This window comes from Hakea prostrata, chromosome 7, assembly GCF_041222555.1.
Source record: "Hakea prostrata isolate BN-2017 chromosome 7, UWA_Hpros_2, whole genome shotgun sequence".
Taxonomy (NCBI): domain Eukaryota; kingdom Viridiplantae; phylum Streptophyta; class Magnoliopsida; order Proteales; family Proteaceae; genus Hakea; species Hakea prostrata.
Genome location: NC_142606.1, coordinates 38,872,074 through 38,944,162, shown reverse-complemented (window position 1 = coordinate 38,944,162; position 72,089 = coordinate 38,872,074). Strand labels below are relative to the sequence as shown.

General features: G+C 38.7%; 2 protein-coding genes and 2 non-coding genes across 6 annotated transcripts; 3 read left to right on the top strand and 1 right to left on the bottom strand.

Annotated features, from left to right (window-relative positions):
- Window positions 1-11,672: 11,672 nt before the first annotated feature.
- LOC149011085 (endoglucanase 12-like) lies at window positions 11,673-15,907 on the bottom strand. Its single transcript, XM_089164093.1, has 6 exons — window positions 15,687-15,907; window positions 14,857-15,436; window positions 14,465-14,763; window positions 13,270-13,876; window positions 13,010-13,182; window positions 11,673-12,681 (listed from the first exon to the last, which is right to left on the bottom strand). Exons 2-6 carry the CDS (start codon window positions 15,233-15,235, stop codon window positions 12,286-12,288), a joined length of 1,854 nt encoding a protein of 617 aa, XP_089020219.1. The 5' UTR covers window positions 15,236-15,436; window positions 15,687-15,907; the 3' UTR covers window positions 11,673-12,285.
- Window positions 15,908-37,527: 21,620 nt separating this feature from the next.
- Window positions 37,528-41,088, top strand: NPQ7 (antigen receptor-like protein (DUF565)). 3 transcript variants are annotated; one of them, XM_089164311.1, is made up of 3 exons: window positions 37,528-37,686; window positions 37,939-38,126; window positions 40,166-41,088. In XM_089164311.1, exons 2-3 carry the CDS (start codon window positions 37,954-37,956, stop codon window positions 40,614-40,616), a joined length of 624 nt encoding a protein of 207 aa, XP_089020437.1. In that variant the 5' UTR covers window positions 37,528-37,686; window positions 37,939-37,953; the 3' UTR covers window positions 40,617-41,088. The 3 variants fall into 3 exon arrangements, with proteins under 3 accessions (XP_089020437.1, XP_089020436.1, XP_089020435.1); XM_089164310.1 differs by having other exon boundaries at window positions 37,823-38,126; XM_089164309.1 differs by having other exon boundaries at window positions 37,528-38,126.
- Window positions 41,089-42,362: 1,274 nt separating this feature from the next.
- On the top strand, window positions 42,363-42,579 carry LOC149011083 (small nucleolar RNA U3). Its single transcript, XR_016174828.1, has one exon. It is a non-coding gene; the product is annotated as a small nucleolar RNA U3 (small nucleolar RNA).
- Window positions 42,580-61,626: 19,047 nt separating this feature from the next.
- On the top strand, window positions 61,627-61,837 carry LOC149011082 (small nucleolar RNA U3). The gene has a single exon (XR_016174829.1). It is a non-coding gene; the product is annotated as a small nucleolar RNA U3 (small nucleolar RNA).
- The last annotated feature ends 10,252 nt before the right edge of the window (window positions 61,838-72,089 follow it).

Sequence of the window (72,089 nt, the reverse complement as noted above, 5' to 3'; positions counted from 1 at the left end):
CGGTTGGGTGGGGTGTGATAGTTGTTGGATTAAAATTCTAGGGGTGTCAACAAAGCTTTGTCTATAAACCAACCCAAAATTTGCTCTAAGCGTACTTGAGTTCGATCTAACTTTTTAACTTGAAAGGCTGGTTTGGATTACAAATTAACTCTAAACTTGGCAAAGTCAAATAGTCGAGCTTAGCCCTCAAGCAAATTCGTTATATAATAATTATATATAAATTGAGTTTGAATAATTAAATTACCAAATATTAGCCCTAAAGAGTAAATACCTAATGCATTTCCACCTCAAAAGTTGTGTCAATTGTTTTCAACTTACATCACTCCATGACCTCAACTACCATTAGAGAGAGTCTAAATTTCTTTTGGACTTCAACTAATAGTGAAGATAATTGTGAGATTTTAAATCTTTACTTTCTCAATAAAACATTCAAAATTGCAATATTGTAATACAATTTAAGTAGAGGAGATCTTAGCAAAGATTTCCTTTGATGACTCCGCAATAATTTTATAGAAGGCTAGGAGAATTTAGAGGAAAATAGTGGTTTGGAAGGTTAAATCTCAAAGTCAAACAATTCATTAGGTTGTGTAAGATGGGAAATTTAAAATTATTTTGTTCTCCAAAATTGATGTTTTATAAAGTATGCCTAGTACCCATCGATCATGGCTAGGACTACTAGGGTATATATTCCCATTCACTCCCCTAGCTTTCGTTTTGGTGTCAATGTTTGCCCAACAGAGTGCTTTCACTGTTGGAATTCTTTCTGATTTTACACATTTTACCACTCCAAAATTCCCTTTGCCCCTATTGTACTTCATCGTGGTAGTTTCCACCATTCGGCCAAGGTTGAGCCTTGGGAACACGATTGCTTCAAATAGTTGAGACTAGACAACACCTTAAACTCTTGTATCAATTGAAAAGTCTTCATCTAGGATTTCCAATAGCCTTTCAATGCAAGTACTGCATTTCGAAATACCACCAATCATTGAACAACAAGAGAACATACGGCTCAATTGGACCTAGATGGGGATTTTCCCCTCCAACATTGTACTTCACCAACCACTTTGATGAGTAGAACGACTTCTAAAATAACTTTACCACACCAGCAAGGTGCCAAAGAGTGGACCCAATTGCAATTTTCACCTTAAAAGAAGATAGAAGCAAGGTCCCCCTCCCCCAACAAAAAAACAAAAAAAAAGCAAACGAACGAATGAAAAGCAAACAATAGGTTCCCATAACATCACAAGGGAAGAAAAGAGGTTTTCCTTCGTTGGTTTAAGATTCCCAATACATCTATTGGAAATCTAATGATATTATGGGCGACCGTCTAAGACAAATAAATAAATAAAGAAAAATCTAAGAATGGAAACTAATCTTGTTTCAAATTGCATGAACAATCTCTTTGTCAAAAGCATAGTTAGGTACATCCATATGCTGCTGCACAAACAAAATTGATTGAGTTTAAATGTATCAGTGGTACTTTATTTAAGGTGTTTAAATGCCCTCAAATAGTGCCCATGACTTCTGAATGCGTTTTCACCCCCAAGATCAATCAACCCCTCGATTGTAGATGATGCACTTCGTAATTGATGAACTAAAGGATCCCTAAAGCTATATTCACCAATCCGTTTTATGACACAATTTAAAGAAAACCACCGGTTCTCAAAAAACAATACTTGCTCTTGAATAAACAACCCCGCCCATCTTTACAAAAGAAAGTAAGAGACACCACCAAAGGTTGTCTAAAGAATCCAACCTCTAGCAAAATGGAATTTTTTGAATTTACATAATAAAACTATTAAAATAATGACGACATCTGCTTTAAAGAGTATGTGAGACAACGGTGGAGGATATTGGTTGCAACCAAAGGAGGTATTAGCTCTCCACAAGACCATCGGATGGGGGCTGAAGCTCATTCTCTTGCGAGGGGCATGTTTTCTTCCTAGGTGATGCAAAGGACCAACCTGCTTTGAGGAAGAAGCAAAGATTTGGGGACATGCTTGGTGTCTAGGGAGGGGGGAGGGGTATGACTCTTTGGGGTGGGTAACTCAGCCATGAGCTGGCAATATCAAAGCGGCAACAACAAACCCTATAAAGACGCTTCAACCAGTAAGGAGCTTAAAAGGCATTGCTTGGTGCGAGGAGAAACTCAAGCACCAATACACATGATTAATAGATGTCATAATTGTAGTGTATAAAAAGGGCAACTCAACATGGTTGCTTTGATGCCATAAGAGTTGCTTATTGTTGGGGACATAGACGCACAACCATGAACCAAGCAAAACACACAAGAAGAATTTAACATGATTTGCCAAAATCCTGCCTACATTCATCAGAGAGAAAAGAAGTTTCACTATTTTATAAAATTTCACACCACTCTCACACCCACAAAGTGCTACCCTTTGCTTGCCCCCAATTCCTATCCATGGGATGGGTTCCCCAATTGCCTATAGGGATTGATACATCTAGGTTATCTCCATAGAGACTATTTATAAGGAAACCTAAAACCCCTAATTCCCATATAATTACAATTTTAACCTCATACAAGTAATTGTCCCAAAACCTTGGTCCAATTACAAATATAATATGATTATAATTATATAGACTGCAGAATACAAGACACCAGACCCAACAATCTCCACCTTGGCTTAAATTCTGCAAATCATCTTGAAGAAAATATGTTGCTGATGTCTCTTTGTAATCACCTGTCTCTGTGCATCCACCACACATTGATGCATGGCCCACATCCCCTTTGGGATGCAATTCCTGATTGCCATCACTAAAACCAGCATGAAGTGCACGCTCCCTCACTTGGGTTGTCCAGTACAACTCATCACCTCCAAACGACGTGACATGGCTCCACCTCTCCTATTGCTGCTGCCGGCTTCGAGACATCTTTGCCAGTCACCAACTCCAAACCGAAAGTCACCTGCTTCCTTCCCAGATTTTCCTTGTTCGATGCCTGAACAATTTGCAATTTCTATCAACCTGTACTCCTTGCTTGAGTTTCAACTGGAGCTCCACCTATTTTCATAGCCTTTAATATGTGCCTTTCGTACCTATCATCAACATGAAGAACCTGGCTGTTGATCTTCGCATGAACCCATAAGATCAATACCAACATAATGAAATCTCCTCGATTTGTCACTTCCATTGAGTCTGGAAAGCCCAAAAACCTAATGAACGCATAACCTTGTACGAAAAACTTTCACACAAAATCCTGCAAAAATAACCTGTACCGTACCAATCCAATAATAAAAACATCTTTTTTTTTTTTTTTTTTTTTTTTTTTTTTTTTTTTTTTTTTTTTTTTTTTTTTTTTTTTTTTTGTAGTTTTACTTCCCACCAAATCACTTCTTTTCTTTTTTTTTCCCCTTCTTCTCCACATTTTGTTCCTTTACCTTCTTGGTTCCGCATTCCCCTCCACTTAGATTTCAATTTTTTTTTTCTTTTTCACAATAGTCATAGACTCGACATCAAAACGAAGAAAAAAAATTAAAAAAAGACTTGAATCGGCCAAGCCTTAATCATTCAATTTTCTTCCTCATGATGTAACCGTGACCCACTGAGAAACCCTCCTTTGAACCTCTTCTTCCTCCACAACGAATAGAAAACCTATTGCTGCCATTTAAATTTTTTTTTTCAAAGATCTAAAACCAGATCGTCTTCTTCTTCGGTCATCTTTCTTAATACAAATCTAGAAAATCGTTGACAATCTTCAATCAATCCATCAAAGCCTTTTACGTTCTCCTGACATCGTTCATTTCCTTCTTGGATCTTTGCATACCTCCGACAACGATCCACCGAACCTCGATATGATACTTCTTGTTGGAAATTCGGATGCACAACCACGAACAAAGAAGAAACACAAGCAAAACATACAAGAGAAATTTAACGGGGTTCGGCATAATCCTGCCTAGGTCCACTAGAGAGAAAAGAAGTTTCACTATTTCAGAAAATCTCACAACACTCTCACACCCACAAAGTGCTACCCTTTGCTTGCCCCCAATCCCTATCTGCGAGATGTGTTCCCCAATCCCCTACAGGATTGATACATCTAGGTTATCCCGCATAAACTATTTATAAGGAAACCTAAAACCCTAATACCCTTATAATTACAATTTTAACCCCGTAAAGTAATTGTCCCAAAACTCATGTCCAATCACAAATATAACATGATAACAATTATATGGATAGCATAATACAAGACACCCACAACCAACACTTAGGATCTAGTGCACGAGCCTCAACACCAACCCATGGAGACCAATCCTCATTGGAACAAACACAAGAGAGAATGACCTATTGCTGCTTCCCAAGAGAACAGTTGGAGAACCTCAACTAGAGCCTCTGTCGCTTGTCATGAAACCAACTAGTCACCTCATCTAGGTGGTGGCTAACAACTAGATAGAAGGAGAAAAGAAGAGGAAAAGCTTGCAGAGGAAGAAATGAGGTAGAAGCCGATATATGTCTAACATAGTTAGTTTTAAATATAAACATACACATTTACCCTTATGGAATATTCTTATAAATAAGAAAGAAAAAAAATGGATAGGCATTACTTGGGAGTACACCGGTGTTGATATCTTGAGGGTTGGATATTAGAGACCATAATTAATGTGTATTATATACAGGGTTTTTCATTACAATATTGTAAAAACTTATTTGGTTATAAATATATGTATGTTCTCAGTTTGAGATCAAGGAATTCATTTCATTTCAATATGGTATCAGAAGCTTAGGTTTGACCCTGGTTCATTCCAACATATCATCCTGGTTCGGTTTTTCTTCCTCTAGTTCATTTCTTGAACCTCTTCTTCTTGATCATTGAACGAGTTTCTCAAACCCTGTTTCTCTCGTTTCTTGAAAATAATTGTTGTCATAATCTTGTTCGGCTCTCCTCTCCAAAGCTATGGCATTGAAGGCGATTTAGTTTATGTTTCTGGATTTAGCAGCCTATAGATCTGCATTTTTCTGATTGATTTTTGGTTTCTGCGCCTCTGAGTTCCACGGTTTCAAATCTGTTTCACGTTTTCTGGATCGATTTCTAGTTGAGCAGTGATGGCTTCTTCACTTCCTCCGGTGTTTGTTGTTCCAAATGCACCCCTTGCATCGTCTTCGTGTCCACTGGTTTCAACTCCTTCATCTGCATCTCTCCCTTCTTTTGCATCCTCGTTCTCTAATTTTCACCATTTTCTAAACATCAAACTTTCTAGTGATAATTACCTCATCTGGAGGTCTCAGTTCCTTCCTGTGCTAAATAGCTCTAGTTTTATGCCTCTTGTTGATGGATCTACCTCCTCTCCATCGCTTGTTCTTGATCCAACCTCCTCCTCCCCTGTTGCTAATCTTGAATATCTCTCCTAGTATACTCGTGATCAAGTTCTTTTAAGCTAGTTACTGTCTTCTCTCACAGATTCGGTATACTCACAAGTTGTTGGTCTTCAAACATATGCAGAAGTCTAGCAAGCTTTAGCCTCAATCTATGCTTCGTCTTCTAAAGCTAGAGTGATGCAATTGAGGATGCAGCTTCACACCATTCGAAAAGGGGCTGATACTATGGCTACATATCTTCTCATGTTCAAGAAACTTGCTGATGATCTTGCTCTTTCTGATTTGGATCTTGCACTGTTCATCCTTGGGGTTGGGGGTTTAGGCTCAGAGTATCAAGCTTTTGTTACCTTTGTTACGACTAGGGATTCTCCGACAAAGATTGTTGATCTTCATGGTCTCTTATATTGTGAGAAAATGCAAATTGCTTCCACTTTACATGATATCACCGACATCTTTGCCAATCTTGCTTTTGCATCTATCAACTCTGCTTCTGGTTGTTCAAGAGGTGCCTATGGCAAAGGTTCTCATTTTCATGGTCGATCTTTTGGTTGAGGTTACTTTCAGAATGGAAGACATGTTGGTCATTCTATTAATTCTTTGGTGTGTCAATTATGTGATCGGCCAGGGCATCATGAGAAGAATTGCTATCAGAGACCTTTAAATCATTGTAATGTTGCTTTAGGCTTTCATTCTCCAGGCTTCTCTCCTCAAGCTCATTATTCTTGGACTCCAACATCTGAGCATACTGTTTGGCCTTCTTCTTCAAGTGCTCATTCTCCTGCAATTATAAATTGGGTTCTAGATTTGGGAGCATCACATCACATTACATCTAATCTTACTGCTGTTAGTTCTCCTTTGGAATTTTTGGGAGCTGATACTATTCTTGGTGATGGATCTGGTATGACTATTAAACATGTTGGTGATTCTTCTTACAAGCTGACTGATGTTCTTCATGTTCCTCGACATCACAAAATTTATTATTTGTGCATAAATTTGCTGTTGATAACCATGTCTTCTTTGAATTTCATGCCACCTACTTTCATATTAAGGATCTATACTCGGGTGTGTCCTCCACACCGGACTTGTTGAGAATGGTGTCTATAATCTTCCTATGAGAATGCAATTAAATAATTTTGTTGTGGCTTTGTCTGCAACAAAAGCGTCCCCAGATACTTGGCATTTTCGTCTTGGACATGCCAATTTCTCTACTGTGAGTACGGTTATTCAGAAATTTCAATTGCCTACTGTGGGTGTTAGACAAACTTATGTATGTTCTTCTTGTTAGTTGGGCAAATTTCATAAACTCAGTTTGGTGATCATCTTACTACTGCTCCTCTTCAATTAATCTACTCTGATTTATGGGGGCATCACATGTTATCTCTAATGAGGGGCATAGGTTTTATGTCTCTTTTGTTGATGATTTCACTCGATTCACTTGGATATATACTATTGCTCATAAATCTGATTCCTTACATGTTTTTCAGATTTTTAAGACATTAATAGAAAATCAGTTTTCTTCTATTATCAAAAATTTCCAATCAGATTAGGGGGGTGAATTTCAGGGTTTTTTCCTCCTTTCTTCAAAAATGTGGTATTCAACATAGGTTGTCATGTCCATATACTTTTGAACAAAATGGCAAAGTAGAACGTAATTAAGCATTGTCATATTGTGGATATGGGTTTTTCTCTTTTGGCTCATTCCAGTTTACCTTTTCGTTTTTGGGGAAATGCTTTCATCACTGCTGTTTTCATTATTAATAGACTTCCTACTGCTATTTCGGGGTTTGACTCTCCCTTTTCTAGAGTTTTTCAACGCTTACTAGATTACAGTTTCCTTCGTGTCTTTGGATGCACTTGTTACCCTATGCTTCGCCCTTTTCATACGCATAAAATGGAGTTTAGGTCTACTCCTTGTGTTTTTGTTGGATATAGTCCTAGTCATCATGGTTATCGCTACTTGAATCTCTCTATTGGTCGAATTTTCATTTCTAGACATGTGGTCTTTGATGAGTCTACTTTTCCATTTCAATCTCCTGCTTCTTCCCTTTCTACCTCCCATTCTAATTCTCCCTTGGTTCTACCTTGCTCTCCCCACTTTGCCACTGATTCTGTTGAATATACTCTTACTGGTGTTGCTGCTTCACCTGCAAGTTCTCCTACTAATTCTCATACTAGTGATGTGTCTTTGATGGGTTCTGCTGCTGTATATGATGGGCTATGTTCAAAGGATCCTTCACATGGGCTTTTTGACACTTCTACACATGGGCCTTCTGATATTCCTCAATGTACTAATGATGGGCTGCATGTATCTACTAATGATTCACTATCTATTTCAAATTCAGCCTCTCCACATGGGCCTGGACGTCCTCAAGTTGCTGAAGTTTTACAGAAGTCTAGTGGATCTGATAATACTCATTTTAATACTGAAAATTTTGTACTTAATGGATTGTCTCGGACTATAGATGGGACTGTTATTGATACTTCTACTAGTTTAGCTAATTTTGATAAACATGCTACTATACCTACTGCTGTTTTGGAGCCTCATGGGCCTGTTTTGTGTGATGCTGCCCCTCCATCTCTACCTCAAGACTTGGTAGATTTACTGCCTTCTTCAACTTGGGTTCATTGCATGGTTACTCAATCTTTAGATGGGACACGAATCCCTAAGATCCCTAAGAGTTATTTATGCTACCAAACATCCTTTACCATTAGCTTTGCATGTTGTTGGCTCTAGTGAAATGGAACCCACTTGTTATAGTCAAGCTACAAAATCCCTTGTTTGGCGTCGTGCAATGGATAATTAATTTAATGCCTTGGTCTCCAATCATATTGGATTCTTACTTCTCTTCCAAAGGATCGTCACGCCTTTGGATGTAAGTGGCTTTTTCGCATCAAATGAAAATTTGATGGTACCATAGACCACCATAAGGCTTGATTGGTTGCCAAGGGCTATACTCAAGAGTATGGCTTAGATTATGAAGAAACATTCAGCCTTGTTGTTAAACCAACTACAATAAGAATCATTCTTACCATAGCCGTTTCGTCAAAATGGTTGATTCGTCAATTAGATGTTAATAATGCCTTTTTAAATGGTGTTATTTCTGAGGATGTCTACTTGCACCAACCTTCGGGCTACATTGATTCTAGATATTCGGGTAATGCTGCAAATTACAATGATCTTTATATGGCCTTAAACAAGCTCCATGGGCTTGGTTTCAACGTCTTAGTGTGTATTTGCTACATCTTGGCTTTGAGGGGTCCAAAATTGATTCTTCCCTCTTTATTCGGCGTCATACGTTTGAGCCATTATATGTCTTAGTATATGTGGATGATATACTCATTACTGGACCTTCTTCTCAGACTATTGATGCATTAATGCACTCTTTATCTTCGGAGTTTGCTCTTAAGGATCTTGGTGTTGCTCAATATTTTTTGGGTATTGAATTGGTCCCTCTTGGAACTGGTGTCTTGTTGTCACAACAAAAATATGTTTACAGTTTACTTGATCGTGCTGGTCTTCTTGATGGTAAACCAGTTTCTACCCCAATTGCTCCCTCTCATCATTTAAGTTCTTCTGGAAAAACTCTTGGGATGATCCGATGTTGTATCGAAGCTTGGTGGGTGGTTTACAATATGTCACTCTTACTAGACCTGATTTATCTTACTCGGTCAACAAACTTTGTCAGTTTCTATCTGCACCAACAGAAGATCATTGGTTAGCCTTAAAACGTCTCTTACGTTATCTGAAAGGCTCTCTTTTATATGGTCTTCATATTACTTCTTCATGTTTTACCACTTTAGATGCTTGATGCTGACTGGGCAGGATGCCCTGATGACAGAAAATATCAAGGTGGTTATCTTGTTTTTCTTGGATCCAATCTCATCTCTTGGTAGTCTCGCAAACAAACTACTGTTGCTCATTCTAGCACGGAGAGTGAGTAATCGTGCTCTTGCTTCCGCTACTACCGAACTTACTTGGATTCAATCCTTGTTGACTAAGCTTGGTGTTTGTGCTATCACTCTTCTTTTATGGTGTGATAATATTGATGCTACTTATTTGTCTACTAACCTTGTCTTTCATGTTCGTACAAAACACATTGAGATTGATTTCTATTTTGTATGCAACAAGGTTGCTAAGAAGGATCTTTAGGTTCATTATATTTCTACTAGTGATCAGTTGGCGGATGTTCTCACCAAAGGTCTCTCTCCTACCCGTTTTAAACATCTTGGGTCCAAACTCAAGGTTCTTGAACCCTTGACTTTGCAAGAGGGTATTAGAGACCAGAATTAATGTGTATTATACATAGGGTTTTTCATTACAATATTGTAAAAACTTCTTTGATTATAAATATATGTTTGTTCTCAGTTTGAGATCAGGGAATTCATTTCATTTCAATATTGGAAATGCTTACAATCCTTCAGTTTTGTGAATTGAACTTCCAACATCGTTCATTCTTTCTTCCAATCTTTTCTGATTTTGCTTGTTATAGAATAATCTGGATTATATTATCCTGCCTGAACACAGACTCATTTGTGGTTTTCATATGCAGAATTAGTGGGTGTGGTTAGTGAGACAAATTTTCCTTTATATTCCTTGAGCCCTTTTGTGCATCTCCCAACATTTAGGGCAAACCAAATGAAAAACTCAGTGTTAACGTATTTCATTCCCATTGTTGCTGGACACTTTCTTTGTCTCATTTTTATTTCTTTTTGTTTATTTTTTTTTTTGGGTTTAAGATAAAAAATAACATATTGAATTTTTTTAAATATAATAGACGTTGATTCATCACTTGACTTTTTTTTTTTTTTGGGGTGTTAAAACATCACTTGAGTTTATTATTCTAAAAATAGGAATCTAGTGGAAGTCTTCTCCAAGCTAAAAGAATAGAGACTCAAGATCTTATTGTTGAATCTAATTCAAGCGAGGTGGCTCAGCACATTAATTCCTCTACTTGTCCTGAGTTTACATTTGATCCGATTTTCTTAGATATTTTTCACCTCAAGAGTGCATTTGAATCACTTGTATTTAATTTTATTCTAAGAGACTCAAACTCTTTGGCAATTTCTTTGTTTAGGTTTACCCTTTGGTAGAGCTTCCGAGAGTCGTTGTAACACATATGCCATTGTTTGTAATGGTTATATTTTTGAATGAATTTATTTTTTGCCGGGGGGGGGCAAAGAATGAAGTCTAGATTACCTTTCTCACACATATTGTGTGGGTCCTTATAAGATTCATTGGGGGTCCCACCTATGAATGATTTTATTATCCTAAAAAATAAACCTACATATATTTTGTGGGGCCCACACATATTTGAAATATATAGGTAAATTATTGATAATAATATTTTTTTTCAACATAAATTAAAGCACCAATACAATACACACACCAAAAAAAAAGAAGAAGCCACACATGACTTCAACCTTAAAAATTTAGATGCAAACAAAAATTTTCTTTGGTAGGAGATGCAAACCAATTTTGTTTTCAAGTCGGAAGAATAACAAAAAAGGTAGTTGAGTTGCCTTATTAACTATAAACATTTTATTCACAATATAAAATCAAATAACAAAAATTCAGAAGAAATAAAGAAACAGAATATAAAATCAAATTAAAAGAATAACAGAAAAAAGAGAAAAAAAAAAACGATAAATAAATTGCTCAAATAACAAAAATTGTAGAAGAAATAAAAAAAGAGAGAATATAAAATCAAATAAAAAGAATAACAAAAGAATGAAAAGAGAAACGATAAATAAACTGAGAAAAAAAAATAATACTTAATTGTGGAGAAATTTTTTTTCCAATTTTTCCTTAATCCATGCTTATAAAATGGGAAGAGAATAAATAAAAAGAAATGGAAGAGAACAAATAGGATGAAAAGAAAGGAGAGGAGAGAGAAAATAGAAGAGAATAAATAGGGATTGAGGAGTTAATTTTTAATTAGGAATGACATTTTAAATACTTAATAAGATTTTTTATTTCAAAATTTTCCTTTAATCCACGTTTATAGAAAGAGAATAGAATAAATGGGAAGAAAATATGAGAGAGAAAAGAGGGGATCCTAGATAAGGATTGAGAAGTTGGTTTTTAATTAGGGATGATATCTATACCCATTATTTTATCTTTAAAAATTGTTCTCAATATTGAGGCCTGAGAGGGCTAAATAATGATATTTTATTGAAAGAAAAAAAACTGGAAAATTATAAAAGTTTTATAATTTTTTTTAAAATTCGAGAGGGGAGCCATGGCCCCGGCCCCACTATGTTTCCACCCCTGCAAATGTTGGAACCTGTCACAGGTATGACTTCATTTCTATCAATAATAAGGGTGTCAATTTGAAATGGTAGTGGTATTTGATATAGCATCAGCACCGTACTAAATGCATTTGTATCATTTGCGTATTAAATACCAAATGCTACAGGTCTGTTAAATTATTACTGTACCATATTTATTTATCGTAAAACAATTATAATATTGGATATAGTATGAGTAGAATGTGGATTTTTTTTTTCTTCTTTTTTCTCTAAAGAGTATGACGCACAAGGTATGTCACCTTAATAAATTATAAGTAACCCACATTTTTTTCAACATTTTTTTCTATTATATAGGAGCATTGTTTGTAATTTCTTTACTTTTTATCATCATCAACCCAGTCACAAAGGCTATGGCAACCCAATCAGAAAGGCTAAGGCCCATAGACCCTTTGAATTGTTTGTCTTAAAGGTTGTTTCACTTTCACCGTTACTAAAAGACAGTGACTTCTTTTTTTAATATTCTTGTCAAAACGCAGAGAAAGTGTATGAAGAAATGTATAGAACATATATGGCATGCCTTTACATCATACAAGTATAAATGGCTATAAGGTGATGGAGATCAAATGTCTTTATTTCTTTTTTACAAAAACAAATAAGAATGGTGAAACAAAACTCCAGGTACAGGGGAATGGTATTCTCATCTCATGGCTTCCATGGTGGAGGAGGTGGTGGACTCATGGGGTAGAGTGGTGGGACTGCAGAGAAGATGGTGTTCTTATCAATGCCATAACCACCACTGCTCGTCAATGAGATGAGTGCTGCAACCAGTGCAGCATTTCCAGCCATGGTTGGTTCAGTGGAGTTAAATGAACGCACGTCCTTAAACCTATCAAACTTATCAGGACCTGCAACCATGGCTCCTATAATATCATTAGGATTTTTATTTGGGCTGTCTCGCCATTTCCATCCTCCGGTGCACGAGGGTTTTTGGTTGGTAGGTATTGATGCAGCACGATGGTACACATGCCTGGGGTACTTTGAGCCATAACCCACCAAGTAACTCATCTTCATTGGGTTGTCTCCTAGAATATATTGAATCTGTAGAAACAAACCCACATCACAAATGAAAAGGTCAGTCTTGGTGTAATTGAGTCTCCTTTGTTGGGGCTAGGCTTGGCCTGGCCTGGCTTTGCCCTGATAATGGGGAGGAGGGAGATGTATGGGCATGGTGCAAGAATGCACCCTAAGCCCAAGGCCTCAACCCTGTTCTGACTTAAATCAGAAACTTCAGCCCTGACCTCCCACAGGGCTTCTGTATGTCAAACAAGAAACAACTGAAGCTGAAAGATTCAAACTTACACACCAGTATGTAATTGTGGTCAAAGAAGAAATGACAGTAAGAGAGACAGAGAGGGGAAGAGAGAACCTGAGAGGTGGCGAACTCTGTAAGCTTGTCTGATGAGATGTAATTTGGGCCACAGAAAAATCCTGGAACACCAGTGGCATTCATGTAATCAACATATAGAGAAGCCAAGAAGGCAGTATTAGCTAAATTTTGCAGATTCTGTGGATTTCCATGGTTCAATTCAATCATTCCCCCTGCAAAAGATTCATTCATATGTAAATAACAAATTAGAAGGTCAAGAGGAGAGAATATATGAGGATCTTTATTCCCGAATCACATACCTCGAGTCCAGTTAAACACTTTGAAGGTTCGAAGATAAGAACACATGTTTAGCCCTGTTGTATTCTGATACATTCTCAACATATCTTCATAAGGGTAACCAGGATTTAAGAAGATCCTCAATCTTGTTAAAAGCAATTGTGCTGCTGGCAATTTGTTGTCCCAACTGGGTACACTTAAATCCACTTTCCCATAAAATGCCTTAGAATTCTTAGATATGCCTGGGTTGGTAGCAAGTGATAGGTAACTCACGTTACCAGTTGCATAATACATCCATGCTGCACCCCACATGTACTCATCATAGTACCCTGTAGAGTTATAGTGGTGATCAACGAGTAGGTTTGCTGTACTGTATCTTGCACGCTTTCCGCCGTCTCTCGCAAAGTTGTAAGCTGCTGTGGCTCCTTTGATTAGTTTCTGATGGTATTTCAAGTCATCTCTAAACACAATAGAGGCAGCTGCTAGTGCTGCTGCCATCTCTCCACCTAAATCTGGCCCTTGCTGGCAGACATGGGTTTGCCTGGGATAGTTCATGTTTTCTGGCTTCATCCAACAGTAAAGATCACTTGGGTTTGTTGAATTGACAGCATCCGCACTCGTACCACCAACCTGGAGTGGAAACATTAAAAGATTACTTATCTCAACCAAAAAGGAGTGGTAACATCAAGTAGAGCTGATTGAAAGGCAAGAATCGATGAAGCCGACCCCAATTCACTTCGGAAACGGCTTGCTGCTGTTGTATCCAAGTAGGAGCAGGAGTTTGGCTCTGTTGGTCCAAAACTCACTTGAGTATGAACAATGACCTAGGCTGAAATATCAAGTCTTGAGGGTATTCATAGTAAGCTAAGAAAGGGTTGAGGCCTTAGGCTTAAGCCTGGTCTGTCCTTGAATGCATCAAAAGTTGCATCCTTTCCTCACCCACCTTAGTTCAGCATATGCAATAGATGCCACTACTGGGTAATATGTATGGACCTGCCAGGCTTTTGGCACCGAAATCTCGGTATTCGGTACCATTGACACCACTGCACTACAATAGAAAGGGGTCTTTTCAACTTCATAAAAAGGGGAGGGTCTAGTGTAGAATTCAATCACTTGAAGATCATCAGCAGTGGAAAAGGGTTTTTCAAAAACTTCAGGTGAAGGAAAACCAGAATCTAGAATTTGTAAGTAAAAGAGCAGTGAAGAAATACAACTTACTTGGCAATAGATATGGTCTGGAACTCTAGCACTGATATTGAAAGTTTGAAGCAAGTAATCTGTACCCCATTTGATAAGCTCTCTGACATTATCATACTCATTTATAGCTTTATATTTGTGACTGTATTCAATCACAGACCAACTCAACATTGTCATCGCATAAGACATCGGAAAATGGTATTTCACATTGTCTCCACCATCATAATAACCTCCAACGAGGTTTGCTTTCGCATCAGATCCATCAGTTAACCCTGAATTACCTCGCCATGACACACCATTATTCTTGGGCAAAACTCCAGCTGCAACAAAAATTGATCAATTAGAATGGTCAAGGAGAAGAGGAAGAGGAGAAGAATCCCAAAACAGAGATAAGAGGTTATTCTGATATTTACATTTTTGGGCGTGGAAGAACTTGAGAGCCTTTTCAACTGCAACTGTGTAATTATCATGAGGCAGAGGATGGGGCTTATGCTTAGGCAATGTTTTGACTATGATTGTTGGAAGAGCTATAACAACAAAGGCGATCAGAACTGATAAAACTGACCACTTGAATGCCTTACGACTGCAAACGATACAGCCCAAGTCAACGTATTTCTTCTTCTTTACATTCTCTTGAGGACACAAAAGCCAACTCTGCTGCGTTTGGTCTAATGGTTGAGAGTGAGGCAGCGCCGCCGGATCGTAGTCCAAATTCCGGCTCCGCTCATCTTCCACCAACGCCAAATCTCCATGAACCTCGAACGGTCCTCCCCAACGATTCATGCCATCCATTTCCTCTTAGCAAACCAGATTATTTGCAATTCATGGGATTCCCAGCTTGCTTATACAGATGTTAATGGAATAGGAATTCTCACCGGAGAAACAGAGCACTCTGAGAGCTCTGTTTTGTATGAGGAAGGAAGAACCAGTTCAGAGAACTTACTGGAAACGCGGTTTGATGAGCGTTAAATACGATGAGCTGTATAACCTTCCCTGTTTAAAAATCCGAGTTTGACTTACCAATCAGCAATGGAATAGTTTTGGAAAGAAACTTAAAAAAAAAAAAAAAAGGAAATGGAAAATAGTGAGAACAGTTGGAGTAGAGCTGGAGATTCTGATGAATTTTCTAAAATGTAACCATTAAAGCTCTCAAGTGAACAAGAACAGATATCATGAAATGAAAGAAAGAAACTTTTTAGTGTTTATAAAGGAAGAAGAAGGCAGCAAGATCAAACCCAATTACCTGAACATAGAGAACCACTTAATTATGGAGCTGCAAAACCCCAAATCCTCAGATTTATTTATTTTTCTTGCCTTCTTCCTGCTGGTTCTTCGCTATTGTCTTCTTCTTCTGATGTTTCCAATATAAAAGGGAAGAGTGGGAAGGTTGACTTGGTGAGCTGAGAGATGGGTTTTCTTTCTGCTTGCAGTTTATGTATTTTTCTAATATAGTTTGAGAAAGAGAGAGTAACTGAAGGATGGTGGGGTTGAAAGAAACGTTCATTGTGTACGCTTTGGGTTTGGAGACTTTGATGATATAAAAGATGTAGGAATTAATTAATTGAATGTAGACTGGAATGAATGTATGATTTGCTTTACATTATTATATTTTAATCTAAAAGAAGAAAAACAAATCTTTAATTTATTCTATTATTTATTTTACCTTTGGTGATAACGTTTTGCCGTTTTGGCATGAATTGCAGGTTGGTTGAAGAAAAAACTGGTTTTGCCTTGTTGGGTTAGTGTTATAATTTTTTTGGACTTGTTTGGTTACTTAAATCTAAGAGATTTGAAATCTCTAATCTCTAGATTTACAAATGGAAAATTTATGCTCGTTTGGTTGTGTGAATCCCTAGACATGAAATAAAAGAATTCATTTTTTTTCACTAAATATGTGAATCTGTAGATTTATGGGTATATGGTTGAATCCACAGAGATTTTACCTTTACTATAAAATACTAAACATTGAACCATGACTCTATTGAACGTGGGCAGGTGTTATTGAACATTACAAAGATTGATCTGGAATCATATGATTGATGTATATCAACCGGATAGAATCATGATATTGATTTTTAATTTCCCTTCTCAGTATTTATAAAGATTATTAAAAATATGAAACATAAGCAAAATGCAATGGCCAGCGGCCGGCAAGGAAGAACGAATGAATGAGAACTGCTAAATAATATAAAATATGTTTAGGAAATGGTTTTAACTCCTACAGGTTCCTTCTTGGAACAAATCAACGTGAATGACATCCAACCTAACAAAAGGAGGGAATGAAGGAACATGTTTTGAATGGTGGAGGTGTTCGGTGGTCAACAATTTTTTAAGTCACGCATTTCTTCGAACACGTTGAGGGCGTGGTTTACTGAGAAAATGGCTTTGATTCCGGGAAATTTCGAGCTGTTGGTGGGGGTGCGAAAATCGAAGAGATTCCTTCCGCGTGAACAGTGAACTGTGTGCGCGTTCGGCATTTGTTTCTAAGCCAGGTTGGCAGATGCTGTGTCCCATTCATATATGAGTTGGCAGGAGTCTGTAATGCTTACGTGTACGCAACGTTGCCTTTAGGTTTTCCTTTTATTTCTTTCTTGGTTAATAAACCTTTCTTTACTTGTCATGTTTTCACTCTAAATCTCATGTGTTCATACCAAGGGTTCAAGACCATGGTTTAGCTCATCCACTATCGACTTACTATTTTGGGGGAAAACTGGGAAAAATCAAAATTTCTTTTGGTAAATAAAAGAGGGGATGCAGTAGTCTACTACTACGTAATGTTCGGACTTTTTTTCGAGTGTGACCTATGCAAGCATTAGCCCTGTGCACTACCAGCACAAGCACTGGCCCCCTTAGCAGAGCCCCACCGGAGGTTTAGTATAGTCCACAAAAGTTGGTAGCACACAATTGTCCAATACAAAGAGCACACAACTGTCCAATGCAAGAAATAAATGAGTAGAGGGGATTCAAACCTGTGATATGAGATTTACCAAACCACTTGGGAGTAAGCTTGGGACCACTAAACCACCACCCCGGTGGTAAGAAAAATCAATTTTGTATCAAATCGAGAATGTTCAATATGCATTTTTCAAAAAAAGAGTCATTTACACCCTATTCACTATGAATAGTGTTGTTTTCATCTACTGACTTGATTGCTAGAGATGATTACGATAAAACAACAAAAAAATCAAATTTATACACAACAAGCCTTACAAAAATGTTAACTTTAGTTCATACCATTTTTTCCTTTTTTTCATACCTCAATGAAAAAGAACTTTATTCTTCACCAAAAAAAAAAAAAGAACTTTATTTGTTTACGTGTAATGGAGGAAAGCATTCCCACAAGTCTCATCTTTTTCTTTTATATATGGAAAGACTTCTCTTCTCTTCTATTTTGTTTTGAAGAGCAAAAAGGAAAACACATCTTAGCCACACTCTAAGAAAGAAAATTGCTCCACTTTGTTGTAAAGCCCCTTTCATTCTTCACTTATATGTTATTGTTGGCTTTTTGAGATATGGTTTAAAAAAGAGATCATATACTTCCAAATTGTATATCACATTCTTTTGTTAACAAAGCTTTATTAGTAGTGCATATCATGGTCTATTGTATTTGGCATGAAAGAAACAATAGGATCTCAAGGGATCGTGTTCAGATTCGAGATCAATTTATTCGGAGGGTGACCTAACTATTCCAATTCCAATTCCAATTCCAATTTTCAAATAACATACCAGTGGATGACTTTGCAACCAATTGATCCTTCTCCGAGCAATAGGTTATTCTAGTTATTTACAAAACTTAGCCTATCACCATTCATTGTTGGCACCCCCCCCCCCCAATGGGTGGGGTGTTGTCAACACTGATGGGTCTGCTCAAGAGGATAGAGGTGGCCATGGTGCTATTGGTCTTGATAATAACGGCAAGGCTCTCTTTGCATTAGCAGGAGGCATGAAGGACAACAATGTGGTGATGTTTTAATTGCAAGCCATTCAGAAGGCGCTTCAAGAAGCAACAAATCTACTGGAGTTTATGGCAAGCCTGAAATGGATTGGTTCTCTCTCCCATATGGACATCTTACAAGCATCTTTGAAAGCTTCTATCCAAAGAGAGTAACCACTTGGCCCACTCTCTGATTGGGAAGGCATTGGTCTTTTCATGAACGACCAGTTAGCCTATTTTCTCTTCTTGGTTGATAGGGCTTTGTAGCTCTAACTCCTCGCTCTCTTCTTGTGCTTTCGAATGAAGTCCATTTACCAAGAAAATAAAATAAGATAGAATACTTGAGGATAATATTTTATAAGAAGAGTGGAAAATTGGGGAAAAAACTCGTTCATGAACGTGACCAACGTTAGCACTCCTACAAATCTATCTCTCTCCAACAAAGATGAAAAGACACATCAACTCCCTTGCTTCGAGGAATTGAGAGATACACATAGGAATACAGATTTAGCCTATATAATAAAAAGTTATTTCCCAAAAATTATTTAACTAGGAAGAAAGAAAAATGATTTTTTTAAATATGATAAATTATAAATTCTCCTTTCTTAAGGTGAGTATTCATTTATTTTTGGTAAAGCTTATGGTGAGTATCTAAGTGACAAATTGTCTTACTCACAAAAATCATTATGAAATATAAAAATATCTTATAAAAAATAATCTGAAAGTGATTTATTATTATAGATATATATCATTTTTAAAAGCGAATGTCATAAATATTTCTTTTTAGTAATGGTAAATTTATTGAAGCAATAGACCCGAAGAAATAGACATACAAATAACTACACACAAATAATAATGTAACAAACATGAAATACCTTAAAATACTACCCCATATCAACAACTTTATACATATTTTTAAAGTACACCACTGAAAGAACACCATTAAATTCACCAAAAAGAAAATCATGTGTTATTGAAGACATAGCAAAATTAATGTTAAAACTCGAATATTTTAATATTATTTGATTTTTTTAATTTTTTTTTGGTTGGTCTCATGTTGGGTTGGCCTAGTTTAGTTACAACACTAGGAATGTAACCATCATACATATTCTATATCCCATGGGGTGACCAAATGTCTACATCACCCCCTTAAAATGGGTTGTTAGTGTGTCATCATCTCTTTTGAATTTGTCTTATTTTTCTTATAAAAAACACTCCTTCCGTCTCAAAGTGACTAAGCCAAGTTTTCCAAGCCTTATTATGTTATGTAGAAATAGAAACAAGTCAACACACCTTATAGAGTAGAAAATTAATTTCCTCTAGAAATGGATGGCTTTGAAGTTCAAGTTGAGAATGACAGCAGCAGTTAACTACATAGAAGGTTGTTTGCTTTCACTGTACATTTATTGAACAGAGACGGCTTTGAAATGGTGCCTTTCCATCCAAACTTGTTCTTCTCACTTTCTTTAATCAAGTACAGCTAGCTTTCATGGTTTTATTTGATCACTTCATTTTCATGGAAGAATTGAAAGCCTTATTTAAATATATATAATAAAAATCCCCATGATATTAGTGTGGAGATTTTTTTTTTTTTTGTTTCTTTGGCATAAAAGAAAAGGACGAATAAAATTCAAGGGATAATTATAATTTTTTTGCTATTAGACTATTTCGATGTCTTGACCTAAAACTACAATTATTGTCTATTGATCGTAAATTGTTTTCAACTCATAAAACTAATTTTCAAATTCCAACTAGTGTGAGGTGAGAGATTTTCCACCTTTACACCTTGACACCTTTACAGTATAGAAATTCTTGGGGCTAAGAGTATGGCATCAAAGACCGATGATGCTTTATTGCATGGAAATCTCAAAGGGTATTGACTCAGTTGGCAATACCACTTCATTTTACGAGGTCAAGAGTTCAAATCCCTTTACGTCCAAAGGTAAAACCTAATCATATGTTTAAATTATATATAATATATAAATTTATTTCCTATGAATGTAGTAAAGGTACACATAAATGGGTTACTTGGCTGCTTCGGAGTAGCACTGATCCAGCTGCGCGTGGTCCAAATTCAATTTGAGGTACAGAGTAAATTTGGACCGTTGCGCCAATGCAGGGTTAGTGGAGTGGTAAAGATCCATCCTTCTCAGTGGAGAGGTCTTGGATTTGACCCTTGCGGACGGCATTACATTTCCAGTATTAAAAAAGCATCAGTACCATAAAAAAAAAAAAAATATTGGACCGTTGAATAAAATGGACCCCAAATTAAATCAAGGCAGAAGACTGCTGGGAGCACTGTTTTCTCACTCCCCTCAGAGAGAAAAAAAAACTCATCATTTAATTTACTTTGTTTTTGCCCAAAAAAATAAAATAAAATAAAAAACATGATTTCCAAGGAAGGAAAAAAAGGAAACTTTCACCAGCTGTACTCCATTGATCTTCAAATGTAAATAATAAACTAACAATTTTCTTTTGTTCAAAAGGAAATTAATGGTTCAACATTATCAAACCCTCCTTTAAGGCTATAAATCATTCTTTACAGCGAAGACAAAGGGTTTTTCTAAATTTATGGTTAGGTTCAGAAGAGTAATATCTTTTTTCCTAAATCGGCACCAAAGTCAAATTTTTGCTGTTGGAAGGTTGATGGGTTTGAGAGTTCTTACGATGGTTTTTTTTTTTTTTTTTTTTTTCTTTTTCTGTCTAACCTAGTTGCCTTTCTGTTTTGATTCATTTCAACCATAAATAATCTCTTGCACTAATTTTGCCACTAGTTGTATATATTTTGCAAAACCTAACATGTAGATAATCATCCACTTGTGACCCGAACTAATTGTTCTAAATTAAAGGAACTTTAACTGGAACCTAAATCACCATGGCCTTATTATCTGATCTCTAATGTTTTATGACTTTGATGGTATATGTTATCAACTGTGCTGCCTTGGGGTCTTAAAACAGGGCACCATACCTGGTTGTACCCCAAAGAAGTCCCATGTAGTAACTAGTAACGGCCGCTCTGAGGAAACCCTAATCGCCTCCGTGGTTGAGGTGGAGAGCCTCTGTCTCTCCACCTCCACCTCAAGTTTTCTCACGGATTTATATTGCGTTGGGATTTAGCTTCTTTGGTTGTTGGATGTATCTCTACTACGACACAAGATTTCCAATTTATTCTCCCGCTCTGAAAAAACCTACCGCTACCGTACTTTGAGTTGGAGCTTCACCTTTGCTTCTTCTTCCTCACTTTCCCTGCTCTTTTAGTTTTTTTTCTTTCTCCTCCACCTCTCTCTCTTATTCCCCTCTTTGGTTCTTTCCCCTCTTCGTTTTCTCTCCATTTCTACACAATTTCTCTCTTATTTTTCTCTTCGCTCTCTATTTTTGTTTGTCCTTAACAATGGAAGTCTTCGGTTATTAGGAAAGGAAAAGAAGAAAAAAAATTCAAGTAGATGCGAGATCCGATCGTGCATCTGTAGGTCTGAATGGTTATGTCGGAGCTAGAAGTGCCTCCCTCAGATACGGAAGCGCCTCCTGTAGATATGGAAGCATGGTTGTTGCGGATGTCTCCTGTTGCTGGTCACTGTTGGTGTTTCTCTACCGTTGTGGCTTTTGTTTCGCCCTTATAGCGTGTATTTTCGTCCTTGTGACGTGTCTGTCTCCGCCTTTGTGGTGTGTCGCTTCTTTGGGTTTTTATGATGGAGGATATGTATGTTGTATCCCTGTGCTTATTTGTGACTAAGGGTGTCAAAACCTAACCCGAACAGAACCGAAGCTTAATGGGCTGTGTTTGGGCTGAACAACCTTAGCCTGCACTGGTTTGGGCAGGGCTAGCCCGTGTGTGGTCCACTAGCCCGAACCGTTTGGCCCGAAACTAGCTCGAACCCGAACCAACCCGTTAAACCCGTTATAAATAAACAAAATACATTTAATTTAAATGTAAAAGACAGGAAAACCCCCAAGTATCCATTTGTTAATTGTTTTGCTTTGGAATATGCAACAACAAGCTTGTCAAAGCCTTCGCCATTTGGAAGATGGGTTAGTAAATATTTAGTAAATGTATTATCATTTGAAAATCTTTTAATGCTTTTTTTTTATCCATTTTTACAAGTGTCAAGAAGGGAGAGGATAATAAGCAGAGACAACCCATTAAAATTCATCAAGATGCTAACTTTCTTTTGTATATTAGTTCTATAATTTTGACTTCTTTGTAGAAAAAAAGTTTGTGGTTTTGAACACCAACACAAGAGATTTGGAGAGAACTCAATACATTTATATGTTCACATGCTCTTGATAAATTCCACACATCAACAAGATGCTTAAAACATATTACTAGTAAACCCGAATCCAAACAGTTAATAAACTCAATTCTAAACCGTTAGTCAGTCTGAACCGTTGACACCCCTATTTGTGACTGTGGTTGTTACAACCTATTCTAAGGATTTATTGGGCTTGACCCATTCCTTAACCTGGATGACCTTGTCTATTACACGTATGACATTTGGTCAATCTTCACTCCTTGGTTCGGATTGAACCTTGAGTTTTCATGTATCTATCTTTTGTATTTCTTTTTCTTCTTTGGTGTATCTGTATTTCCTTCGAGTTTATGAATGAAGAGTTTCAACTCCATTACAAAAACAAAAAACAAAAAACAAAAAACAAAAAACAAAAAACAAAAAACAAAAAACAAAAAACAAAAAACAAAAAACAAAAAACAAAAAACAAAAAAAACAAAAAAAACAAAAAAAAAAAAAAAAAAAAAAAAAAAAAAAAAAAAAAAAAAAAAAAAAAACAAAAAAACAAAAAAAGAAGCTCATCCTAATGAATCTTTTTAGGTTTTATCAAGAAAAAACACCTATGACTTCCAAATTCAAATTTATGGGCTTAGAAGATGTTTGGCATTTAGAGTCACCCATTGAAGATGTTTGCCAATGGTAGGATAGTCAAGCAGTTAATAACCCAACTTCCCATGGGAAGGTCTTGGGTTCACACCCATCCGGCGGCACATATATTAGTAATATTTCCCCCCCCCCCCAACATTTATTAAGAAGTTTTGATTGTACTTCTGGCAAGATGAAGGCAATCTCTTATGTATAGAAAGTCAAACCAAGGAGGTTTAAGATTCAAGCCTCTATTTCCCCACCCCATTCTCTGCCCTAGGCCTGGGCCTTCGGTTGACGATGACAAAAAAACAAATCATGATATGCTTGATTATGGCCAAGGACCGACATGGCCCAAGACTGAATTGGGCCAATTATTAAATAGGTCGTAAAAGGTTCAACATTGTTGGACTGATAAGCTTGAATAGGCCCACCCGAGATCGGCCCGACCTAACCAATTGACTCCCCTAGACATTGCCCATCTCATTTCCTTTTTTTTTTGGTAAACAAAAGAGGGGATGCAGTAGCGGCGACTGTCCAGTGCAAGAAACAGCTCCAAAAAAAACTATTGAACTTTTTCATAGAAAAATTCAAAATCTCACCATTGGCAACTAATATCTTAAGAAGATTTGATTGTACTTCTGGCAAGATGAAGGCAATCTCTTATGTATAGATAATCAAACCAAGGAGGTTTAAGATTTGAGCCTCTATTCCCCCACCCCATTCTCTGCCCTAGGCCTGTGGCCTTTGGTTGATGATGCGTCCAAAATCTGCTCAGCCCTTGGATCTCCACGTGATGTCCTGCAAAACAAAAGCGTCAGATGTGGCCCGACCGCTGGGGTCGGGAGTCCACCTCCGAAGGCTAAGTCAGTTGATGAACTTAATCACAAACGGCTCTGCTAGAAGCACAGAGCTAATGAATGAAAAAAAAAAAAGGGGGGGGGGGGGGGGGGGGCGGGGGCGGGGAGTTGGGGGCCAGCGGGTTGATCCCAACCCGAGTCTCAGATAGTATTCTCCTTGATTGATTGATCCGTCCCCCACCTTGTATGGTAGTGAGGTTTATATAGAGTGTACCTTCGAATCTCCTTCGTTGGATGCACTCGAGCCTTCTTCGGGTAGTCGTTGGATCTCATTAGTAAGATCCGTTGAACGATAGACTTCTACTAGTTTGGGCTAGTAGAGGACTCCTGAGATAACCGTTAGGTTATGCGATAGTTATCCCTTTGATGATGATTATCCGCAGCCGTCTGTTTGAGTCTGCTGTCATCAGGGTGATTACCCTAATTCATAAGTAAGATTAGGGCACGCTTGCAGCAGAATAATCTTTCTTCTTCGGCAAGCCATCTTCTGGATCCGGTTCGCTCGGGAGCGATTCGGTTTTCTCCGTCTCGACCGGGGTCGAGGGTCGGACCAGGTATGAACCCGGTCTGATCATAAACTCTCCATATCACGAGCCCCCCAGACCAAGCGTTCGGTCGATCCCGAGGGCTTGGTTTTTAACTCGGGTTCGTCGTCGTGATGATCTCTGCGTGCTTCATTAAATGTCATATCACATTGAATGCGGTGGTCACTTTTCCTCGAGCGTTGTGAGTGTAAGGCCACATGTCTTTGTTGCGTTGATCCGTCGTGGCTCACGTCATCCAAGCGACGGTTTCCGAACGCCTATTTCGGATTCGCGAGTTCAAACTTTCAAAACGTCTTTGAATCTTGATCGTCAATTTTGCATCAATCTCGATCGTTTAGATTCCCGAACACTCGTGCGGGAGTTTTAAAAGCGGTTCGTTGTCTTCGTAGGTTTCATTCTTCCCGTCTCGGAATTTGAACCTTTGTCGTCGCTTTCGCCCTTCCTCGCTCTCAAGCTTCCGTCTCACCGAATCGCAAGTTTACTGGTCTTTTCTTTTTGTAGTTTACTGAAACAAGTAATGGCGGACGATAGGGCTTCTTTAGTACCCCATGTTGGTGATAGCAGTGATGCTTTTGCTTCTCTTGCCCCCGAACAGTCGGATAGTGATAACAAAACCCTAACCGTCCTCTGGCAGGAGTTCGCTGAAGTTTCTCAAAAAGGTTTTGAAAGAAAAACCGAAACTTCTCCTCGTCCTTGTCGAGTCCGGATCTTCCAAGATCGTTGATTCCTCTAGGCAACCTCAAACCTCCGGGTCCAATAGTGGGCCTGGCTCTGTTCCCTCCATTTATAATGGAGAAACTCTTCTTTCCGCTGTCCAAGATTTTGACCTTCCTTCCTCATATCAGGTTAGGGCTCCCCACCCTGATGAGAGGGTTGATTCATCCCTTCCGGGTGAATTTTCTCTCGTACATAGATACACTGGAAAGCGGGGTTCGCTTTCCATTTTTTAATCCTTTATTTTCCTCCGTTTTGAATCACTGGAACATTTGTCCCGGAATGCTCCTCCCCAATAGCTGGCGTCTCATCATCGGCTTCTTAGGTTTGTGTTTTGAGCTTGGCATCACGCCATCTCTTTCTCTTTTTGTACATTTTCATGTTCTTTCTATCTCCCATCCTCCCGGATGGGTTTTTCTTTCCAAGCGCAATAGGGCTGAACTTGATTGGAGGGGCAGCATCCTTGCCAAAGGAACTTGCCCTTCTAACCACAAAAGATGGCGCGAACGATATTTTTTCTGTCGAGCGCCTCCATCAGATCTTAACTTCCCGACCACCCGGAGGAGGTTTACTTCTTCGTCCGAAAGTAACCGAGGCCTTCCCTTATCCAAAGAAGACGAGGCGGCCATCGTGAAGATCAAATCCATTCCGTGGTATCAAGAGATACATGGATATGAAATGGAGTATAACTCCATCCTTCAAGATCGGGGCTTGGCTCATTGTGAGCTTCTAACCATCATCCTTTGATTTGACTCAAGTGATATGTCTTGAATTCCCGATTCTTGTCCTTCTTCTTTGCAAGGCCTCCCGAACGAACCCCGAAAGCCTCGCGGGTAAAGGCCGCTAAAGCCGTTGTGACAGCCGAGCAACGATCGCCCGGGGTCTTGATCGTAGATCAAGAGGCTTCTCTTCCTCTCCCGACCCCTCTTACAGGGGTATCGGAATATCCGACCTGCAGCTGATGCTTCGGGTAAAGGGAAGAAACCAATGGTGGAGAGGGCCACCGTCTCCTCCTCCGTCCGAACCAAGAGGAGGCATGACACAATGGATGCTCCCTCCAACAAAAAATCCAAAGCTTCGACGGATGGTGAGGAAGTCTTCCTCCCCCAGTGGACCCTGAAGATGACCGACAGGTCACTCGGGATCCCGAGAAAGCCGCAGAGTGGAGCTCTCTCGGCCTTGCTCCTTCCGATCGCCGGGAGTTTGAAGCCCTCGGATGACACCTCCCTTGTGAGTCAATCTACAAGGTAACGGTCTTCTTGCTTATTTATGTTTTCATAATTTCTTATGACTTCTTCTGATGTCTTCCATCTTCCCAGGAATGCCGTGTTGAGCTTTTATCAACACATGGAAGCATTGAGTCGTGTTGGTCGCACCAGCTCCTTGCTGCAAACTTGTGAAGAAAAATTGGCCAAGGCCAATTTTGAAATAGACCAGCTGACTGCAGCTACTGTGGAGCTGCAGAAAAAGCATGAGGAAGAAGTGACCTCCCTCAAGGAAGCCCTTGAAGCTTCAAGAATTCGTGTCTCTGCTGCCGAGCGCGAGGCCAGGAAGCAAAAGGCAGCTGCCACGTTGTTTGGTGACAGCCTTGAAATTAAGAGTAGGGATCTCGAAGAACATCTGAAGTTGGCAATCCCTAGCAAGCCTGAGCATATAAAGCCAAACCTTCGGAAGGAGTGCATTCGGAAATACCTGAACAGCGTACCTTTCTCCGAATTGCTAGGTTTCTACAACATTCAGAGCTTACCGCATGGGGCGTAACGACGTTTGGGGAGCAGATCCTTGGAACGATCCCCCGACTTCGACACTCGCTCCTTTTCGTGAGGTATGCCACCCGGAGGTCTTCGGGAAAGTTGGTATGGATCTCCCAGACTGGGCCCAGGGAGTAGATGATCCTTTTCCAGCTGACCCTCAATATGAGGCATATCTAGATGACGAGCCGGCACTTCCAGAGGAGAAATCACAAGCCGAGTCTCAAGTTGTTGCTGTAGAGGATTCAGCCGATGACATTCTTGAGGAAGGCTCTTCTCAGGATCCTGAGAAGAAGTCATCCCGACCAGGGTCCCTCGGGCAACAATGAAGAAAAGGCTTAGGGTGTTGTTCCTTTGTAAAGATGTACCCTCATTTTAATGAATAGACATTTCTATATTCATGTTGGCCTCAAAATTTTCCCATCTCTTGCCGAAGTATTGCCTTGAATATCAAAGTATTAATGATAAAACTTATCACTTAACTCTTCATTCCTCGCCGAATAATGATCTTGTAGAAATATTGTGAAGATGCGTTTCGGGAAGATGCGTTAATCTTCCCCACCACTTCATTTATTGCAAAGTCCGCACGTTTCCCTTCCGCGAAGTTCAAACGTTTTCCTGCTTTTGTGTACCATTCATCTGTTTCCAATGAATCGGAAATACCTCCATTATTTTAATGGCAAGTGCGACGATTGGAGGTTTCTTTCGCATCGGTGCTCGCTTCCACATGTTTCCATGTGGCATTCCTTCGACCGTTGATCTTGCTTTTTGCGGATTTCGAAGCGTCGTTTCGATCTGGGTCGTCGGTTGTCCTTAGCCTTCAACCGTCGTCTTATACCTGAGGCTATTTAAAGCCTTCGTGGGTACTCTCCATCTAACCTGACTTCTGCAAGATAGATTTGCTAAAGTGCCAAAGCAACCTTTCGTCCTTCGGCCTGCCTCCGTATTCCTCGTACTTCGACGACAGCTCTATCCATTTCTGAACAAGTGAGTTTTAGATTTCTCATCTCCTTCCCCTTTTCCCCCAAAGTAAACTGCACAGTAGTTATACTTGGGGTTTAGTTTGTTGGTCTGTCAGATGCTTTAGAAAACTAGGGTTTCCCCTTTGTTGCTGTCGTTTATTTCTGTATTGATACGGCTGCTCGTTTTTTTTTTTTTTTTTTTTTTTTTTTTTTTGTATAGTGGCTCCCAAGATCAACCCAGACTTTATCAGAGCAAAATCTCGCAAGAATAGCGTTCCGTCGGTGGTGATTGGGGCCAGTGCGGTGGTTTCAGCTAGTGAATCCTCCAAGCGTAAGGCGACTCGCCGGCGGTGAATCTTCAAGTCGATTCCCGCAGCTTCGTTGATGCCGTCCCTTGCGCCTCCTTTGCCCGAAGTGACCGCTCGTCTTTCCCAAGAAGATCTTGATCACTCCGCTGCCGATGGTGATGGCGGCAATCCCGCCGGTGAGCTCACGGGAGCCTGTCGGTGCACCCCCGAAGGAGACTCTTCGGGCATCCGAGGCAACTATGTTGGCGTCTGATGAAGGTGTGGCCCCAGCAGGTGCTGCTCCTATTTCTAACTCTAGCGCTTGTTTGGCATCCTCCTCCCTTCCTTCTGAGTTGGAGGATTTTGCTATCAGGAAGCGCCGTCGGATGACAAGTGATGAAGCTCATCCTTCTCTTGGTGTAGTTCGTCCTTCTCTTGATGTAGCTCATCCTTCTCATCCTTCGCCTGAATTAGTGTCAAACGAGTTTGACAAAGCGTTGGAATGGTGTACCGCTGCTCGAATGACTTCCGAGAGCGCAGCTTCTTTCCAAACTTCCAGATGAAGTCTTTACGAAGTCACCGGTGATGTAAGTCTTTCTTCATTTTCCTCTCGATTTTGAAAAATTACTTTTTTCGCTCCTCGCTAACTCGAAAGTTGTTTGCAGGAGTCTTGCTTTGATAACTTCCACAACCAAGTGGAAGCAGGTACTAGACTCGTGAGGTTGAGCAATGAAGTTTCTAGGCTTCAGGGAATCTCTGAAGCTAAAGATGTTGAGATTGCTCGCCTTCGGAATCTAGCTTGGGAGGTGGCAGGAGAAAAGAATTCGATGATTGGTCGTCTTCGGTCAGATTTGGATGATGCCAGGGAGAAGATCCGGCGACTGGAACGGACAGTTGGAAAGTCAGGAGCTAAAGGATCTGAAACATTACCCGAAAGGCAAGCTGTCGTTCCTTTGCCCGAATCCCTTCCAACTGATGTTCGCAGAGCCTGCGTCTTCAAGTATTTACACAATAAGCCTTTTGTTGATATGCTGAATGCTTATAACTTGCAGGCGTACCGGGATGGTGAGAACGAAGTATGGGAATCAATATTAAGGAAAGATCCTCATTTTGATACGACTCCCTACAATGTTGTTTGCCATCCCGAAGTATTTACCAACCTGGGTGTTCCTCCTCCCGATTGGACCAAGGATAAGATTGATCCTCCACCTTCCGATCCAGATATTATGCAATATCCGGAAGATTCTCCTGTTTATTCTCCGCTGGAAGAAGTCAATTATGACGAGCTTGTGCCGAATGCGAGTTTGGTCGAGGACCATTCTTCTCCTGGACAAGCTGGGCAAAGAGTATGAAATTGCGGAGGATTTTCTGAATATCGAAATATTTTTGTAATCCTCATTTCTTCTTTTCCTCACCAATGGTTGACTCATATGTTTGTTCTAGCAAAGTCTCGTCGATCTTGTATAACTTGTTAACAATCACCTGTAATGACTTTCTTCTTTGATCAGAGATTGTATCCAACTCTTGTAATTGTTTTGATACTGGCCTCTTTGGATCTTCTGAAGAAATAAGAAATTACTTTATCTTGAACTTTGCTAGCCACTTGAATCGTCGTTGCATTAGGTCTTAGTTGTCTGAAACAATGCCTACACTTAAGGATTTCCGGAGAAATACAATAAGTCTGAGAAGGAACTCACTCGGGTTTTAAACCGATGCCTTATACTTAAGGATTTCCGGAGAAATACAATAAGTCTGAGAAGGAACTCACTCGGGTTTTAAACCGATGCCTTATACTTAAGGATTTCCGGAGAAATACAATAAGTCTGAGAAGGAACTCACTCGGGTTTTAAACCGATGCCTTATACTTAAGGATAATTCAAAAATTCAATAAGTCTCGAAGGAACTCACTCGGGTATTAAACCGACGCCTTGCAAAAGGAACTCACTCGGATTTTCATCCGATGCCCCGACTTAAGAAAGTTCGAAAGATTTTCCATAAGTGTTGAAGTGTTGAAGGACCCACACGAATTTTCATCCGATGCCTTATAGTTGGATCTTGTTCTTGAATGTGTTCTTGAATGTGGTGTATGATGCCCCCCAATCAAAAGATAGTTTGTTGAAAACCAAAAATTGCATTGATTGAGTTGAAAATGATTACATCACGAACAAAATTGAAATCGTCTTCAAGGATAAAACTTTTTGAGATGCCTAGCATTCCACGTAACGATCCAATTCTTTCGGGGAATCAATGCTCTTCAGCTTGTAAGCTCCCCGAACCGACCGGTTTCACAACCATATAAGGTCCTTCCCAAGAAGGGTCCAACTTTCTTTGGTGACGCGGGTCGGAAGCTAGGGTGTTTCTCAACACCAAATCTCCGGCTAAGTACCGACGATTCTTCACTCGAGTATTATAATGAGACGCTATCCTTCTTTGATAATGTTGAGTTCGTGCTATTGCCTTTGCCCGAACTTCATCCAACAAATCAAGACTATCAAGCAGTCCTTGTTCATTTGCTTTTTCCTCGAACTCACGATCCCTTAACGTCCCTCGCCATTATCTCCACCGGTGCCAATGCTTCGGATCCATATGCCAACCTGAATGGAGTTTCTCCCGTAGGTGTTCGAACCGTAGTTCTATAAGCCCACAAGACATTATATAGTTCTTCGACCCAAGAAGCTTTGTCAGCTTCGAGTCTTCTCTTTATTCCTTCCAAGAGTAGCGTTCGGTTAGTAACCTCTACCTGGCCATTGCTTTGGGGGTATGCCACCGAGGACATACGATGCTCGATCATATATGTTCCACGGAATTGCTCAAATTGTGGACAATCGAACCGAGTACCATGGTCAAGTGACAATTATCTTTGGAATCCCAAAGCGATATATGATTGATTCAAGCACAAATTTCTCCACTTTTTCTCGCAATTGTCGCCAAAGCACTGGGCTTCTACCCATTTTGTGAAGTAATCAATTGCTACTATCGGATATTCCCGTCCGCCCGATGCCTTGGTGAATTTGCCCATGATATCAATTCCCCACATTGCAAAGGGAATGGGATTTAGAATTGAAGTCATAGTCTCCGCCGGGCGCCTCGACACTCGTAGCATGAATTTGACAAGTTACTACATCGACGAACGTAGTCCATAGCAGCTTCTTGGATCTTAGGCCAATATAACCCCAGCCTTAAAATTTTGTGGGCCGTGGCTCGCCACCCATGTGAGCGCCACAAATTCCTTCATGAACCTCAGCCAAAGCTGAGTTTGCTCCTTCGGGGCCTATACATCTCATAAGGGGTCCAAAGCATAAGATCTTTTATATAGTCTCCCATTCCTCGAATGACAAATCTAGCTGATCGAATCTTGATCAACCTTGCTTCTACTGGATCCTCGGGTAACTTGTCATCTCTTAGATATTCAATTATTGGATCCATCCAAAGAACGTTCGCTTCAATATAAGAAATTTCTTTCTCATGATAACTTGGAAAAGTTACCTCTTCAATGTAGACCGAAGGGTCTAGATTCTTTTCCTTGGCATTGGCTAATCGGGATAGCTCATCTGCCATCGAATTTTCATTCCTCGAAATCCGAGATATCTTCAAATTCCGGAATTGGTTCCGAAATGCCCGCACTATCTCCCGATATTTTTGCAAGCGTGGTTCCTTAATGCCATACTCCCCCCGGACTTGGTTGACTATAAGCCGAGAGTCACTATAAATAGTAACATCTGCAATAGCTAATGCCTTTGACAACCGAAGTCCCGCTATCGTGGCCTCATATTCCGCTTCGTTATTACTTGCATCAAATGCGAATCTCAAAGCATATCGAATAATGAATCCCGCCGGACTTTTTAATAGAATTCCAGCGCTGCTCCATCTTTATTACTCGAACCATCGACATATACCTCCCAAGCGGTTGGTATAAGAGGATCCTCAATGGTGGGTTCCACCGGTGCAGTAGTTTCTACTACAAAGTCGGCTAATGCCCGAGCCTTGATTGCAGTCCTGGGCTTAAAGCTCACTTGGAACTCACTTAGCTCAACCGACCAGGATACCATCCTTCCGGACAAATCAGGTTTGTTAAGAACTTTACTAAGAGGAAAAGTTGTAAATACCTCAATTGGATGAGCCGGAAATATGGCCTTAGCTTCCCGGCGGCCATCATGAGAGCCGAGCCTCGCTTCTCAATCTGCGAATATCTCGTCTCCGCATCCAAAGAACACGTGGCTTACATAGTAAATCGGCCACCGTTTCTTATCTTTCTCCCGAACAAGTACCGCACCGACCGCGGAAAGGGATGTCGCTAGATATAGCTGTAATATTTCCCCCTTCTCCTGGTCCGGACAGGATTGGTGGTTGTCCAAGTGCTTCTTTTAATTCCTCGAAAGCTTTCTCGCACTCTTCACCCACTTTGCTTCCTTGTTGCCCTTCAGGTCTTTAAGTGCCTTGAAGAAAGGCAAACATTTTTCTCCGCACTTGGAGATAAATCGATTTAAGGCAGCAACTCTCCCCGTCAAACATTGTACATCCCGAACGGTTTTGGGAGCCTCCATATCAATCGTAGCTTGTATTTTGGCGGGATTTGCCTCAATTCCCTCTCGTGATACCATGAAACCCAAGAATTTGCCCGAGGAGACTCCAAAGGCACATTTTTCGGGGTTCAACTTCATTTGATGTTTCCTCGCATCGAGAAAACCTCGCTTAAATCTGCAATGTGATTTGCTTTTGTAAAGCTTTTCACCAAAGATGTCGTCAACATATGCTTCAACGTTCTTTCCTATCAGCTCTTTGAAAATCTTGTTGACGGCCCTCTCGATATGTTGCTCCCGCATTCTTCATGGCCAAAAGGCATGACCTTGTAATAATAGCTTTCACGATCAATCATAAAAGCCGTATACTTCTCATCTTCCTTATTCATAAGGATCCGATTATACCTCGAGTAGGCATCCATGAAACTTAAAGTTTCATATCCCGCAGTAGCATCTATCAAGAGGTCAATCCGAGGCAACGGGTAGCAATCTTTTGGGCAAGCTTTGTTTAGATCCGTGTAGTCCGTACACATCCTCCACTTCCCATTCGCCTTTTTCACCATCACCACGTTGGCCAACCAAGTTGGGCACTCGATTGGTTCTATGAAACCAGAATTTTTAAGTTTTTCAACTTCGTTCCGAACGGCTTCATACTTTTCAATAGAGAAATTTCTTCTTTTCTCGTATCACCGGTTTCGCCTTAGGGTCTATCCAGCAGTTTGTGCTCCGCAATGGCCCGATCGATCCCGGCATGTCCTCAGCAGACCATGCGAATACATCTTTATTCCGTTGAAGAAATAACTTCAATTCATCTTTAAACTCTTCCAAATGCTCGTAGCCGACATAAGTAATCTTTTTCGCATCCTCGGTACACAGCTGGATTTGCTCCAGCTTTCTCCACCGGTTCGGGCCTTTGCATCTCCGTTTCTTCCCGATCATCTCGAACTTCTATGGGGAGGGCAAGAACCTTCTTCGGACCCTCCTTGTCTTTTAAATAGGCAACATAACACCGCCGAGAGATCTTTTGGTCGAGGAGACTTGACCGATTCCCATATCGGTCGGGAATTTGATCTTCGTGTGCTTTGTCGAAACAATAGCACCTATTTTGGATAAAGATGGTCGCCCAAGAATCATATTATAGGCTGGTAGTTCTCGAACCACCGAAAAATTGATTCGGACAGCTTGTTTCTTTGGGAAAACTTCCAATGGAAAGATCCAACCGAACCGATCCTTCCGCTACCGCAGATGACCCCGCAAAGCCATATAGGTGTGTTGATGAAGGTTTCATCAAATCTTGATCCACCTTCAATTTTTGATACACTTCGTAAGAAATTAGGTCACCGCAGACCTCGTATCAATCAATACTCTATGCACTTCCCGCCGTGCAATCTCTACCTTGATGACTATAGCATCATCATGAGGTAAACAAACATCTCTCTCGTCTTCTTCGCTAAAGGTGATAAAATCTTCACCATTCAGCTTCTTCCGCTTCTCGCGCCTCTCCGGCTCCAACAAATTTGGATTTGGTTTTTAAACTCCGGAATGATTCGGGCTCTGGACCCCCGAAGATGGTAAGGATCGGTGACCGAGTAGCAGCTTCAATCACCTCCTTGCCTTTTTTGGACTTCGGGGCCTCCCTTGATCGTTCCCGAACTAACCGAACGATTCCTTTTAGGGGCAGCCGCACGTGGCCCGCGTGGCTCCTCCCCTTCTCCTCGCTAATAAAATTGGATAGATGTCCCCGAGATATCGCCTCTCAATATCCGCCTTCGATGACGACAATCATTAGTGTAATGACCATAGTCCTTGTGGAATCGGCAATACTTTTCCCGATCCCGCTGCTCTCCGGGTTTCAAAAGAATTTTAGGCGGCCACTTCAAAATATTTTTTCTTTTGAGGATATTCAAAATATCGGCCCGAGGAGCATTCAATGGAGTGTACTCACTTCTGCCGGGGGATCTTTGGCGCCAAGGTTGGGATCTTCCAACCCGATCACGAACATTCTTCTTTGGCTTCTGCTTCTGCTCAGGAGCCTTTTGTTCCTTATTGGAGACTTTATTATCTCCTTGGCGCGCATCTAGAATCTCCATGACTTCAGCCTGCTTCGGCATCTTTGTACCAACTCAAAGCATAAGTCGTGGGTATATCCCGTAGTAATAACTCCAGGAGCTTCCGATTTGTGAGTCCCGTGAATAGAGCGGTTCTGCCTATCTGTTCATCCAAGTTTTCTATCTCCATCGTCACTTTGTTGAATCTTTTCGAAACTCTCTCGATCGATTCGTTCTTTCCTTGTTTGACAAGAAACAAGGTTTCTTCCGTTTTCTTGACCTCGTATCCCACTCCGGAATCGCCCTATGAATTGGCGTGCCAATTCGTCAAAGTTTACGATCCTTCCCGAGGGGAGGTTAGAAAACCACTTTTGTGCCGCTCCAGCTTAGAGATGAACCGAAACCCCGCATAAAATTTCATCGGAATTACCCGAAACCGCCATGGTCTCGTTGGTAATAGCCAATGTGAGCCGTTGGATCTCCGGAGCCATCGAATGTTGAGAAGGTAGGCAAACGAAAGTTATGGGGAAACCGATATCCCGCAATTGGCTCAAAAAAGGAGTCTTCCGAATGACCGAGTAAATATCCTCGCTATTCTTCCCTTAGCCAATTGCCCTAACTTCTCATTGATGTTGGCCAATTCTTGACCAACTGGGTCGGGTGATCCTCAAGCAATACGATCACGACCTCGATTAACACGATCATCACGTGCTACTCGATCATCACGAACAGCCCGTCCTTCACGAACGTTTCTCTCATCACGAACCGCTCGATCATCACGAACGGTTCTTCCGACAAAGGGTGAGTGGGTTCTTACCCCAGCACTCCAACCTTGTATTTGAATCGGTTGTACTCTCTTGCGGTCTATCGAACCGATCGCCTTGCCTTGGTTGATCATCAATCCTCCGAAGTCCTCGGTCTCCTTCACGGAAATTCGATCGACATTCCGGTCTTCAGCCATTCTTTGGTCACGTGGCAATGCACGTCTCCCCGAGTCGTGTTGATCGTGTTCTTGTGGTAAAACCACTCGTCCGGTGAGCAAGCGGAGTGCTTGGCTCACCTCCAAGAGTTGAATCTTTACCCGATCCAATTGATCTTGGATTGTATCGGGAGGAAGATTACGTCCTCCCCGGCCTTTATCCACCTCGATAGGATTTTGGCTTTCCGGGGAATATCTGGATTATTTACCCCTGTATCCGAACACCGGAATTGCGTTGTGCAGCGGCTGCTGCGGCTGATCTAGTCACCATGGCTTTTTCAAGTCTTTCCCACAGACGGCGCCAAATGATGCGTCCAAAATCTGCTCAGCCCTTGGATCTCCACGTGATGTCCCGCAAAACAAAAGCGTCGGATGTGGCCCGACCGCGGGGTCGGGAGTCCACCTCCGAAGGCTAAGTTAGTTGATGAACTTAATCACAAACGGCTCTGCTAGAAGCACGAGCTAATGAATGAAGAAACGGGAAAGGTGATCTAGATAGCAGGGACGCCGATAGTTTAGGTCTATCGCATGTATCCGAACCTCGAGTCTCAGATAGTATTCTCCTTGATCGATTGATCCGTCCCCCACCTTGTATGGTAGTGAGGTTTATATAGAGTGTACCTTCGAATCTCCTTCGTTGGATGCACTCGAGCCTTCTTCGGGTAGTCGTTGGATCTCATTAGTAAGATCCGTTGAACGATAGACTTCTACTAGTTTGGGCTAGTAGAGGACTCCTGAGATAACCGTTAGGTTATGCGATAGTTATCCCTTTGATGATGATTATCCGCAGCCGTCTCTGCTTGAGTCTGCTGTCATCAGGGTGATTACCCTAATTCATAAGTAAGATTAGGGCACGCTTGCAGCAGAATAATCTTTCTTCTTCGGCAAGCCATCTTCTGGATCCGGTTCGCTTGGGAGCGATTCGGTTTTCTCCGTCTTGACCGGGGTCGAGGGTCGGACCAGGTATGAACCCGGTCTGATCATAAACTCTCCATATCAGTTGACGATGACAAAAAAGCAAATCATGATATGCTTGATTATGGCCTAGGACCGACATGGCCCAAGACTGAATTGGGCCAAATATTAAATAGGTCATAAAAGGTTCAACATTGTTGGACTGATAAGCCCGAATAGGCCCGCCCGAGATCGGCCCGTCCTAACCAATTGACTCCCCTAGACATTGCTCATCTCGTTTCCTTTTTATTTTTGGTAAACAAAAGAGGGGATGCAGAGCAGCGAACGGTCCAATGCAAGAAACAGAGGAGCACAGGGGATTCAAACCTAGGACAAGAGATTTTCCAAACCATTTGGGAGTGAACTTGAGATCGCTAGACCACCCCCGGTGGTATTGCCCATCTCATTTCAAAGCCTCAGAGGGTGAAAGTTGCAGTTTCACAAAACAGAGATCCCATTTCTGCATTTCGTTTGATCAATTCAAACCTACCGAAAAGCCAAAAATGATTTTGTTGACTCAAAATATCAGATATTCGATCATCATCCGAAACGTTTCAGCATATCGGGTATTTTCAGCCGAAATTTCGACTGTGAAGCGAAAAAGCATCATTCCTCATGGATGATTAGAAAATTTCCCAACCATCCTGCTGTGGCTCCTGTTCTCTTCGTTTGTCATCATCGTGGTGGAGGAAACGAAGCACACATCAACGGGAATGGCCCAGAAGTTGCAGAGCAAGCCATGCTAACGTGCGTGCGTCTTTACTGCAATCAAAATCAAGCAGAGATAGAGAGAGAGAGGATCTTCAATTCGCTTTAAGGTATAACGTCTCGGATTCTATCGCTTCTTTCCAGTTGAAGGAGATTCCAAACTAGTGGCTTCTAAATGGCATCTGTGGTCTTATTAACTTGTGTCACTAAACCCTAATTGCATTTTCTCTGACTCTTACTTCACAGCAAAATTGTCTTCAAGATGTTTATGGGATGGGAAATTCTAGGGTTCTGAGAACGAGTTGTGACTGAGCCCTTTCTGCTGAGCCATTTGTCTACATCCTTCTGTTTTCTTTCGGCAGGTCTTTATTTTTGGAATGGGAGCAAGAATGATGCAACCAACCATATCAATGTTGGAGAGCAGGAGCTCCAGTTGTTCATGTATCATCCTTCAAACTTCCCATATAACACAGAACTGGAATCTCAGACCATGTTTAAGTGCACAAATTTTGAATTTGGGTTTGAAATCTGCGCCAATTCTTAGAAAGAGGTTAGCTCCAACTTTCTGCTTATTTAATTTTTCAGAAAATTGAATTACAGGTACTTGAAACGCAACGCATGGTATATTCATTGATCATCAAGGTGCATTTTCAAAATTTGGCCCAGCAATTATAGGCATGAAGTCAAAATTTTATTCATGAGTGAATTATTGCTTTTTCAGGGGATTTCCTTCTTACCTATTAGTTTGTTTTTGTAACATTTGAGCTCCTTTTCTGTAAGAATAAAAAAAAATTGCTGAGATTTTCCAATTGCTATGATTTTTTATTACTAAACTTCCAAAAGGCGATTTCAGACAGAACTACCTGGAGGGATGCATACAGGGTACTTATGGCATTTTCTGTGAGGCTCTAAACAGTGTAAATTTTCTGTTACTCTAAACAAGAACTATCAGAAACTCTTGCCCTTGCTTTCTGGAGCCTGGACTAATATCAACTATTGACTCATCATACTTCAGCATGTAACAGAAATAAATAAGTGTGCATGTTCTGCTGGGGGAATAGGAAAAAAGGGGGGAAAAGACAAGGGAATGAACTAATTTCTATTTCATGAAAACTCATGGTTACTCCATTCTAACTGCTAAATGATGAGCCTGTGTATCTGAACACTGTAGAGTTACACTGTTACACAAAATATTCAGCAGATTCTGTGTCATAAATAAATCATGCTAGAAATTCACTTGTATTCCTTTTGTGGGATCATGATCCTGGTAATGTTTACCAAAAAGAGTTGGCTGTGGGAAGGATAATTATTTGGAAGGGAATGCTCAAACCACTCCCTAACCCCCCCACCCCCGGCAGAGAGACTGCAGATGAATAGGATCTCTTTCGTGGCATCGAAACTTCTTCCCTTGCAGGATTCTGGATTCTTTGAAGGAGAAAAACCAACCCAACCCCCCAGACCCCCACCCTCAGCCTCAGTGATTAGGGTCTTAATTCACCTGAAAACTAGAGCTTCATCTTCTAGTGCAGAATCCGCACCCAGTTCTGCTGCACTCCATCACAAGGCTGCTTCACCTTTGATCAGATTCAGAAACTTTTGGTTGGCACTCCCTCCCAGAGCCACTTCATTCTTTTGCTCTTCCTCAAGCTAACTGCGTCTACAGCCTAGTCCAACACAGTTGAGCTCAAACACAGAGTCTTTTTGATTTGTAACTTTAGTTCATGAAATTTGGTTGGGAGAAGCAAATAGTTTAGATTATGTTGGCTATACAGTACTTAGGGTTGCATTTTGTTATAACCCTAGTGTTGCACATGGGTCTTCAAGGGGATTATTTTATTGAACACTCTGGCTTTACTTTTGTATGTGTTGGGCTTTTGTTCGCTTGAGTTTTCTCTGTAAGAGGCCACTTTGATGAGCCTAAACTATGGTTGACAAGTATTGAAATTTGAACCTATTTCATTAGTTTAGTTGGAATTGTTTTGAGACAGCATTTTTTTAGTTTCCTTTTCAGTGTATGTTACCTTTTTTTAATAGTTAGTGTATGTTAAGCTTATTAGTAAATGATTTTGTTACGTCTTTTGTTTTAGTTTCTGAGTCTGTTTTCAAGGTCTTGTATATAATTGTAATGTGTAAGGGGATACAACTTTGTTCACAAATTTGATAAATGAGAATCATATTCTCCCCCCCCCCCCCCCAACCCAAAAAAAAAAAGCAAAATCTTTGTGCATTGTTCAGTGAGAGAGTATGGTGTGATGCCATTATTGAGAGGCTGTGGGTGACAGAAGTTGCCATGATATCTTCTCCTTCTTTGATGTATTCTTTTTCATTTTTTTGTTTTGAATTTCCTGCATATCTAAGGACCGATCAAAGTGTTTACTGTTGCTGGACCTGAAATATGTGATCCTTTTTTTGATTGGCTATACTTGTGACTGGTTATTTTACATAGCCAATACCTAATGGTTGTGTAGCCTGTGTGTGTATTACATTTATTAGACAGTTTCATGACAAGTTGTTAATTTTTATGATCATCTCATATAGTGTATTTCTGATGGTTGTTCCTTTGTTGTTGTTTTCGTCAATGCTTAAAAGCTGTTCTGAGAAAAGAAGACATAACTGGAGTATGGCATTTGCTTTAGACACAGGTGGAACTCCAGATGCTGGAGGAAATGAAGACACCCTCAACAATGATGGTAATGGTCTCGGTCAGACTAGACTGGGGAGGATAGTGGGTGCTGGTGGCAGACAGTTGTTGCAGAAGTTGAACGCTGCTAGAAGGAACTTCCCTATGAAAATTTTCCTCTTGTTATTGGGTTTCTACACTGCTAATGCACTTGCTACAATCCTAGGACAGACAGGTGATTGGGATGTGTTGGTTGCTGGGGTTATTGTAGCTGCAATTGAGGGGATTGGTATGCTTATGTACAAGAAGCCTTCAACTCCATCTACAGGGAGGTTTCAATCCTTGGTTGGGATGGTCAACTACTGGAAAGCTGGTGTCTGCTTGGGCCTTTTTGTGGATGCTTTCAAATTAGGGAGTTGATGCAATGATTCCCAATATAGTTCCTGATAGTTTTCCTTCACTTACCTTACTTAACTGGTGGAGAGAACAAGAAATCCTCGCCCAATATTGATATTGTGGATTGCACCATGATTGCTCCTAGCCTGCGGAGGAGGGGAGGGGGGAAGAAAACAAGGTAGACACTCAAGCAACCATTGAGACATCAAAGAGCAAACGGAGGAGGCCAAGTTACAGATCTTGCATTTAGCAATAGACGGTTCTTAAGTTTCCTTTTGATGCCGGCCTTTGTGTGGGAAATTAAGCGGAGACACTCGAATCCAGATCCAACGATGTTGAGGAACACTGACGTCCTTTTCTGACTCTCGCTTAAAACAGTTAGTTGAATCTTTATATGCCTGCAATTTATTAACTCTTTCATCTTGTAGGCCCTTTTTTGCTTCAATAAAACATTCAAGAGCAAAAGGTGAAAGAGGCTATTCTTTCAGGTTCGAAATCAAGGGCCTTCTTAGCCAGGAGATTGCAACAACATAGAACTCCTAGGATACAATCTTCTTTTGTTAGGGTTTGCGTTTCTTTTTTTTTTTTTGGCATATGATTGGGGATTTCATTTTCAGCCTCTACGGGCATGATGCGTTTATATTTTATATAAAAAAGTTATTTGGGTCCCCTTGGTGAGGCCTAAACTCTCTCTATGTAAAAAATTTATGTTTAGGTTTCAAGCTAACTAATATCATTTGAGCGTGTTAAGTTTATTTGTAAAATGACTGAAATAGCCGTCCACCCTCGCTCTCCCTGCCATGCTCACACTCTGCCAAAAATCACCCTCTGACTATTTGACCCTGCTGATCTTTTTAATTTTCTCCTTAGTCCTCTCTCCATGTGAAAAAATTGAATATTAATACTCAGGTGCCTTTTTTGGAGAAAACTTCAAGCAATAAAGATATTGGATAGAAAAATAGTGTCAGGTGACTTATGAGCAATGCGCAAAAGTTTGGCAAATTTTGCCGGTATTTTGCGGATTGAAAGCCGAAAATTTTTGGCAGCTTTGACCTCTCTTTTTGCAACTCTGGTTTCTCAGCTTTAGTGATGGGTCGTCCTCGGATGTTAGACAAACAACCAAGAAGAACAAGAGGCCGGAGAAGAGAGGAGAAATGAAGGAGCCAAACACTTGGACTTTCTCTAGAAAACCCTTAACACATAGGTTAGTTATACATAAGCAATTTTTGGGAATGGTTGCATAAGGGTTTCATCTTGCGAGTTGGTTGAAAGTTACAGAGCCGCCGTCACTGTCAAAGGTGAAGGATGGGGCTTTTACCCGCAATGATGAAGGTAACGAAGCATTGATATGAGGAATCAAACGAAAACGAGAGAAACCGGTGAGGTTTTGTGAAACTTAGGTGATTTTCGCTTGTATTTTGCTAGTTGGTCGGAGTATCGACAATTTTTGGTAATTATCACTTTCGCCACCACTGAACCTAGAGAATTTTATCATTTTTAGAGTGAAATTTGTCGAAATATTTTACAACTCATAAGTGAAACATCCGTACTTGAAGTCGATCATTGGTGCGGGTGTTAATCATCAGTCGATTTTTGAAAGGGTTACAGCTCAAAGAGCATATGAGTTGGATGAGAGCACAAAAATTAAAGATAGACAAAGGGTAGATGGCCCACTCTTTTTATCCTTCTTAGTTCGTTTCTTCTGTTTCTCCACATCGGAAAAAGAATGTTAATGTCTAGTAATTAATTATTTGTGCAATCATGAATATAATGACTTTACTTGAACAGGGTCTGTGCAATCTACTCATACCTCTGTATCCATGAGTTATAAGAAGACAGGAACCTAAGTCTGGTGGATGAACCATGGCAGTGCAATCAGAGCGTGATTAATAGCTCTAGTTGAGTTTTGACATTAACCCTACAAACTGTAGAGGATCGTTCTCACAGATGATTCCAATCGTAGGGTGGTCGCACGGGTGTCTAGACTCTAAGGGCCTGTTTGGTTATATGAATCCAGAGATTTCAAATCTCTGGATTCATGAATCTGAGAATTATACCCGTTTGGTTGTAAAAATCTCTAGATTCATGAAATCTAGAGATTCACCTTTTTACACTAAAAACGTGAATCTATAGATTTATGGGTAAGGGGTGAAATTCAGAGATTTCAAAAAAGCTATACATTTGCACATTCACAAAAATCACGTTGATCAAATAGTTTTTTAGGATGAATCCACATATTTCATTCCACAACCAAACATCTAATTTTATAAATTATAACTCCATAGATTTGAAATCTATATATTTGAAATCTCTAGATATTTGAAATCTCCAGACTCATGTAACCAAACAGGCCCTAAAATGTTACTTTTCCTTTTATATTTTGATGAAAATGTACATATTATTAAAGAAAATTTTACTTCGCTTGAATTACTAATTTCACCTTGCCATTAAGCTCTTTTTTGTTAATTAATGACAAGACAATCCATATTTCTGAAAAACCTCAAAATAATTTTAAGAGTTTGTTATTCTTTAAAGATAATTGTCGATGTCCCTTAATGGTAGAGTTATATATACTAGTTAAAAAATCTTACTCTTTATGAAATTACTATTGTCATCTTTATATTTAATTGTGTTAAAAATTGTTAACTTTGGGTGTGCAATGTGTATTTGGTACTTTGTTAAAATTAAGAAGTCAAAATAATAATAATAATAAATAAATAAATAAATTGATATTACGTTTATTTAGAAAAACCATATGGAGTCTACTAGAAAAAAAATGGAATATCCCTCTTGCCCTTAAATTCTAGTTATTTTTTATTTAAAGAATAAGATACTCATGAATATTACCAAAAAAATATTTAAGATACTCATGAAATGACATAAAATGGTGAGTAATAATAAATCTTCAAAATTAGTTTGAGATTTTTTTAAAATTACAGAAATATCACATCATCAGTTAACTAGGGGTTTCAATTTATTGCCCGAGCCGTTAAAACTGAACCGCATCAGCCCATTATAGCCCGAACCAAACCTTAATGGGTCGTAATTGGGCTGAGGGTTGTGGAGCCCGCACCAACCCGAAACCGAACCGCAACCTGTTATAACACGTTTTACAACCCATTTTGTAATTTTACATTAAATAGTATTTGAATCATTATATTACCATTAGGTAGTTGGTATAGATAATTAAAAAAATTAAGCATGAATTCAAATATCAAATAGTCATTTTACAACTTAATATCTAGGTTATTAATTTCTATAGAATGGGTGGGTTTTTTTTTTAATGGAATTTGACCAATAGTAACTTTGCTTTCCATATAATTTTCACTAGGATGCTCAATTGTTTATTCATGTTCTTTTTATTACACACCATAAACCGTTAGTCAACCCGAATTTAAACTGTTAGCCCAAACCGTTAGTTAGCCCGAACCCAAACTGCACCAAACCGAAACCGGCCCAAAACCGTTATTTTGCTAATGGGCCGTGTTTGGGCAATGTGTTTTTCAGCCCGAAACAGTCCCAAACCACACTGTTGACACCCCTACAGTTAACCAATGAAGTCTAACTATAGGGGGCATCATTAATTTGAGGTGAAGTTAAGATTGGGGTATGTTGGAAAATACCATGTCAAAATTGCTACATCAGCCTCCATTAATTTTAATAATAACAAACACAAATTACTATGTCTACATTAAGTGGTGTTTGTCCAGTTCATTACTAAAGTGGATAGATTCCAACTCATTGGACCAAACTCACCAAATGCTAAAGCCCAAGTCAAGTCAAGCAATCTTAGACAAGAGTATCAAGTTTAATGCACAAGAAGATGCGAAGATCAATATTTAGATAAATTTAGGACTTAGGACACTTTCACATTCACGCATATGTAACCACACTATCTATATGCATATCATGTCACTAGACTGATCTAGGACATAGTAGGAAAGTGTACGAGGTTTAGGGTTGACCAAAAAGATAAAAAACCCAAGCCAAGTCCAAGTCCCAAACTTGACTAGCCATTGTGCTGCAAACGGACGTTCGTCTGGGCCAGACGGTCGTCTGTCTGGTCATAGTGGGCTAGACGGAATGTCAGTCTAGCTTAGTCAAGCTAGACGGATGATTGTCTGACCAGACAAACAACCATTTGGTCTTGACTTAAGCCCAACGACTATATTTTAACGGATATTTATTTTACTGAAATTTTATATCCGTTGGGAGGTTGGGTCAAACAATTGAATGACTTCTTTATAAGACTAACCACCTCCAATTGAGGTGCTCTACTTTGTCCATTGAGCAATTACTCCCTCACAACTGTCAAAGCTATCATTTGGTGAATTAGCATTGATTACTAGCCTTCCAATTTCATCCAACTTTGAATGACATTTTAAAGTTGTCAAGCAAGTTCATTGGAGTCAAGCTTAAAGTTATTGAAGGCCATTGGGACTTCTTGGTGGTGCATTGCATATCTTTTCATTAATCATTGCATCACATTCACACAAGGGATAAAGTGTCACTCCCTTTGTTAGGTAATATCCTTCACTTCTTTAAATTGTATTGATTGTTCAATTCTAGTATAGGTTGATTAGAATTGGTAGAGAGTGCTCTTGTCCTATTTAGAACAAAGATTGTAAATTGTGCTTTCCCCTACTTAGTAATTTTTTTTTTGTAAGAGCCCTACTTAGTAAACAAAGATTATAAAGGATTTGATCTTTACCCATTGTATTGAAAGATAATCACCAGTAGAATACTCTCTTGAGGTCAAGAAAGGAGTGAACATAGACTTGTAAAGTCGAATCAGTATAAATACTTGTTTTGTGGATTGATTGCATAATTTAATTATCATTGAAATACACAATTTACTTGGTATTTGCAATTAAATATAAAAATTAGGCGAATCTACTAGTTACAACCTATTCATCCCCCTCTAGGTTGTATTAATAGGGTAGTAATTTAAAAACCCAATATGCTGTAGACAATCGTTCTCATGGGTTGATTCCAATAATGGGGTGGTCGCACAGTTGTCTAACTGACTCAAGTATTTCATATCTTCCCCCTTCTATTTCGATAGAAAAATATTTTATTAAGAGTTTTTACGTGTGGGTCCCCTTAGTGGACCAAAAACTAATGTTAGGTCCTTTCGCATGATATATTATGAGTAGGTCCCCACCAGACTAACATTAATCACTGTTAAATATATTCAAGTTTCAAATGTAGAAAGACCAGAATACCCCTCAAGTTATTTAATATATTATATTATTATATTTTTTTTCATTTTTTTGGATAATATATATATTAAACAACCTAAGGGGGGCACTTTAGTCCCTTTACATTTGAAATTTGAATATACTTAATGGTGGCTAACGGTGCTAGTCTGGTTGGGACTCACACGTAAATATTGTACTAAGGGACCTAACATTAGTTTATGGTCCACTAAAGGAATCCACATGTAAAAGCCTTTTTTATTAAAGAATACTTACTATCTTATCCTTGTATTTTTTTAAAATTCTTAATTTTTTTTTAAAGAAAAATTACTAATTCAATCTTAAACTTTGCCTTAAATTACTAACGTCCTCCTGCCAAGCTCTAGCAGTTAATTAATGACGTGGCAACTTAGTATTTTTCAAACCACCCCAGCCCCAAAAAAAGAAAAAAAAACTTAAGTTTTTGTTATTATTTAGGAATAATTAGTGATATTTCGCTTATGCCATAGCTTACTGACTAATCAAACCCTATCGTTGTAAAATTATTACTGCCACCCACATCTCTAACATAATATAAAATTATTGAGGTTCATTGTATAATGTTTATTTTGCCCCTCATCAAAATTAAGAATTCCCAAAAGACAATATCACATTCATTTAGAAAAACCATATAGAATACCAATTTCACGCTTTTTTTTTTCCCCTTCTTTCAAGACTGATTTCACGTTTATTTTCCAGTTACTTAATTTCAAAGAGTTAAATCCTGATAAATAACAAAAGGCAAATAAAAGATAACAAACCTTAGGGTTAAATATATATATTTTTTTGATAGTCAACCTTAGGATTATTTTAGTGTGTGAAAAACTACAATGAGATCATGTCGTCAATTAACAACTATTTAACGCCACTAGTAAACTTCCGTGTGCAGATAGGGCTGCAACTGGGCCGGGTTGGGCCGGGCTTTTGCAATCCCAAGCCTAGCCCTATATGGTATAATTTGAGCCCATTCCCGCCCTGGCTCTAGTTCAGGACCAATGATTATTGTCCCTGGCCCTAAGCTCTACAGGGCCAAGCCAAACCCATTCCCGCCCTAATTGACCCTAATTGGGCCGGGTCGGGATGGATTGGCCCTGGTTGGCCCTGATTAGCCTTGATTGGCCTTGTCCCTGGCCCTAATTGGCCCTGATTAGCCCTGACCCTGATTGGCCCTATCCCTGGCCCTAATTGGCCCTGATTGGCCCTATCCCTGGCCCTGATTGGCCCTGATTGACCCTGACCTTGATTGACCCTGTCCCTGGCCCTGATTGGCCCAGGCCCTAATTGGCCTTGTCCCTAACTTTAATTGGCATATCTTTGGTCGTAAATATCAAATGTAAGACAGGTAGTAATTAAAATACATATTAAAGTAATTAAATTCTTAAATTCCAAACTCAGTTCTGGAAAATAAAATAGTAAAGATGTCAACAAATAATCCAAAACTTATATTCAATATGTATTTAACTACTTATACCCATTTAGATTTTAGAGAAATAGAGAAATCCAAATTTCTAGGTTTTTTAATTTGCTATTTGATGAAAATTATGGTTATTATAGGTAAGCTCGAAGGGAAAAAGAAAAAGATTTATCTCAATTCTCAATTAATTTCTAACTTCTAAGACAATGGTCAAACTTCATTCTTATTCTGTTTTTTCCTTTGGTTTTTCTCCAGCTGCAAAGAGTTAAAATTATTCATTAAATAGAATAAGTAGAGAGAAGAATTGTAATTAAATTTAGGCATATTTGAAAGTCAAGTCAATTATAGAGAATGTCACACAAACTCTTTTTGTAAACTTAAAAACATCAGAGATTCAGAATTCAAAAGGAATCTGATAAATGAAAATTTTATCTTCAAAGTCAAGAACTTAAGCCGTAGGTAGGTATGTTTTCATTCTCAACTGTTCAACAAATTGATATATTTATTCAATACAAAAAAATTCATATTCAAAACCTTGTTAACAAGTAAATCGACGATAATTTAGTATTCAACAAAAAAAAAATGTATTTTTTTCATAGTTATAGAAAATGATGTTTTAGTTACAAACATAGCTATATGTTTTTTAATAAATTTTTTTGAAATATCACAGTAGATTTGTTAGATATTCATGATGAGAAGTTGGGGTATAGATTTATTAGATATTAATTCTTTATGTAATAGTTTTTATTATTTATAATATATTATCTTGCCTTAGTCAAAAAATAAAATCAATATTTTATTGAACTAAAAATGACTTTGTTGGAAAAATAAAAATTACCTTAAAAATAATATAAAAAGTGAATTTATAGTCTAATATGATCAAAGTGACTAAATGTCAAAATCAAGACTCATATCAATGTTAGTGTGAACATCAAAAAATAACATCATTATAATTTATTTTTATTAATTTTCTACAAACCATGATCATGTTTCTAAAATTTGACACGTGTCAAGTATCCACCCATATGTATTACAATTAATTCCTCTCCATGTGGGTGGAGGGTCTAGAGTCTTTAGACTCAAATCAGGGCCAGGATCAGGGTCAGAATCAGGGCTAATATTAGGGCCAAGATCAGGGCCAGTATCAGGGCCAAGATTAAGGCGAAATCCCGGGGCCAAAATCGGGGCCTGGCGGTGGCGGGGCAAGATCGGGGGCCAAGATCGGGCCGCACGGGTCGGGGCAAAAATCGGGAGCGGGTCGGGATGGGGGCTGGTGGCGAGGCCGGAGGTAGATCCCAGGCCCGCCCTTTGGCCCTAGTTCAGGGCCAGAATATTTTGGCCCTAGCCCGCCCTTAGGGCCAAAATCTTTAGCCCAAGCCCTATTCAGGCTCAGGGCGGGTCAGGGCCAAACTTGCACCCCTATGTGCAGATTCACAAAGAGTTATATATAAAGGTATAGAAAAAAATATGATAATTAATTTTTATATATAAAAAAAAAACACATGGTAATTCATTAGTTTTCAGATATATGTACAAAATTACTAATAGATCTCATATTCTGTCTATAGAGTTTGAACATTTGATAAAACTTGTTAAAATTAAGTTGGGTCAACTCTCAATCAAATAAACCCATTCCAAGTAATACTCCACCTTAGTAATAAGGTTGTTGAATGTATTATGAAAACAAATAATATTTTCAAGGGATAATTACTGATGCCCCTTGTACTTTGATTTTATTACTACTTTATCCCCTGTACTTTTTAAAATTACTATTCCAGCCTTTAACTTTGTCAACAATTACTAATGCCCTCTACCATTAAGCTCCATCAGTTTACCGATGATGTGGCATCTATATATTTTTTCAAAATCCCAAAAATAACCCTGCAATTATCTTTTTACTTATTTGTTTTTTTTTCAAGTTATAATACTACCCTTAATAGGAAAAAATTAACTTTAATTTCACTTTTCTTTTTTAAAAAGAAACCACCAAATAAAGGAAATATCTGATTTTTTTTTCTCTAAAAATAAATCATAAAATAAAAGAAAGATATAATTAAATAGAAACTAAAATATTAAGAAATATCAAATTTAATTCAAAACTGAAAGTTGAAAATCACCTAATATATGCTGACCATTATGTATGTTACCAAATTTTCTATCAATTAGATCTTATATGCTAATTTGTTTGTAAAACTTTCACCATGGTGATTATGAAAAATTTAAGTGGAATGTGAAAGTTTTAACAATCATAAGTATGTGGTCCCACCAAATCCAAAACTAATTTTAAAATATAAGATTTTAAGGATATAATTGACATGCAATATAGTTTCTATAAATGAGGGTAATGCCATATTTTTTACTTCTTAATTTTAAGGGCAAAATACACATTTCATATTTGATGTTAACAGTCACTTAACACCTTTAGAAGTGAGGGGGGCAATAGTAATTTCACAAAGAAGGGGGTTTGATTAGTAATAAAATCAAAGTGCAATGGGGCAATAGTAATTATCCTTTTTTTTTATAATATAATATATAGTATTTTTTATAAAAATATTTTAAAAAAATAAAAAAATTTTTAAAATTTTGTTTTTTTTAAAAAACAAAAAACATAAAAAATTTTAAAAATATTTAATTAATTATTTTTTATTTGTTGTGATTTATAACTATTTTTTTTGTTTTTTTTTATTAAATATTTTTTTTTATAAAAAAAATTTTTTAAAATTTTGTTTTTTTTTATAATTCTTTTTCTTTTTTTTTTTAGTTTTTTTTTTTTTTTTTTTTTTTTTTTTTTTGTTTTTCTTTTTTATTCATACATTATGCATGATTTTTGTACAAAAATCTTCAAAACACGTCAAGATAATTGGCAAAAGCATAGATACCCTAAAACTATGCAAAATTGGTGATCACTCCCTTTCAGTTAGAATATTTAATTAGTTAAAGGAAATGAAGAATATATCATTAGCTGTGTTATTCTATACCTTATAATACAAAATAGCAAATTGAGGAAGAAGTACGAATCCATGGAGAAAGAAATAAGATGAAATTTAAGATTCAATTTTTTTACGGGCAACATTGTAAAGCCACAAGAGAGTAACGTAATATAGGAATTATGAAATTATCTAATTATGTTTAATAAAATTTGCTAACAAAGTGTACCATTGTAAAAATTTAAAAGGTATTTTAGGGTGTCTGTGCTTTTTGCCAATTATCTTGGGGTATTTATGAAATTTTTAATTTGTTCATTTAAAAATGCATTATATATGATTAGGTACAATAAATAATCATACAAAATTCATATGGATAATCGGAATATTTTGTTTAGGTATTTGAGTCATACCCAACTTATGTTCTAATATAGGCCATCAAATTAGTTATAATCTAATAGTGTAATGGGCTTTTGTGGAAAAGTCCAATTACCAATAAAACCTAATGTAGTTCACTATAAATACTAGTTGGAAGCAACGGTTAGTGTATTCCAAATTAGATACTCAGAGTGTAATGTTTTAAGCAACCTTGTACTTAAACCCTAACTCTAACAATCTTAAAGCATTATCAATGTGTTCGGATTGATAATTTTAAATTAACCCGTTTTATAATCTTATATTAAATAGTATTTAAATCATTATATTACCTTAGGTAGTTGGTATAGAAAATTAAAAAAATTAAGCATTCAAAGATCAAATAGTCATTTTACTACTTAATATTTAGGTTCTTAATTTTATAGAATGGGTGGTTTTTTTTTTTAATGGAATTTGACCAATAATAACTTTGCTTTCCATATAATTTTTGCTAAGATGCTCAATTGTTTCTTCTTGTTATTTTTCTTACACACCATAAACCGTTAGTCAATCTGAATCTAAACCGTTAGCCAAACCGCATTAAACCGAAACCAGCCCAAAACCGGCCAAAAACCGTTATTTTGCTAATGAGCCGTGTTTGAGCTATGTGTTTTTCAGCCCAAAACCATTAGGCCTAGCCCGAAACAGCCCCAAACCGCACCGTTGACACCCCTACAGTTAACCAATGAAGTTTAACTATAGGGGGCATCATTAATTTGAGGTGAAGTTAAGATTGGGGTATGTTGGAAAATACCATGTCAACATTGCCACATCAACCTCCATTAGTTTTGATAAAAACAAACACAAATTACTAATGTCTACATTAAGTGATGTTTGTCCAGTTCATTACTAAAGTGGACAGATTCCAACTCATTGGACCAAACTCACCAGATGCTCAAGCCCAAGTCAAGTCAAGCAATCTTGGACAAGAGTATCAAGTTCAATGCACAAAAAGATGCGAAGATCAAGACTTAGATAAATTTAGGACTTAGAACACTTTCACATATGCGCATATGTAACCACATTATCTATATGCATATCATGTCACTAGACTGACCTAGGACATAGTAGGAAAGTGTATGAGGCCTAGGATTGACCAAAAAGACAAAAAATCCAAGCCAAATCCAACTCCCAAACTTGACTGGCCATTGTGCTGCAGACGGACGTTTGTCTGGGCCAAACGGTCGTCTGTTTGGTCACAGTGGGCTAGAAGGAATGTCGGTCTAGCTTAGTCAAGCTAGACGGATGACTGTCTAACTAGACGGACAACCATTTGGTTCTGACTTAAGCCCAATGGCTATATTTTAACGGATATTTATTTCACTAAAATTTTATATCCGTTGGGAGGTTGGGCCAAACAATTGAATGACTTCTTTATAAGGCTAACCACCCCCATTTGAAGTGCTCTTCTTTGTCCATTGAGCAATTACTCCCTCACAACTACCAAAGCTATCATTTGGTGAATTAACATTGATTACTAATCTTCCAACTCCATCCAACTTTGAATGACATTCTAAAGTTGTCAAGCAAGTTCATTGGAGTCAAGCTTAAAGTTATTGAAGGCCATTGGGACTTCTTGGTGGTGCATTGCATATCTTTATCATTCATTCATCATTGCATCACATTCACACAAGGGATAAAGTGTCACTCCCCTTATTAGATAATATCCTTCACTTCTTTAAATTGTATTGATTGTTCAATTGTAGTCTAGGTTGATTAGAATTGATAAAGAGTGCTCTTGCCCTATTTAGAACAAATATTGTAAATTGTGCTTTTGCCCTACATAGTAAACTTTTTTTTCTTCTTTTGTAAGAGCCCTACTTAGTAAATAAAGATTGTAAAGGGTTTGATCTTTACCCATTGTATTGAAAGATAATCATCAGTGGAATACTCTTTTGAGGTCAAGAGAGGAGTGAACGTAGACTTGTAAAGTCGAATCACTATAAATACTTGTCTTGTAGATTGATTACATAATTTAATTATCATTGAAATACACAATATTTTTTATTTGCAATTAAATCTAAAAATTAGGTAAATCTACTAGTTACAACCTATTCATCCCCTTCTAGGTTGTATTAACAGGATAGTAATTTAAAAACCCAACATGCTATAGAGAATCGTTCTCACGAGTTGATTCCAATCATGGGGTGGTCGCACGATTGTCTGATTGATTCAAGTATTTCATATTTTTCCCCTTCTATTTCGATAGAAAATTATTTTATTAAGTGTTTTTTACGTGTGGGTCCCCTTAGTGGACCAAAAACTAATGTTGGGTCCCTTTAGCATGTTATATTACGTGTAAGTCCCCACCAGACTAACATCAGTCACTGTTAAATATATTCAAATTTCAAATGTAGAAAGACTAGAATACCCCTCAAGTTATTTAATATATTATATTATTATATTTTTTCCCTTTTTTGGATTATATATATATATATATATATATATATATATATATATATATATATATATATATATATATATATATATATATATATATATATATATATATATATATATATATATAACAACCTAAGGGGGCACTTTAGTCCCTCTACATTTGAAATTTGAATATACTTAATGGTGGCTAACGGTGCTAGTCTGGTTGGGACCCACACGTAAATATTGTACTAAGGGACCCAACATTAGTTTATGGTCCACTAAAGGAATCCACATGTAAAAACCTCTTTTATTAAAGAATACTTACTATCTTATCCTTGTATTTTTTAAAATTTTTAATTTTTTTTTTCATAAAAATTACTAATTCAATCTTAAACTTTGCCTTAAATTACTAATGTCCTCATGCCAAGCTCTAGTCGTTAATTAATGACGTGGCAACTTAGTATTTTTCAAACCATCCCAAAAAAAAAAAAAAAAAAAAGAACTTAAGTTTTTGTTATTATTTAGGAATAATTAGTGATATTTCGCTTATGCCATAGCTTAGTGACTAATTGATACGGAAGATTTCTACCTGACCGGGTCTGACCCGGATGGGGCTCCACATGCTAGTTAATTGGGAAAGATGCCGATCATCCATGACCAAAAGCGTAACATACGCCACAAATATAGCAATCATCCTTGATATAGAAGGTCAACTCAGCAACTGATTGAATGGGATCAACGACAAGGAAGCATGATCCTAGGAGAAACAATAGCCCTTGTCGGGCTAACTTACTAAATACATAAAAGGTAACACTTACAATATAAAAGCAGAGACATACCCCATCGGTAAGCGATCCAATACGCTCTGAGTATAATCTTGTGTAGCTTTTGCACGAGTCCTTTCTCTGTTCATTATCTGACTTTGCCATTGGAGGCGGCTGCCCGGCACACAAGCCGGCCCACACTAACCTTTCTTGCAGGACTCATCGTCCCGAATACGAGAGGAGGCTCAGTTGGATCCAGAAGCATAATTGATCCGCATCAGTTTGGCGCCGTCTGTGGGAACAACAAAATCTTCAAGTCATGCCAAGACGAGGAGGAAATAATGGACGTTCCCGAATAGAAAATGTTGGCGGGAATCAGATTCCCAAAGATCAAACACATCAAGACGATGGAGTCCACTCAACCCGAGTGGAACAGGATCCTCCCGAGGGGAACCTGGTCGTTGAAAATCCAAACGGGAAATGCACATCCCGAGGCCCTCAGGGGTATGCTACGGCAGCAGATATGGACGAGCTCCGCAAGGGAATGATCGAGATGCAAAGGGTGTTGCGGGGCTTGGTCCATCAAGTTAGAGTTGAGCAAGGACCAAGGCGTAACACTCAGACGGGAAGGCTACTGAGAGGCTTCCAAAATGCAAGAAGATCCCGGCCAAGAGGGAGGATCCTGAAAGGAAGACCTGATGAAGGTCGGAGGTCCAGTCATGCTGGTCCCAACCATCGTCAAAGAAGCCGTCGGGAAGAAATGGAGCACCAAGGAGAAAGTCATCCTCAATCAACCCGATCGAGGGTCTCAGTTGCCCGAACTCAATCCAGAAAAGAAAACAGCGTTGAATCAGGCGGGAATGGAGTTAGGCAAAATAGCCTTCGGAAGAGGATGGCAGAGGTCGAGCGCAAATTGGAGGATCGGGATCGCGACGAGGATTTGGACGTGGTTGATCGAGAACCATTCTCAGATGAGATCATGAATTTACCTCTTCCTCAGAATTTCATTATGCCTACCTTTACTCCATTCGAAGGAAAAACGAGCCCGAAGGAGCATATCAATTATTTCAAGTCAAGAATGACTGTTCTAGTTCGGGAAGATGAGCTACTCTGCAGAACGTTCCCGGCCTCATTGAAGGGCCCGGCCATTAAGTGGTTTAGTGGTCTTCAACCCGGATCCATCCATAATTTCAAGGAACTTGCCAGAAAATTCATAGCCCGATTTAGAAGTGCGATCGGAAGCAAGAAGACGTCTGATAGCTTATTCGCTATAAGGCAAGGGCGAAATGAATCCATTTGGGATTTCCTGAAACGTTTCGATGAAGTAACCATTGAGATCGAGAATTTTGATGATCGGGTGGCGTACAACGCACTTTGGAGTGGCATTACACACCAGGGACTTTTGGAAGTCTTACTAACAGATAAGCCCAAAACATACCTAAGGGAATTGTTTGAACGGGTAATCCCATTCTCTTGCACAAACACAAGGCTTAGAACACCTCTTTAAGGCAATAATTTGAATCGGGTCAATCCCATTCATCTTGCGCCTTCCATAAGGACTTGCACATTTTTTAAGGTAACACTTTTCTTAAGGTAATAATTTGAATCAGGTCAATCCCATTTATCTTGCACCTTCCATAAGGATTTACACCTTTTTAAGGTAATAATTTGAATCGGGTCAATCCCATTCATCTTGCGCCTTCCATAAGGACTTACACCTTTTTTAAGGTAATAATTTGAATCGGGTCAATCCCATTCATCTTGCGCCTTCCATAAGGACTTGCACCTTTTTTAAGGTAATAATTTGAATCGGGTCAATCCCATTCATCTTGCGCCTTCCATAAGGACTTACACCTTTTTTAAGGTAACACCTTTTTTAGGGTAATAATTTGAATCGGGTCAATCCCATTCATCTTGCGCCTTCCATAAGGACTTGCACCTTTTTTAAGATAACACCTTTTTTAAGGTAATAATTTGAATCGGGTCAATCCCATTCATCTTGCGCCTTCCATAAGGACTTACACCTTTTTTAAGGTAATAATTTGAATCGGGTCAATCCCATTCATCTTGCGCCTTCCATAAGGACTTCAACATTTTTTAAGGTAACACATTTTTTAAGGTAATAATTTGAATCGGGTCAATCCCATTCATCTTGCGTCTTCCATAAGGACTTACACATTTTTTAAGGTAATAGTTTGAATCGGGTCAATCCCATTCATCTTGCGTCTTCCATAAGGACTTACACCTTTTTTAAGGTAATAGTTTGAATCGGGTCAATCCCATTCATCTTGCGCCTTTCATAAGGACTTACACCTTTTTTAAGGTAATAATTTGAATCGGGTCAATCCCATTCATCTTGCGCCTTCCATAAGGACTTACACCTTTTTTAAGGTAATAGTTTGAATCGGGTCCATTCATCTTGCGCCTATAAGGACTTACACCTTTTTTAAGGTAATAATTTGAATCTGGTCAATCCCATTCATCTTGCGCCTTCCATAAGGACTTACACCTTTTTTAAGGTAATAATTTGAATCGGGTCAATCCCATTCATCTTGCGCCTTCCATAAGGACTTGCACCTTTTTTTAAGGTAACACCTTTTTTAAGGTAATAATTTGAATTGGGTGAATCCCATTCATCTTGCACCTTCCATAAGGACTTGCACCTTTTTTAATCTTCCTTGCTATCCCGCACGATGTAAACAACGTCCAGGATAGGGGGCTTATGATACGGAAGATTTCTACCCGACCGGGTCTGACCCGGATGGGGCTCCACATGCTAGTTAATCGGGAAAGATGCCGATCATCCATGACCAAAAGCGTAACATACGTCACAAATATAGCAATCATCCTTGATATAGAAGGTCAACTCACTAGCTGATTGAATGGGACCAACGACAAGGAAGCATGATCCTAGGAGAAACAATAGCCCTTGTCGGGCTAACATACCAAATACATAAAAGATAACATTTACAATATAAAAGCAGAGACATACCTCACCGGTAAGGGATCCAATACACTCTGAGTATAATCTTGTATAGTTTTTGCACGAGTCCTTACTCTGTTCATTATCTGATTTTGCCATCAGAGGCGGCTGCCCGGCACATAAGCCGGGCCCGCATCTAACTTTTCTTGCAGGACTCATCGTCCCGGATACGAGAGGAGGCTCCCCCCAACCCAACAAACATTTTTTTTTCCAACCAAAAAATAAACCTTTTTTTTTTTTTTTTTTCTCCCCCACCCCCACCACTACCAATTTTATTATTTTTTTTTTTTAATTTATATTTTTTTTTTCCCCCCCCCTAAATTTTTATTTTCCAAAACACCATTTCCCTTTTTTTTTTAACCCCCCTTAGATTCCCCCTCTCCCCCTTTTTTTTTCAAGACCATTTTCACGCTTATTTTCCGGTTACTTTAATTTCAAAGAGTTAAATCGTGATAAATGACAAAAGGCAAATAAAAGATAACAAACCTTAGGATTATTATTATTATTATTTTTTTGATAGTCAACCTTAGGATTATTTTAGTGTGTGAAAAAACTACAATGAGATCATGTCGTCAATTAACAACTATTTAAGGCCACTAGTAAACTTCCATGTGCAAATGCACAAAGAGCTATATATAAAGGTATAGAAAAAAAATATGATAATTATTTTTTATATATAATAAAACACATGTTAATTCATTACTTTTCAGATATATGTACAAAATTACTGATGGATCTCATAATACTCTGTCTATAGAGTTCGAACATTTGATGAAACTTGTTAAAATTAAGTTGGGTAAACTCTAAACCTGTAAATGGATAACCGAAATCCGCCTCCGTATTCGCATTTTCGTTTAAGAGCGTCCGAATCCGAATTTTTCTTACCGGAAAGTATCTGTATCCATCCGACAAGCAAACGGATTCGGATATTTACTAAACGGCTCGGATATTATCCGAATAGTATTTTATCCGTTTAAAGTATATATATAATTTTTAATAAGTTTAAATAACAAACGTGATTTTGACTATTCGGAGCGTTTCTATCACTTTTGCGCATTTTGTGGATTTTTAAATAATCAGTTGTCACTTGTCACATCATCTAGATTAAGTTTAAACGATTAATATTTTTAGATAATGGCAAACTTCACACACACGCATCAACATGGGTTTGTCGGTTTTATTTTAAGAAGTTTTAAAATAACCATTTTTCTTAGCAACATTTTTACACACTGTTTAACTAGATGCGGGATGAAGTCTCCTTGTTCTTTTCCTTCATTCTTTTGAGTTTGCGAACAACGGAAACAGAGAAACCCTAAAATGTTTCCATCAACCAGTGGCAGTCTGCAAGTAGCAGTAAGCAACAGCGACCAGCAAGTAGCAGCAACTAGCGCAGTGGAAGGCCTTATTTGAGACTCCATCGCCCACGATTGCTAGATGACGGCTTTTCTCTGAAATGCAAAACACCGGATCTGCTTAAGAGTGGATCTCTCATGGTTTAAACTTTAAATCTGAGTTCCACAAGCTGTAAGGGTTTTCTAGAGTGTTAAAGTATATACTCGGGTAAGTATATCGGTGATTCTTCATCAAACCCTTATTGTTCTTCTGTTTCGTTGGGTTCTTGTGCTTCTTACCTCCGGTAAGAACGTAGCTCTATTTGTCTTTGAATAAAATCTGACGATCTTCACCTTTTCACCTAAACTCAGGTTCTTCAGCTCGCAGTCACCAGAACTCAGAAAAAGGAACTCAAAAAATGGTACCCAGTAATCGGATATTTTCGCAAATCGGAGGATAATCGGATATCCGATAAATTATTGGATTCGAATTCGGACACCCTTTAAAAATATCCGTCGGTTATCGGATCGAATTTGGATAGATGATTTTCTTATCGGATTCGAATTCGGATAGGGGTGTATCCGAGCCGAATCCGAGCCGTTACAGGGCCTAATCAACTCTCAACAAAATAAACTCAAACAGAATCCTCTCTCTCTCTCCTCTCCCTCTGAGCGCCATTCAGCTTTCCCCCGTTTGAGGCGGAGAGCCTTACCTCTGCGGCTCTCCGCCTCCCCTGCTCCCCTCTCCGATCTTCTTCCCTCCCTGCTTCTTCTCCGCCTCCCCTCCCCTCCCTGCTCCTTCTCCGCCTCCCTGCTCCCTGCTCCTGCTCCCCCTCCCCCTCCCTGCTCCTTCTCTGCCTCCCTCCTCCCTGCTCCCCTCTCCCATCTTCTTCCCTCCCTGCTCCATCTCCGCCTTCCCTGCTCGATCTCCGCCTTCCTGCTCATTCTGCTTCCTTCTCCCGCCTACTTACCTACTTCCGTCTTCTCTCCCTACTCATCTCTGCCTCCCCTCATCTCTGCTTCCCTGTCTCTCATCTCTGCTTCCCGCCTTTTTCCCTACTTCCGTCTTCTCTCTCTTCTCCTCTGATCTACTTTCCTGGCTTCTCCCTCTTTCCTGTCTCCGCTTCCCTCTCTTCCCTCTCTGATTCAATAACCAGATCTAGGGTTTCCCCTTAGATCTGCTTGTTCTTTTGGTAGATCTGGTTGTATTTTTTGTTTTCTCGTTATCAAATAATATCTCACTTCTCTGGTTGCAACGTTTATTTGGTGCACACCGCAGAACAACTCCAGATCTGGGTACAAGTTCTTCTGCGGCGAACTTGACAGCTATGCCTCTAAGGCAGAGTTGGATGACAAGTCTGAACCTTCTCCGCACTTTTGCTACTACCATCGCCACAACCATACGAGTTTTGTGTCCGTCCTTGAGGGGTGCTGTATGTCCCCCTATGAGGGTGTTGTATGTCCGCCCTATGAGGCGTGTTGTATGTCCGCCCTTGAGGCGTGTTGTATTTCTTTGTTGCTGTAGTTGTTACAGTCTTTGTTCTAAGGGTTCTTTGGGCGTGATTCTTTTTGGGCTCGACCCGCCCTTAGCCTTGGATGACCTTATCTATTGCATGTACGACAGTTTGATCACTTTCCGCTCCTTGGTTCGTTTCGAACCTTGTGTGTTCATGCACTTCTGTCTGTACTTTCTTTAGTTATCTGAATGAAGTACTATTTACCCAAAAAAAAAAAAAAAAAAACTCTCAACAAAGTAAACCCATTCCAAGTAATACTTTAGTAATAAGGTTGTTGAATGTATTATAAAAGCAAATAATATTTTCAACTATATAATGTGGAGTAGTTGATATAAATAAATTAAATGAATACAAAAAAATGTTTAAAATTGTAATGTTTATTAAAAATGCTAATCACATGAGACATTTTAAGAATACTTAATTCATTTATTTTTTATTTTTTAAGAACTATTTTGCTCATACATTATGCATGATTTTTGTACGAAAATCTTCAAAAACACGTCAAGATAATTGGCAAAAGCATAGATACCCCAAAAGTATGCAAAATGGCAATCACTCTCTTTTTTGTAATATTTAATTAGTTAAAGGAAATGAAGAATATATCATTATCTGTATTATCTATACCTTATAATACAAAATAGCAAATTGAGGAAGAAATACGAATCCATGGAGAAAGAAATAAGATGAAATTCAAGATTCAATTTTTTTACAAGCAACATTGTAAAGCCACAAGAGGGTAACGTAATATAGGAATTATGAAATTATCTAACTATGTTTAATAAAATTTGCTAACAAAGTGTAACATTGTAAAAATTTAAAAGGTATTTTAGGGTGTCTGTGCTTTTTGCCAATTATCTGAAATTTTCCATTTTTTCATTTAGAAATGCATTATGTATGATTAGGTACAATAAATAATCATTCAAAATTCATATGGATAATGGGAATATTTTGTTTTGGTATTTGAGTCATACCCAACTTATTCTAATATAGGCCATCAGATTAGTTATAATCTAACACTGTAATGGGCCTTTGTGGGAAAGTCCAATTACCAATAAAACCTATTGTAGTTCTATAAATACTAGGGTGTAATGTTTTAAGTAACCTTGTACTTAAACCATAACTCTAACAATCTTAAAGCATTATCAATTTTCTTGAGAAGTTTTTTGTTCGATAAATTTTGAAAGGAGATCAAACGCCACCTGAAATCGTTTGGGATTGAATCGATTTGTGAGTAAATTCTACCATACGGGTCCGCTAGTCAATCTCACTTTTTTATTTGATATGTTATTAATCTTTTTCATTTCGCTTTAAGAACAGATTAGTACGACTTAAAAAGATCAAAATGTTTTACATTGATAAGAATGTTCCCTGTGAATCAATTACCATGAATTCTTTTATTTCATGATTTGACACTGACTCTTCAATGATGTGAGAATTTTTTTTTGTAAAAATAACACTGACAACAAGTCAGTCTTCTATACAAACCAAAGATGAGGATTTTTGTAGGGACTATTTGTTGAATGTCCTATTAGATGGACTTGTAGTAATCTTGTGCTTAAACCTCTAACCCTAACATATTTGTGGCTACCATTTTTGGTTATTCTATGTATTAAGTTGTATTTTAACACAATGATTTTTAATTCATCTTTTTTGAATTTTGAAGAATAAGATTGATATACTGGAGGCAATTGAAATACTACTAACTTATCAAAAGGAAGTTTCAGGTAAATTTTTATTTATAATTTTATAACAATATAAACTAAATTAAACTTTTTACTTTTAAAAAAAATTGATGGTTTTAATTCTCTACTAAAACAATGACTAACCATTAATCGATTTTTGAAGGGGAAAAACTCAAGGAGCATATGAGTTGGACATGAGACCCAATAAATTAAAGATAGATAAACCGTGGGTAGAAAGTGGAAACCTAAGGTGATATTGGATAGAGGGTCGGCCTCACTTCTTTTTATCTTTCTAAGTTCATTTTTTATGTTTCAATATTTATATCCACATCGGAAAAAGAAAGGTCAACGTCCACTAATTAATTATTTCTGCAACAATGAATGCCAAAACCTTACTTGAGCAGGATCTGTTCTATCGGCTCGTACCTCTATATCCATGAGTTCCAAGGAGATAGGAACTAAGTCTGGTAGATGAATGGTGGCCGCGCGATTAGAGAATTATTGACGGTTTTGTTGAGGTTAATATAAACCCAGCGAGCTGTAGATGCTGTTCTCTAAAAATTCCAATCATGGGGTGGCTGCACGGTCTGTTAGATTCTAAAATTTTACTTTTTCTTTTTATATTTTGATGAAAATGTACAGATTATTAAAGAGAAATTTTATTATCTTATTATGTTTACTTAAATTATTAATTTCACCTTTCCATTAAGATATTTTTAGTTAATTAAAGACATGACAATCTATGTTTCTGAAAAACTTCAAAATAACTTTAATGTCAATATCCCTTCACAGTAGAGTTTAATATACTAATTTAATCTTACTCTTAATGACATTACTATTGTCATATTTATATTTAACTGTGTTTAAAATTGTTAAAGTTGGGTGTAAAATGTGTATTTGGAACTTTGTTAGAATTAAGAAATCATAAAAAAAAAAAAAAAAAAAAAAAAAAAAAAAAAAAAAAAAAAAAATTTAATTTTTTTTTTATTTAAAATTTATTTTAATTTTTTTAAATTAAATAAATATAATTAAAATTATAATTTATAATTATTTTTTTTTTTTTAAAAAAAAAAAAAAACAAAAAAAAAAAAAAAAAAAATTTAAAAAAAAAGTTTTATTTTTTTTTGGGGAAAAAAAAAATGGGGATAAAATTTAAAACCCAAAATGTTGTAAATTAGAATTTCGTTTGAGAGAGAATTCTTCCACACACAGATAGGTGAGTGGGAGATGTATATTAATATTATATGAATTACAATTCAAATATTTGAGTTTGAACTACAACTTGTTTACAATCAAACTCTACAAGTTGTTGATACTTTAACTATAACTCAAAACTCTTCTTGATCGGTTGGAGATAAGATCAATCGAGGATAGAGCTAGTTACGGTGGATTTGATTTTGAATTTGAATTCAGAGACTTATCCTTTACACTCCCCCGCAAGGTCATTGGTTGAAAACAAACAATGAGCTTGGACTTTAAAATTTTGAATCTTGGAGCAGATAAGCCTTTGGTGAGAATGTCTGCGATTTGGTCTCTTGTGGGAACGAATCGGATTGAAAGATTTTTTGTGGCGACTTGTTCACGAACAAAATGATAGTCAATCTCGATGTGTTTGGTTCGTGCATGAAAGACCGGATTAGCAGCAAGGTAAGTAGCTCCAATATTATCGCAGTATAGAGTTGGTGCAAAAGTGACAACCCCAAGTTCAAGCAGTAGTTGACGTAACCATATTAGCTCAGCGGTAGCATTAGCAACCCCTTTGTACTCTGATTCTGTAGAGGAGCGGGCCACAGTGGGTTGTTTCTTGGAACTCCAAGAGATCAAGTTAGGGCCCAAGTAGACACAATAACCACTTGTAGATCGTCGATCAATAGTTGAACCGGCCCAGTCTGCATCACTAAAGGCAGTGAGAGAAAGATTAGTTGTTGGCTGGAATAGAATTCCATGGGATGGGGTCTCTTTTATATAACAAAGAATTCGCTTAACTGCAGCCCAATCATCAATTGTAGGGCGATGCATATATTGACAAACCCTATTGACAACAAATGCTATATCAGGGCGTGTGAGAGTCAAATACTGAAGGGCACCCATTGTATTTCTATATTGGGATGGATCATCATAGAGGGGAGGTTCCTCAGTTGTTGCTTTGGTGATGGAGGTCGGGGTTGCTACTGATTTTGCTTCATGCATATTGGTCCTTCGCAAAAGATCTGAAGAATATTTTGACTGGCAAAGATGTAAACCGTGAGATGAGCAAGTGACCTCGACCCCTAAAAAGTAGTTTAAGTCACCAAGATCTTTGATGGCGAATTCCTTGCCAATGGCCATAATGATAGAATTAACCTCAGAAGAACTAGATCCAGTGAGGACAATGTCGTCCACATATACCAGAAGATAGATTGTTTGATGCGCTGAAGTACAAAAATATAGTGCCGTATCAGATGAGGACAGTGGAGAATCCCAAAGTGAGTAAATAACTGCCAAGTCGATGAGACCATGCCCTAGGGGCCTGTTTTAAACCATATAAAGCTTTCTAAAGGTGACATACATAAGTAGGTTTCTCTGGATCAATGAAACCTTGTGGTTGAACCATGTAAACCTCTTCAGATAATCTACCATTTAAAAATGCATTTTGAACATCCAATTGGCGAAGAGTCCATCCTTGGGCAACTGCTAGCGAGAGAATCAAGCGTATGGTAGTAGGTTTGACAACGGCACTAAAAGTGTCAAAATAATCAATTCCTTCACGTTGATGAAATCCCTTGGCGACCAAACGAGCCTTATAACGTGAAATAGAGCCATCACTGTTTCTTTTGATTCTGTAAACCCATTTATTTCCAATCAAATTCATGTGGGGCTGATGAGGAACTAGACTCCAAGTACCATTACGTAAGAGAGCATCAAATTCGTCACTCATAGCAAGCCTCCACTTGGGGTCTTTACTGGTAGTGGTATATGAGGTGGGTTCTGTTTTAGGATTATCAACAAAAGAGGTGACTAGGAGGGTAAGTTTAGAGATGGGTTTAGGATGACCCATTTTGGATCGGGTTTGCATATGGTAAGGTTGAGTTGGTTGGATCGGGTTTGCACATGGTGAGTTGAGTTGGGATGGTGCAGGTGAGTTATGAGCTAGGGTTTCGGGTGGGTTATGGGCAAAGGTTTCGGGTGCAGGGAGAGGTTGTGATAGAGTTTCCGAAATTTCAAAATTTGAATTTGAATTTTGACTGGGAAAGGAGAGTTCAAAATTTGAATTCGAATTCAAAGTTCGGGTTGGGTGGGAAAATTCAAAATTTGAATTTGAATTGGAATTTTGGGTGGGATGGGAGATTTCAAATTTTAAATTTGAATTTGAAAAGAGATTATCAGCTGTAACTATGGTGGGAGTGGAGTGAGAGTGGGAAGGGTGGTTAAGAGGTTGAGTTGCAAAGGGAAACTTGGTTTCCTCAAATACTTCATGTCTAGAGATATAGGATAGGCCAAGAGTTGGATCATAACATACATACCCCTTGTGTGAGTTGCTGTATCCAAGAAAAGTGCATTGCCTGGAGCGATATTGCAGCTTGTTTTTCTTATAAGGTCGTAACCAAGGAAAACATGCACATCCGAATATTCTGAGAAATGAAAGATCTGGATCTTTGTGATATAACACCTGAAATGGAGATTTATTCCCAAGTACCAGTGTAGGCATTCTGTTGATTAAGAAGACAGTCGTTTTAAAGGCGGCTGGACAGAAAATAAGGGGGACTGAAGCACGAGCCATAAGAGCGAGGCCTGTTTCTACTATATGTCTATGCTTCCGTTTTGCTCTCCCATTTTGTTCAGAAGTGTGTGGGCATGAATATTGATGAAATAAACCATTCTCTTTACAAAAATGATCAAAATATTCATATCCCTTGGCCCCATCAGATTGAAAAACTTGAATCTTGGAATGAAAGATATTGGCTGCATAATAATAGAATTGCTTGAATACTAAAATTGCATCAGAACGACGCACAAGTGGAAAAATCCATGTAAATCTGCTGTAATCATCCAAGAAAGAAATATAATAACTGTAACCTTGCGTAGATGGTGACGGAGAGGGGCCCCAAATATCAGAGTGCAATAATTGGAATGGAGATACTGCCCTTGATTTATTCAACTTAAAAGGCAATTCATGCGATTTTCCCATCTGGCATGGGACACACAAAACTGGTGAAATAGATGAAGGTTGGTGCAGGCCAAAACTGCGAAGAGAGAGAGTCCAAAGTTCTCTTTGACGGATGCCCTAATCGGTCATGCCACACTTCTTGAGACACACATTCGTTGAGATGAACAGAGGGAGATGCGGATGGTGGATGGAAGCGATAGAGGCCAGCTTCAATTGATCCTTGAAGTAGAACAGTCCCCGTTTTGAGATCCTTCACAAAGCACGAACTTGGATGAAATTCCATATAAACATCATTATCACGTGTAAATTTACTCACAGAGAGCAAATTTTTAGTAATAAAAGGAACATGTAGCACTTTAGGTAAAGTAAGAATTTTAGAAGGCGTTGACAGAGAAGCACTTCCAATATTTTTTATATGCAAACCTGAACCATTACCAATGTGAAGTTGATCAATACCATGGTAAGGCATTGTTGTATCCATGTGGGTTACATTGGATGTAACATGATGAGTGGCACCTGAGTTAGGGTACCAAGAAGGATCAAATGAAGCCGTGGGTCTTGCCAAGAAAGCTTCTGGAGAAGAATTCAGCTTGGAGGCATTGTCACCTGGTGCATAGTGAAAATAACATTGCATTACTGTATGATTAGTTTTGTTGCAGATTTGACAAGCAACCATAGTTTTGTTGAAAATAACATTGCATCGGAAGATGTTTTGCATGTTGACCACGATTGTAGTAACCTCGAGCTCGTCCTCTGCCATAGCTGTGAAAGGGGCCACGATTGCAGTTAGTGGGTGGGTGGGTGGGGGGGGTTGATTTGGTGGATAGATTAACTTCTGATGAAGGCGAGTCAAATTGTTGTCTTGTTTGGTCTTTGAAGATTTCTTGATTCAGTAGAAGGCCTATGAAATCATCAAGGGGAAGAGGGTCAAGACGGGAGGTAATTGAAGTGGCAAAGGATTCATATTCATGGCCTAGGCTAGGAAGCATTGTGAGGATAATATCTGCATCAGAAACTGAGTGAGCAGTAGCGGCAAGATGATCAACAATAGATTTAATCTTCTGAACATAATTTGCCATTGAAGAGTGGCCTTTGCGAATTTGCAAAAGTTGGTATTTCAATTGCATTATGCGGGCTTGAGATTGGGAGGGCATAAGTCCGTTCAAGGGAATTCCAAGCAGTGTGGGAAGTGGTGAGACCAACGATTTTAGAAAGAGCACTTTCAGAAAGGGAGGAGATGATCCAAGATAAGATCATCTGGTCTTGCTTGCGTCATTGAGAATATGCAAAGTTAGGAATGGAGGTTCATGTGGGTGATGTGGTGGAGGGATTGGGTATGGTTTGAGAAGGAGCTAGATTGGTTCCATCGACATAGCCATAAAGGTCATGTGCATGTTGTAGAGTTTGATTGTAAACAAGTTGTAGTTCAAACTCAAATATTTGAATTGTAATTCATATAATATTAATATACATCTCCTACTCACTAATCTAAGTGTGGAAGAATTCTCTCTCAAACGAAATTCTAACTTGGTATCAGTTTTTCAGCCTCTGACCGCCGTCTACACGATCCTCAGGATCAGCTCCACCACGGCCATGGCTTCTTCTCTGATTTCACCTACCAACATCTTTTCTCTCCTACCTGTAAAGCTTGATCGAAGCAACTATCTCCTCTGGAAATCACAATTTCTTCCTCTACTTCATGCACATGACCTTTATGGCTATGTTTATGGAACCAATCCAGCTCCTCCTCAAACCATACCCAATCCCTCCACCACATCACCCACATCAACCTCCATTCCTAACCCTGCATATTCTCAATGGCGCAAGCAAGACCAGATGATCTTATCTTGGATCATCTCATCCCTTTCTGAAAGTGCTCTTTCTCAAATCGTTGGTCTCACCACTTCCCACGCTGCTTGGAATTCCCTTGAACGGACTTATGCCTCCCAATCTCAATCCCGCATAATGCAATTGAAATACCAACTTTTGCAAATTCAAAAAGGCCACTCTTCTATGGCTGACTATGTTCAGAAGATTAAATCTATTGTTGATCATCTTGCCGCCGCCGCTCACTCAGTTTCTGATGTGGATATTATCCTCACAATTCTTCGTGGCCTAGGCCATGAATATGAATCTTTTGCCACCTCAATTACCTCCCGTCTTGACCCTCTTCCCCTTGATGATTTCATAGGCCTTTTACTGAATCAAGAAATCTTCAAAGACCGAACAAGACAACCACTTGACTTGCCTTCATCATAAGTTAATCTATCCACCAGATCAACCCCCCCACCCACTAACCGCAATTGTGGCCCCTTTCACAGCTATGGCAGAGGACGAGCTCGAGGTTACTACAATCGTGGTCGCCATGCAAAACATCTTCCACCTCTCCTCCCTACCCCTATGGTTGCTTGTCAAATTTGCAACAAAACTAATCATATAGCGGTGCATTGTTATTTTCGCTATGCACCAGGTGACAATGCCTCCAAGCTGAATTCTTCTCCAGAAGCCTTCTTGGCAGGACCCACGGCTTCATTTGATCCTTCTTGGTACCTTGACTCAGGTGCCACTCATCATGTTACATCTAATGTAACCCACATGGATACAACAATGCCTTACCATGGTATTGATCAACTTCACATTGGTAATGGTTCAGGTTTGCATATAAAAAATATTGGAAGTGCTTCTCTATTAACGCCTTCTAAAATTCTTACTTTATCTAAAGTGCTACATGTTCCTTCTATTACTAGAAATTTGCTCTCTGTGAGTAAATTTACACGTGATAATGATGTTTATATGGAATTTCATCCAAGTTCGTGCTTTGTGAAAGATCTCAAAACGGGGACTGTTCTACTTCAAGGATCAATTGAAGCTGGCCTCTATTGCTTCCATCCATCATCCGCATCTCCCTCTGTTCATTTCAGCGAATGTGTGTCTCAAGAAGTGTGGCATGATCGATTAGGGCATCCATCGAAGAGAACTTTGGACTCTCTCTTTTGTAGTTTTGGCCTACTCCAACCTTCATCTATTTCACCAGTTTTGTGTGTCCCGTGCCAGATGGGAAAATCGCATAAATTGCCTTTCAAGTTGAATAAATCAAGGGCAGTATCTCCATTCCAATTATTGCACTCTGATATTTGGGGCCCCTCTCCGTTACCATCTACGCAAGGTCACATTTATTATATTTCTTTCTTGGATGATTACATTAGATTTACATGGATTTTTCCTCTTGTACATCATTCTGATGCAATTTTAGTATTCAAGCAATTCTATTATTATGTAGCCAATGTCTTTAATTCCAAGATTCAAGTTTTTCAATCTGATGGTGTAGGGGTGTCAACGGTTCGGGTTGGGCCGGTTTCAGGTTAGGCCTAACGGTTTCGGGCTGAAAAGCACACAGCCCATTAGGAAAATAACGGTTTCGGGCCGGTTTCGGGCCGAAGCGGTTTGAGTTCGGGTTGACTAACGGTTTGGGTTCGGGTTTACTAGCGCTATGTTTTGAATACCTTGTTGATGGGTGGAATTTATCAAGAGCATGTAAACACATATAAGAATTAAGTTCTCTTCAAATCTCTTGTGTTGGGTGTTCAAAACTAAAATCTTTTTTTTTCCACAAAGAAGTAAAAATTATAGAACTAATATACAAAAGAAAGCTAGCATCTTGATGAATTTTAGTGGGTTGTATTTGCTTATTCTCCTTTCCCTTCTTGACGCTTGTAAAAATGGATCTCAAATGATAATACACTTGCTAAATATTTACTAAGCCCGTCTTCCAAATGGTGAAGGCTTTGATAGGCTTGTTGTTTGCATATTCCAAAGTAAAACAATTAAGAAAACAAATAGAAACTTGGGGTTTTCTTGTCTTTTACATTTATTATTTTATTTTATTTATTTATAACGGGTTGGTTCGGGTTCAGGCCGATTTCGGGCCAAACGGTTCGGCTAGCTGTGGCCACACACTAGCCTAGCCCAGCACTTCCAACCATTGTTAGGCTGAGGGTTGTTCAGCCCAAACACAGCCCATTAAGCTTTGGTGGGGGCCGGTTTGGGCTATAACGGACCGGTTCGGGTTAGGTAGTGACACCCCTATGATGGTGCCAAGGAATATGAATATTTTGATCATTTTTTAAAAAAGAGAATGGTATATTTAATCAGTATTCATGCCCACACACTTCTGAACAGAATGGGAGAGCAGAACAGAAGCATAGACGTATAGTAAAAACAGGTCTCGCTCTTATGGCTCGTGCTTCAATCCCCCTTATTTTCTGGCCAGCCGCCTTTGAAACGGCCGTCTTCTTAATTAACAGAATGCCTACACCAAGTACTTGGGAATAAATCTCCATTTCAGGTGTTATATCACAAAGATCCAGATCTTTCATTTCTCAGAATATTCGGATGTGCATGTTTTCCTTGGTTACAACCTTATAACAAAAACAAACTGCATATCGCTCTAGGCAATGCATTTTTCTTGAATACAGCAACTCACACAAGGGGTATGTATGTTATGATCCAACTCTTGGCCGATCCTACATCTCTAGACATGTACTTTTTGAGGAAACCAAGTTTTCCTTTGCAATTCAACCTCTTAACCACCCTTCTCACTCTCACTCCACTCACACCATAGTTACAGCTGATAATCTCTTTTCAAATTCAAATTCAAATTTTGAATTTTTCCACCCCACCCAAACTTCGAATTCAAATTCAAATTTTGAACTCTCCTTTCCCAGTCAAAATTCAAATTTAAATTCAAAATTTGAAATTTCGGAAACTCTATCACAACCTCTCCCTGCACCCAAAACCTTAGCCCATAACCCACCTGAAACCCTAGCCCATAATTCACTTGCACCATCCCAACCAACTCAACCTTACCATGTGCCAACCCGATCCAAAACGGGTCATCCTAAACCCATCTCTAAACTTAACCTCCTAGTCACCTCTTTTGTTGATAATCCTGAAACAGAACCCACTTCATATACCACTGCCAGTAAATACCCAAAGTGGAGGCTTGCTATGAGTGACGAATTTGATGCTCTCTTACGTAATGGTACTTGGAGTCTAGTTCCTCATCAGCCCCACATGAATTTGATTGGAAATAAATGGGTTTACAGAATTAAACGAAACAGTGATGGCTCTATTTCACGTTATAAGGCTCGTTTGGTTGCCAAGGGATTTCATCAACGTGAAAGAATTGATTATTTTGACACTTTTAGTGCCGTTGTCAAACCTACTACCATACGCTTGATTCTATCACTAGCAGTTGCCCAAGGATGGACTCTTCGCCAATGGATGTTCAAAATGCATTTTTAAATGGTGAATTATCTGAAGAGGTTTACATGGTTCAACCACAGGGTTTCATTGATCCAGAGAGACCTACTTATGTATGTCATCTACAGAAAGCTTTATATGGTTTAAAACAGGCCCCTAGGGCATGGTCTCATCGGCTTGGCAGTTATTTACTCACTTTGGGATTCTCACAATCCTCATCTAATACGGCACTATATTTTCGTACTTCAGCACATCAAACAATCAATCTTCTTGTATATGTGGACGACATTGTCCTCACTGGATCTAGTTCTTCTGAGTTTAATTCTGTCATTATGGCCATTGGCAAGGAATTCGCCACCAAAGATCTTGGTGACTTAAACCACTTTTTAGGGGTCAAGGTCACTCGCTCATCTCACGGTTTACATCTTTGCCACTCAAAATGTTCTTCAAATCTTTTGCGAAGGACCAATATGTATGAAGCAAAATCAGTAGCAACCCCGACCTCCATCACCAAAGCAACAACTGAGGAACCTCCCCTCTATGATGATCCATCACAATATAGAAGTATAGTGGGTGCCCTTCAGTATTTGACTCTCACACGCCTTGATATAGCATTTGCTGTCAATAGGGTTTGTCAATATATGCATCACCCTACAATTGATGATTGGGCTGCAGTTAAGCGAATTCTTCGTTATCTAAAAGAGACCCCATCCCATGGAATCCTATTTCGGCCAACAACTAATCTTTCTCTCATTGCCTTTAGTGATGCAGACTGGGCCGGTTCAACTATTGATCGACGATCTACAAGTGGTTATTGTGTCTACTTGGGCCCTAACTTGATCTCTTGGAGTTCCAAGAAACAACCCACTGTGGCCCGCTCCTCTACAGAATCAGAGTACAAAGGGGTTGCTAATGCTACCGCGGAGCTGGTATGGTTATGTCAGCTACTGCTTGAACTTGGGGTTGTCACTTCTGCACCAACTCTATACTGCGGTAAAATTGGAGCTACTTACCTTGCTGCAAATCTGGTATTTTATGCACGAACCAAACACATCGAAATTGACTATCATTTTGTTCGTGAACAAGTCGCCACAAAAAATCTTTCAATCCGATTCGTTCCCACAGGAGACCAGATCGCAGACATTCTCACCAAAGGCTTATCTGTTCCAAGATTCAAAATTTTAAAGTCCAAGCTCACTGTCTGTTCTCAACCAATGATCTTACGGGGGAGTATAAATGATAAGTCTCTGGATTCAAATTCACATTCAAATCCACCGTAACTAGCTTTGTCCTCGATTGGTCTTATCTCCAACCAATCAACAAATTGTAGAGTTTGACTGTAAACAAGTTGTAGTTCAAACTCAAATATTTGAATTGTAATTCATATAATATTAATATACATCTCCTACTCACTAATCTGAGTGTGGAAGAATTCTCTCT

Bases quoted from the DNA above. Each gene is read 5' to 3' on its own strand.
- LOC149011085 (XM_089164093.1), bottom strand. From the start codon at position 15,235: ATGGATGGCATGAATCGTTGGGGAGGACCGTTCGAGGTTCATGGAGAT. The intron at 13,183-13,269 runs GTATGTGATTCG...AATCTTTTGCAG, and splicing joins AGTGTTTAACTGGACTCGAG to GGGGAATGATTGAATTGAAC. The intron at 12,682-13,009 runs GTTCTCTCTTCC...TTGTTTCTACAG, and splicing joins CAGAGTTCGCCACCTCTCAG to ATTCAATATATTCTAGGAGA.
- NPQ7 (XM_089164311.1), top strand. From the start codon at position 37,954: ATGGGAGCAAGAATGATGCAACCAACCATATCAATGTTGGAGAGCAGG. The intron at 38,127-40,165 runs GTTAGCTCCAAC...AATGCTTAAAAG, and splicing joins GCGCCAATTCTTAGAAAGAG to CTGTTCTGAGAAAAGAAGAC.